Genomic DNA, 72,089 nt, shown 5'->3' with positions numbered 1-72,089 from the left:
TGCTGTGCATGCCCCACTCCCAGGGGGCGTGTCAATCATTGGATCAATGTCTCAGCATGTCTAAGCCATGCAATACAACTGCTGCACCTTTACCCCTTGTCTTGGCTATGTACCGTAGTGATTTGTGCATTAAAGACTAAAAAGATTAAAGATTTTGGCAGAAGCAACAATCCAGATTTGATCTCTTCATTTAGCGAGAGCCAGGAGGAAGCTGAACTGCAGCAAAATGGAAACAGCGCAGATTGCAATAGACCCAGGACCAGATGGAAATTTCTGCCTCCTCGTAAGAACGTAAAAACATAAGAAGAGCCTGCTGGTCAGGCCCATCTTGTCCAGCATCCTGTTCTCACAGTGGTCAGAGGCCTGTGGGAAATCTACAAGCAGAAACTGAGCACATCTGCAGTCTGCAAACCAGAATATCCCGACAATTGGTGTTCAGAGGCATAGCGCTCTGATACTGGAGGCAGAACATGGGCTTGGTGGCTAGCAGCTGTTGATAGCTTTGTCCTCCATTAATCTCTCTAATCCTCTTTTAAAGCCATCCAAGATGGTGGCCATCACTGCCTCCTGTGGGAGCTCGTTCCATAGTTTAACTATGCACTGCATGAAGAAATATACAAGAGCATCCCTGTTTTCATTTGTGAAACAATTTCCTTTTTTATGCGTCTGTTGAAGGTGCAGGAGCTCTCTCCTTTCCTGCATCTGTTCTCCTTAGAGGGTATGCAGAGAAAACCTAAGATATTTGCAGAATGTCTACGGCATTTGTACAGCTGGGTTCCACACAGCATAATAACAGAGGACATGGAAGAGGAGAAATGTGATTCACCACATTTCCCCTCAAGAACGATTGTGGATTGATTCCTGGGGAAATGCGATATTCTCCCAACAGAAGTGCAGCCATGAGAAAACTTTTCTGGACCCCTCATAACAACAGGTCATTTATTGCATTAGAACAAGTAGATTGTGTAGCAAGGCCCTCAGGCACCTACCTGTTTGTTTAATATATTTGTATAATAGAATCTCTGATATGCAAGTTCTAGAGGCATGTGCCCAATCCTGTTCCTAGCTACTTATAAGTAATTCCGACTGTGTTCAGTGGAGCTTTCTCCCAGGAGGGGAAATATGCCCAGTCAACCCCAACACATTATTGAGCAGGCCAATCCCATGCAGTGACCCACAGGCTCATGAAGATGGCCTGATGCAAAAGTGGACAGGGCTATTCCCCCCTTAATAGAAGAGGGAATGTTGCACTTATGCCTTCTACACAGTTATTAAAGGTGCAGAAGCTACAGACAGGAGAATCTGGTGGGCTTCATTTCCAAAGCAAACTTATCTGATCCAATCCCCCAGGCCAATTTGCAAATTGGATCAGGGGTCCACCAGTGTGAGCACATTGCCAGATTCCTAGATTTCTTACGGATTTCCATTGTGAGTGGTCCAAGGGCTGCCTCTTTGACTCATTATTTGTTTTTTAAAACAATTACAGTCACCTAGCAAGTGACTAGCTAGCGCGTGGGGCTTCTGTCACCTTGTGCATTGAAAACCATTTAATCATATCCCTAGGAGCGGCAGGAGTTGATGACATGCTGCTGTTCTCAGTAAGATTTGTATAGAGCCGAGCTTTCCAAACTGTGTGTTGCGACCTCTTAGTGTGTTGGCTGCAGTGTGTTGCATGAATGCTCCCTGCACTCCTTCCAAGGTTGGAAAGGGGTGAGTTTAACCTCCGGTTTGCTAGTAAAACTAAATTACTGTGTCACAAAATGGTGCATGTCTAAAAAAGTGTGCCACCAGCATGGAAAGTTTGGAAAGCTCTGGTATCGAGGGGAAAGGAAACATGGCTGCCCCCACAGAAACAGGACAGGATGTTTCTTCATTTGAGCCCCTTGCGAAACTGGGATGTAACGGATTTGAATGAAGCGTCCATCTCCAGAAGAGGGTCTGTCCTCTTCTCCATCTGTCCACTCTAATGTGAACTCAATGGGGAATAATCTTAAGTAACTGTAGATTGGATGCGCAATAACTTGCAAGAAAGTCACCCTGAGTTCATTGGGCTTTGCTCACCAATAGATGTGCATGGGATTGCGGCCTCACCCTCATTCATGGGCTGCCTCTCATATTACGATGTGGCACAGAAGTGCTCCCAGAATTTATTTCTCTGACAAAAAAGAATTAGTAAGGGAAATATAAAGATTATTAATAAGCATTATGACCTCTGAGAAAGAGATTGTTATTCCTGAGCTGAGCAGCATAGCTAAGTCTTCCTATGGTTCCCCTCGCCCTTTTTAGTGGAAGAGGTGGTAACCATAGTCACCTCAGGTCACACAGGAAGTTAATTGGCAGCCTAAGATCTTACTAGGATTTCCATTTACTAGCTATTTAAAAACGTCATGTTTAAAGGTTGCTTCCATTTCTCTGACTAGAGATCTTCAGTGTATAACTGTATCAGGCCCAGACCTGGCAATAGTGCTTTCAGTAATTGTTTTCTTTATCTTCTCCCCGCCCCCCCTTGGTGGTGCAAACCGACTCAGATTACAGTATTTGGTACTATCCTTCCATCAAAAGGGAACAAAATCCTTCACGTTTTTGACTGGGAGTTAGAGGAAGAAAGCTTGTTTGGAGAAATCAAGAAGAAAGAAACTGAAAGGTCGCCATGGCTTCTCTCTCTCTCTCTCTCTCTCTCTCTCTCTCTCTCTCTCTCTCTCTGGAATTATTGCACCATTTCCCTCCTCCAACTCAAATGTTCAAATGCTGGACATTTTCTATAGGCCTAAGAAAAGCAAAGGAGGGAAAATCACTCCTGAATCATAAGGTTCCCTCCATTTGATTTTAAACATTACTGATCTGTTTGCCTTGTGGAGAGGGGAGGGGGGAACCCACAACTTGAATATTACCACATTTCACAAACTGAAGGCTCTGCCTTGGGATACAGGGACAATTTATTAGTGGAAATATCTTTAATTAATTTGTGCACAAGTTCGTGTTTTTCTTTAATTCTTCTCCCCAGGCTCTTGACCCATAGTAATGAAATCTGAGAGCCCTTTTCAGAAAATGACTTTCTCAGCATTTTTGTTCCTTTTAAAGTTAAGTGTATCGCATAATGACCATGAAATGTTATCCTTTATTAGGAACACACTTTTCACTGAGAGTCTTCAAATAGACTTTATTACCAAGAGCTCTGCGCTAAGCTGCCATCCGCTTCCTTTGCCAGATTTGAAGAAGCCACTTCGTGTGTCCTAAAGCCTGTTGAGAGGATTTGCTGGACATCCCAGACGCCAACTTCGGGAAGTAATCAGGCAGCTCAGGGCTTCAGGGGCCCAGAGGCAGACAGTGCAGTCAAGGTGTGCAGGCTGACTGAGGACACTGCTCGGCTGGTGCACAAGCCAGTGGCCAACAGGCACAGGTGCTTGAGATCACTGGACTGGTCTTCCACCAGCCAGATGAAGGCCAAGGAAGGTGCTCTATTAGTAGAGGTTAAGGGGATGCAACTAGGGTGCGCAGATGCAAAAGAGGGCAGGGAAACAACCCCTACCCCAGTTGTGTGGAAGAGGGAATTTCAGCAGCATAATAATAATAATAATAATAATAATAATAATAATAATTTACTTATACTCCACCCATCTGGCTGTGTTGCCCCAGCACATATAAAAGAATAATAAAATGTCAAACATTTAAAATACAGGGCTGCCTTCAGATGTCTTCTAAAAGTTGTGTAGTACATTATCTCCTTGACATCTGATGGGAGGGCGTTCCACAGGGCGGGTGCCACTACCGAGAAAGCCGTCTACCTGGTTCCCTGTAACTTCACTTCTTGCAGTGAGGTAACTGCCAGAAGGCCCTCAGTGCTGGACCTCAGTGTCTGGACTGAACAATTGGGGTGGAGATGCTCCTTCTGGTATAAAGGGCCAAGGCTGTTTAGGTCTTTAAAGGTCAGCACCAACACTTTGAATTGTGTTTGGAAATGTACTGAGAGCCAGTGTAGATCCTTTAGGACTGGTGTTATATGGTCCCGGTGGCCACTCCCAGTCACCAGTCTAAACAAAATTTGCTTGACTGATTAAAAAGGGGGGCGGATTGACTGATTGATTGAACAACATCTGCTAAAACTGCTTCTTCTGTGCAACAATTAAAAGGTACTGAAGCTGTGTCCTCTTTTGCATCTGGTCCTCCTGGCTGGGACAGTTTTAGGGTCATCTGTGTTGAAACTTACTTCACTTCTGCATATCATACATTCAAGATGAATGATTAGACGAAATACTCAGTTTTTCAACAACTTGAGCTAATCCCAAATACCAGTTAAGCAGGATTCAGAATTGTTAGACCATTGTCTCTAGTAGCGCACATCAGGGATAGCCAGATGTTGTTGGGCTCCAACTCTCATCAGCCTCAGCCAACCAAGGATGATGGTAGTTGTACTCCAGCATCTGGAATGCATCACATTGGTTACCCTGGATGTAGATTTTTTTCCACTGGCCTCTGTGTAGCTAGATTACTTCCTTTAAGGAGAATAGGGACTAGAGCTAATTTGAATCCTGTTTTTAGTTCTGTGGGGTGAGGGCTCCTAATGTAAACTTTCCCCAAGTGTTCTAGGCAAGTAAAATGAGCTTTGGTGGGTGGGTAACACCATCACAAGAGTAGATTTCTCCCCCCTAGCCTATACATGCTCCTTGGAACATGCAGGGATATTTTCTAAGCCTGGAAGGCACGTCTAAACTTTTTCTAACAAACGCATGGGGTGGGGTGGGTTGGAAAGAGAGCATGCTCTGCTACATGCTCTCACTGTACTTTGTTCAAATGCTGGAAAGGAGCTCCAAAACAGATTAGACAGAACCCTGAAAGATAGGTGTATCAGCGGCTATTCATTGTGATAGCCAAGCATTGAGGCAACTTGCTCAGAAACAATATACTTGCAATCGCTACAGAGCAAACAACATTGGGATAGTTATCTCTATCATACATTGTTTATGGACTTCCCATGTATGTCCAACTGGTTGCCGTTCGTCTTATCTGAAGAACCCAGGGTTTCAGTGTTTATAGGCGATTAATCAGTTGGGTTCATCTATTAAAAAGATTTTAATTTGCTAAAGAAAAATAATGCTGTAAATGGCTTTTAAAAATGAAATGGACAAATTCATGGAGGATAGGGTTATCACTGGCTAGTATCCATGATTATAGCTGTATGTGGCCTCCATGTTCCGAGAAGCAGTATATGGCACTTGCTGGAAGCAAGAGCAGGAGAGGCCTTTGAACTTCATTGCCCTCCCTACTAGTGAGCTTACCAGAGGCAGCTAGACAGCCACTGTGAGAAGCAGGACCTTTCATCTGATCCAGCAGGATTCGCCTTTGGTTTTGTGCCTCAAATTAATCAGCCAGCAACCTTTTTTTTACATTTACTAATCCTTATGAAAACTGTTAATGGCAGGAACCACTTGCTTCACAGCATCCCTCTCTTATTTAAGTGCAATTTGGAAGAAAAGAAGGAAAGCAATTGGGTGTGAATGTGGGTGGGGACCAGAAACTTGCATTTCGTAAAAAGCTAAGCTGGAGTTTTGAGCCTGAGCATCACTCCATGTTTGCCTTGTCTTCCTTGTCAGATCACAGGCTGGGTGTGCAAACAATTTGTGTTGCTTTTGACAATCGACCACAGGATCATTGACTGCATGTGCTTTTCGTTTGGATGTTTCGTTCAGCAGCTGTTCTCATTGACATAACCCTGTTATGGCGGTCTGTGTTTCCGTTTGATTTGCTCTTGCCCAATGTTTTGTACCAGTCAGCTCTCCTTGCCAACTCCTCTCTCTCTCTCTCTCTCTCTCTCTCTCTCTCTCTCTCTCAAAACCTCCTACACCGTTCACCCCCAACTGCCACCCCTTGACCTATTTGTTATTTCAACCTCCAGGATTAAACTGGGACCCCAATTGTTATCAGGAAGATTCAGGAAGGTGGGTGAAAAAGGAAACATAATCTTATCTGAAAATAGAAAATATGATAAGGGCCCCCTATCTTGGAGCTGCAGTGTCCCTCGTGGTGGGGCTGCAGCAGTTCCTTTGAACGTAATCGCTGACACCATCTCTGCTAAATCACCTTTCACACAGCTCGAGCCTTTGATACAAAGGCCTCTGGCAAAATTAGAGCAGGATTCTATTAGACCCCACAGCAAAAAAGTATTTAATACTTTGCTGATCAGAATTATACGGGGGCAACCAACTATAATTGCTATAATGGGAGAGGGGGGTTGTAGGGGCAGCATCAAGGTGGAGGGGGTTTGCATGCCTACTTTCTAGATGTACAAAGTGTGGCAAGGGGGTGGTTTGGCAGCAAGCAGAAGAAAATTACGTGGGCTGGTGCATATAAAGGATACTTCAAAGTCTATCTCCCAGAACTGGGCAAAACTGTAACTGGAGTATAACCCATACGTAATCAGATTTTCTAACTTGCCATCTTTGGGGTGGACGGTTTTTTTTACTCCACTGTAAGTTATGTCACGTCTTTATTTTGTTTAATCTCAGTCAGAATGGATGTAATTGTCTTGTATCCACACAGATGCCAGCCCTTTTCACATTTCCCCCTGCCAGTTTTGAAAAGTCAACAGTTTGGCAAGCTTAGAATCATAGGATTGTAGAGCTGGAAAGGACCACAAGGGATCTTTTGCCCAGCTTGGGCTTCTTCTGGAACACAATCTAGAACTATAAAGTGAATACATTTTGAGCAGGTTTTAGGACCAGAAGTGTTATATATAGGGAGTGTATTCCTGGAAGTATCATTGATTGGAAATAGAGCTATACTGTAGGATGGAGCAGGGATGGGGGGGGGGGTCTGTGGCCTTTCAGCTGTTGTTGGACTACAGCTCCCATCATCCCTGACCATTGTCCACACTGGCTGCAGCATGTGGAATTGGAATGCAACAATGGCAGGGTGCACGCGTGCACGCACGCACACACACACACACACACACACAAACACATACAAACACACGGTTTCCCAGTGCTTTATCTGTTTTTCTTTATAACATTATGCAGTGGATTCCATATTCCCATAGATCACCTGGTAACTAGGTGGAGATATGCTTCACTCATTTTGCCACTGCCTGTAAACTCAACAGCAACTGCAGCCCATTATGAGTCTATGGCGAGTGTGCCTCTCTGACACATGTGTTTTCAAATGTTTGACACATTCACAGTATACATTTGTTGGCGGAGGTGTGCCTTGGTAATGTGTGAACTGGCCCTGCATTTTCTTTACAGCGCCAGACCTAAGAAACAGCTGCAAGATGCAACAAATTATTAATGTGCAGATCTGAGCAAGTAAGCATGAGGACTGGGCTCTCAGGGGCTTTTTATATGCTAAGAACATGAGAAGCATATACTGTAAGAAGAGTCCTGCTAGCTCAGACCAGAGGTCCATTTAGTCCTGCATTCTGCTTCCAGCAGCAGCCACCCAAATGCCTCTGGCAAGCCAGCAAGAAATCACATGGAGTAAGTGAAGTTAACTCTTACTTAGAAGAAGCAGGATCCGTTCAGGAGTGCCAGGCCTAATGAGCACAGCAACTCTTCTTTGATAGATCTTGCCCCTATGAGGCAGTTGTGGAGATTGAAGGGCTTTGCCTTCCCACGGCTACCTAAGCCTCCTCCTCTCCCGGGTCTTTGCCAAGCAATCTGAGACTAAACTTGCCTTTGCTCCTCCCACTTCATGCCTCTTCTGGTCCTGAGAGACAAGCAGGGAGGGGAGCATGTTGCAGCAGGAGAGGGAGACACCTGTGCCTCTTCACTAGCCTAACTCACCTCTGCCCTCCTGCTTCTGTTTCTGGACTTCTTTAAGCCACAGACTCTCCCTCCTTACTAAACCCTGTTGCCTCTTCAGTTTCTGACACCTCCTTCTCCCAATCTTCTCCCTCTGACTACTCAGACTACCCCTTGGGGGTTGCTTAGCTGGTGCTTCCCACCATTCCTCTGTGTCCAGCCAGTCCATGACATGTGGTAAGTCCACAGGCATGACTTGAAGACAACAGGTTCCCCCCAAAGTTTCTCCCCACCAGCCAGACTTAGTGCCATACTGCCTCTGAATCAAGCAGTTTCATGTAGCCATCATGGCTGATAGCTATTCATAGCCTTATCCCCCACTAATTTGTCAGATTGTCTTTTAACACCACCTGACTCATGGCTATCGCCACATCCTGTGATGACAAATTCCATAAATGAACAACAGAGTGTCCAGTCACGGTTCCTAATTAAAGCCTCGTTTTTAAAATGGCTGTTCTTCCTGCTCAATTTAACCCAAACTATTTTCGTGTCTTCTCGGAACAATTTTGTTGTGGAGAGATGAAGGCACTGCAATGGCATTATAATATGTCATGCTAATTTCATTTTTGAAGCCAGAAGTATTGTTATTTTAGAACATTTATAGAGCTTTCAAATGCTTTTTTTTGGTCTTCAATTCATCTTCGCAACAGCTCTGTGCAGTGAAAGCACAGAGCTTCATCCTCATTAGGTACACAAACTGAAGCCTACTTCTGCACACAGATCTCCCTTGCTGGAATGGGATGGTGTGGGGAGAATCTTTGCAAGGGAGGGAGCCCCCAAGTTTCAGGTGCTTTAAATATATTGTTAGAGAACTGCAGTTGCTTTGAATTCATCTCCCCTAAAAGGTCCATTAGAAGTCACTATTTTGGCTTCAACAGGCAGCTAGTATAGACCTTGCCTGTCTAGTATAGACCTTTCAAAGGGTGTAGTGCACTCAGTTCTTCTATAGATAATTTGCAGCACCTATGGCTTTTGTTTCCGTTCTGTAGTTTCCTGTTGCTGCAAAGACACTCTTTCTGTTTTCTTCTTAAGGGTCAATGGAAACCATTGTTCAGGAGTGCAATTTATAAGAGGGACATCATCCAGTTAAGTACAATCTTTTCTCGAAAGTAACCCTCCTGTGAACTCACGTTGGTCTTTCTCTGGTGTGGCCAACCCACTGTCCAGAATCCCTTACATCTCCTACGTAAACAGGTAAGAGGAGATCCATGGAAGTTGTGCCTGTGCATCGTCAGTGTTGTAGGAATTAGAAACTCTGAGTCAGGTACCCATTGAGGAGGAATAGCTCTAAATGTTCATGCATTGTTCATAGAGCTGGTTCATGCATACAAGTACATTGGATTTTTTTTACCTTTGATCAATGGCAACTCAATGTGTCAACTGCCTCCATTGAACACCATAATATTTGAGCTGATCTGAAGCAATGTGAAAGTGATGTTTGATCTATAGTGGTTTAACCCATGATCACCCATTTACACATGCAGGTTATCGCTTGATGAACACGCATGTGTAAACCAACCACAATGCATATGTGTATTTTGTAGTTTGGATATCCAAATCAGAGTGCATGAAGAAATCTCTTCAGAACCAGCTCTAATTCTGAGACCAGCTTTTGAAGTCTCCTCCTGTAGTTTCAAATAAGAAACTGTCGTTGACTGATGGTAATTTTCCTTACTGCTGTTAGTGAAGACTGGTGTCAGGAATCCCTGAAACTGTGAAGCCTGACATTTTAAATCTCCCGTATAGTTAGCTGGAATACCAGATTCCATATCATGATGCCCTGCCAGTCACATGCCAAACTAGCATCCCTTGGTCTCCACATTGCTGTCAGGTAGGAATAGGCTTTCTCCTACTTCTCACCTTATGGAAGGAACTGGTGGTGTTAATTGCCTGTTCCTCCAACATCCCCTGCTTACAGGGGACCCTCCACATTGGTCATTTGCCCTTCTGTCAATCATGATCATTTCAATTAAACAGCATCATCCTTCCATTGCTTTGTCACACATGTTTCAACCATCTCCAGAGGCTACTGATGACAAAGTAACCCTAGGCAGAAGTCTGCTGCAACAAGATGGTGCACCTAAAATGTCTAGACTGCAGAGAATAGAAATACAGATTCAGTGTTCTGAATTTCTCGATATGAAACCTCCTGGATGAGTCCTTAGTCAATGCTGGTGAAGTCTGAATGCTTTGTTAGATTGATTATATGTAGGTTCATGCATGCCTTCACACGTTATTTGTGTTATTGCAGTATCATGTGCAGACTTCCTGGTGTGAAATTGCCATGGCAGTTCAAACATCGCCAACGAACCTTTTCTATCGCCACCAGTCACCTGAAATGCAAACCTTGCCAACGACGTCAGTTCACATATTCACCATGAGTCATCAAGTGATGAGCCATCAAGTCAGGTACATGCATTTGTGAATCAGCCCTAAGGTAGTTCAATGCAACAGAACCTCTTAATGTGGCACCTCTGGAACCCAGGGAATTTCGCTAGAAGCTGCATGGCATGTTGACTCACGAAGCCTGAAATGCAAATCCACACAAAATGATTCAGAGTAAACAGGGGGAAATCAAATCCTGCCTTGGAACAACATTAGTAGCAAAGGAGGGAGAACTTCTGAATTTATTTTAAACCCCCCCCCATAGGATCCTTTTCATGTTAGGATGAGAGTGGAACAAGTGAGTCTTGAAACACAGGCTGCGTTTCCACTGCCCAGTCTCCCACCTCACAGGCTCTCTCTGCACGATGCTTCTTACCAGAGGGGATCGCAGGGCGGTTGCTCAGCCAGTAACCTTCGTCTGCTTCCTGCCGAGCTTTCTCTCAAATTATTTTTTTATCAAAAAGGCCCAGAAATTTGATAGGAGAGATGAGGAGATGGGCAACTACCAGGAAGGATAATAAAGAAGAACTGTCACTTCTCTAGCGGGAGCTTTGTTGGGCCTGCTGGTTTCTGCGATAAAGACACAGCAGCTGTTTTGGGTTCTATATCAAAAGGTTGATTGGGCTGCTTGATTATATACGAAGCATAGATTTTGAAGCTCAGCTTAGCGTTCCCCGAAAGCGAATCAGTTGCGGGGTAGGAGCTTGACATGTTTGTTACAATCACCACAGAGCTTTGCTGAGCTGGTTGTGGCTCGAGGGGCGTTTGGAAGTACTTTGGGTTTGGTTTATTAAAAGCAACGTTGGATTGAAAGAGCTGATTTCATAACATTACTAAGGATTAATATTTTGATTACTCAAGGCTTCTGAGGCAACGTTTCAGTTTACCCTTTCATCACCCCGTGCTGCTGATTTAGAAAGAAAACAGGGGAAGGATACATGTAACTGCCTATCGTGCTGGGCTGCTGGCACGACAGTTTCCTTTTCTTCAGGGCTGTAGTTCGGTGGCAGGGCATCTGCCTTGCATGCAGAAAGTCCCATGTTTATTCCCTGGCATCTCCCAGTAGGGCTGGGAATGTCTCCTGTCTGAAACCCTGGAGAGTCATTGGCAGTCAGGGCACACAATACTGAGCTCAATGGCCTGCCTCATTATAAGGCAACTTCTAACGCTCCTGTGTTTCCACTGCTTCACACAACCAGGGAGTGAAGTGGTTTGTTGCTGTTGTTGTTTAATAGCCAGACTCCATTATGTGAAACAGTCCAGCACTTAAAAGTGGAATGCCACCTGTGATGATGTCTGAATGGAACTCGGTTGCCAATAGTTGAACACATGAGGGCTGCTCACATCTGCAGAGAGGTGGGATGAGTAAGGCCAGGTATCCCCAAACTTGGCCCTCCAGCTGTTTTGGGACTACAACTCCCATCATCCCTAGCTAACAGGACCAGTGGTCAGGGATGATGGGAACTGTAGTCCCAAAACAGCTGGAGGGCCTAGTTTGGGGATGCCTGAGTAAGGCCATGCCTATCAAGCCCTGCTGTTGGTGTGGCTTCGCTCTCAAAGCCCACACCCCTGCCGCTCTGCCCCTGGTGCTCATGCCCCTGACAACTACATGCCTGTTGCCTCCACCCTGAGGTGTGGACATCAGCACAGCAACAGTAAGGAAAGGAAAGCTGTACGTATCTACGTTTTCCATCCAGCTAGGAATCCTGAGCTTATGTTCCCATTTAGCTGAATGGGATGATGTAGTGGGCTGGGTCACTGAGCCATAGAAACATAGAATTGTAGAGTTGAAAGGCTCTGGGGGGTCATCTAGTCCAACCCCCTGCAATGCAGGAATCTCAGCTAGAGCATCCAAGACAGATGGCCATCCAACCTCTGCTTGAAAACCTCCCAGGAAGGAGAACCCACAATCTCCCAAGGGAGACCATTCCACTGTCAAACAGCTCTTACTGTCAGAAAATTCTTCCTGGTGTTTAGTTGGAATCTCCTTTTTTGTAACACGAAGCCATTGGTTCGAGTCCTGCCCTCCAGAGCAAGGGAAAACAAGCTTGCTTCATCTTCCATGTGACAACCCTTAAGATATTTGAAGACGGCTGTTGTATCTTGGGTGTACAGTTGTCATGCCATCCTGCTCTCCCTTAGATGCATGGAGGGTAATAAACGATAAATCATCTACATGTGATCAGAAACCAAGAGTTCTGTTCAAGTGTTGTAGTCTTATGTTGGTAGCTAAGGGGTGGATCCTGACACCATAATTCTACCTCCTGTCTAGATGCCTTCAGTCTACCTAGAATGAATGCCAGAGTGGGGGGAGGCTTCAGCTGGTTCCCCCTCTTTTTTCTACTAAGAAGCTTCCCCCACCCCCAAACATAGTTTTACTGAAGTTTTCAATACAGAAAAGAGTAACATGCATGGCAACATGCCATTCAAATAGGCAAAAATGATCCTATAATAAGTTGTGGCACATATAAAGAAAAACTTTCTCTCTATACATACACAATGAAACAGAATGGAGCATACATACGTTTGCAAAAGCAATTACAGAAAGCAAATCATTTGAATTAAGAAAGTAATAGAAGGTGTTTCAGTAGCAAACAAACACAAGATGATGCTATGAAGGGTACATTAAGTAATCAAACAGGATAAAGACAATACAGAATAGAACAATTGGCCACAAAGAGCTCTCCACAAAGGCTTTGGTTGTTAAGTCAGTGGTTTTGTGTGCCTACTCTTCCCCAGACTTGCTTTGAGGAAGCTGTCCAAGGAAGTCATTCCTGCAATTGGGACTAGATGGATCCAACCCTCCAAGTTGGTAGGCTGATAGACTTCTGGGCTTTAAAAACCTGCATGTAAATACATTATTGTGATCCCGGCCTCTGAGAGAGCCTAACTGCTTCCAGGGGAAAGAACTGCAAAGAAAATTGATTTTTTTAAAAAAATATATTATTTATTTAAAGAGGTATGCACTGCCTTTTAGGGAAATTTGTCCATACAAAGCTTACGGTCTCCAACAAAAAAATTCTACCTAGCTATAAAAATGCAAACTACAGCGCGAGAACAATAAACCTGCATCAAAAGTGAAGTACAAAAATAGAACATGAAACATAATGAAGAGCATAAAAGGGAAGGAAAACATAAAAAACCCAACAACTGTGGAAGTAAAATGCCTTCATTGTCTTCATAATACCAGCCAGTTTGTCTGCTGGCTTCTGTGTCTTCTGGAGGATAAACCAGACTGAGTGGAGTGAGGAGGTGCCACACTCAGGTGGTAGATGGGGAAAGGCAGCAGATCAGCCCCCAGTCAGCCATTCAGCATTATTTAACACTCTGGAATACTGTAACTCCTTTGCAACTGCAGCATGAGAACACTGGAAGAGCTCATTGGATTCAGGCCAATATTCCATCTCGTCCAGCATCCTGTTCTCACCATGACCAACCAAATGCCTGTAGGAGGACCACAAGCTGGACAAAGGCACTCTCCCTTCCTGGGGTTTCCAGCAACTAGTGTTCAGAAGTGTTTTTTCCCCCTTCTGACAGCATTTTGAGTGTAGTGGTTGCCTGCACTGCTGCCATTTTGCCCTTGGCAAATACTATTTAAAGTTCAATACAACCAAAACCATTAGGGTTAGCCTTAAAAGTTATATAGCACTTGCTGCTACTGTAGGAAAGCAAGCACTCTTTGAAGCCTCCTCACCTGCAAATACTTTGCTCTGAAGAACTGATGTGCTAGTCCTTCGATCCGCTTTGATTCCGCAAACCTAAAGTTTACTCCAGCCGCCGTGGTAAGTCGGGGAGATCTGTCAAAGTGGAAGGAAGAGACGCCCGAGGGAAAAACGTGTCCCTGGTCAGCGCCAAAATGCTCCTGCAAAGTTCAGCAGCCTGTTGACAGAGCAGCCATTGTAGTGCAGCCCTTGGAGGGTTACGGAATCTAGTTGGCTTCCCGAATCCCCTGGGGCTGGATGCAAGAAACTTAAAGAAGTTTTCCTGTTGCTGCTGCCATTTCATTTTTTCCCAGCCCAAGGCAAAAGATTGGGGAAAAGCAAGAAAAAACCCCCAACAACAACCCAAAAATGCTGGCTGATTTGAAGTTCACTCCATGCTGCACATTCCCATTGTTCCCTTCTTTCTCTACCAATTGTTTACATTTAAGCCCCAGATGTTGCTGTCCATGCATTCTTACTTGCCAAATGCACCGCATTGCAGGGTTTGCAGTCTTTAAAGAAAGAGTTAAGTGATCACTCTTCCCCCCCAAGTCTGTAGAAGAGGAGAGTTTGGAGGAGAAGGGCAAACATATTGCAAGTGATACAGGAAGAGGTTCAGCATGGAAGGGCCCGGATACTGTAAGCATAAAGACACTTTGAGAATACAACATGCTTGTTTGTGTGTGGCTGAAAATGCTTGACCACGCCCTGGATGCTTAAACGTTACAGGTATTCTGATTCGATGCAGCCATGTATTTTGATATGTACTCGGCTACTGGTGGATTTCAATAGAAATGCTAACCCAAATTCACTTTGTTCCTTTTAGATAGTCATCATGAGATGTGGGGGGAGCAGGGTGGTTTGGGGAAAGAATCAATGGGACCAGATGCCTTTTTGAATAAGATTCGAAACTTCAATTATCCAATTAAAAAGGTCTTAGCTAGCAAGGCTGGGAAAGCCTGAGGCCTCGGAAAGCCACCGCCAGAGTAGACGTTACCAGCTTAGATGGATCAGTGGTCTCACTCAATATAAAGAATCTCAGATGAATGCATCCTGCCCCACTAGTGCTCATTTAAAGACCCAGGTGTCCCTGTCCTCTGACACACATGCAAACTGTCTCTTGAACTCTGAAACCATCTATGTTACGTAAAAGATGCCTTCTTTCCAGTTTGTTCCTTTGGTGCTGATGTTGTTTCCTTCTCCATGTCTAGAGAAGAGGGGAGGGGGCTTTGCAGCTTCTAGTTGCTAGCCTGAGATGCCTAAAACCACAAAGCGCTCCTTTGAAGTTCAACTCCCTCCTGAAGTTTCTCCCCCTCTTGCTTGTGAAATGCAGATTTTTTGTGCATGTTAAACAAATGACCGCCTTGAGCCAAAGGCTTTTTTAATGGAAGGTATGTGCTGAACTGACTCCTTCCAAAACCACTCTTTTACTTTATTTTAATAGCAATATCATGTGTAATGGTTTCTCTGAGCCTTGTTGTCATAGCTTCTGAACCACCCTGCTTAATTCTTGCTCGGTACGTTTGAACATAAAATTTGCTTATCATTCCAGGGCATGTGAACAACGGCAAATAACAGGGTGTAATTACCGTGTTTGTTAAACAGGATCCATTTGAAGCTATTGAGAGATGTTTCTTCTCCTTTTCCTTTCCCCTCATGTGGCTTTTAGGGCTCATCCATGCTTACCTTTTGCCCAGCTCTTTCCAGACACAGGCCTGCGCTTTAAAACTCAGTGACCTAGCGCTCAAGGACATGGAGCTTTAAAGCATGAACATTGGTGTGTCCGTCACCTCTGCTCTGATGGGGAACTGCCTCCCTTGCGCATGAGGGTTCCACTGCAAGCACAAGCACCGGCTCATCCTCTTCCCCGAGCTCAGTGGTGGCAGCATTTGGATGGGGGGAACGGGACGCTCTGGGATCACATCAGAATCTGGGATGGTTTCTGTAATTCTTGGAACGTCCCAGGAAAATCAGGACACCTGAAGGGTATGAGGGTTCCATTATCTCTAGGTAGGGATGGCAAAGACTTCTTTCTGGAAAACCTGGGGAGCCACTGCTAGGCAGGGCAGATAATACCAAGCTAGATTTGACTATTTTTCTGACTCGATATAAGGCAGCTTGCTGTGTTCCCACAGGCTTACAGAACTAGGCTTAAGTCGCATTTGGCAATTTGAGCAATTAAGGATGTGACCCTGTAGCGCTTCCCCGGGAAGTACGCTCCACTGAGCTCAAGAGGCCTTACTCTGTGACTGTGCTCTTTGATGTATAGATAGAGGAAGATGAGATACGGATATTAAAGGTTCATCCTTGACAGGAGAGTTGAACGCAACGCCTACGCTGCTGTGGCCTGTTGTGCTCTGTGTGTTGTGTAACTTAGATGCCAGATGCAGGCTCTCCCTGTAATTACTCATTTAAGCGAGAGTGGTATCAAGTGACTTTGCTGACAGCCTTGGAGCTGCTGACCTTAATGTATTTTAAAAGTTTATCGGATACTGAACCTCAGCTAACCCGTGGCTGGATCTGGCATAATAATTTCCATAATCCCCAATTCATTATCTTAAGAGGGAACGTATTGTTTTCCTAATTAAGTCCATGCACACGCTCCGCTTCTTCCCATGCAAATACACTGTTGCACAAACTAATTAAAGAGAATATACAGCTATAAGGACTCGAGCTGTCTTTTATGTAAGCTCTTTAAATGGTAGAAAATCTCTTCCTCCTGTTCCTGGCAAATAATAATATAAAAACTTGCAATGAAACAATGAAGCCATCTTGTTGGCCGGCTTGTTCAGAATCAATGCTTTGTTGCTTGCCTGAGTTTTGAAGCCCCATCTGAGATCAATATCCATTTGTACTAAGTGTTGTTTTCTGTGCAGAAAAAAGGTTGTGTGTGTCTGGCGTTTGTTGACCTGACCTGCCTACCTTACAGGGTTGCTGCTAGGATTACTTAGATAATGTATATGAACACTCTAAAGCTCTATATGATTTTACCTTTCGAAAATTTGCTCTGTATTTCTAGATGGCGTTTTAACACATGGTTTGAAATCTCTTCAGCTCTGATTGTATGTTTGGGTTTATTGCTCCGTTGTTATATAATTATTTATTATAGTGATGGCTTTATTATATGGTCCGTCCGCCCCCCCTCCCCCCAGATTTGTGATCTGCTCTGGATGCCCTTTAGAGTAAGAAAATAGGAAGAGTCAAGTCTCACTAGTTGTGTATCTGTTTTGCATCCCAGATTCTATTCTGCCTCAAACCCTGGAGAGCAGCTGCCAGTCATTGCAGACTATACTGAGCTAGAGAGACCAATATTCTGACTTGGTATAAGTTGGCTTCCTGTGCTTCCTAGGTATCATTACCTTCATGATACTGACCTACATAATGTGCACTGTGAGGTGCACTCATTAAGCATCTTGTCTGCACACGCATGGGCTGACTCAGTGCCGTTTACACTGCCACAAAAGTGGGATCAGTACATGGTCCTGCTGCCTTAAACTATTCCTAGGTAAAAAGTTTTAAGATTCTCTTACAGGTCTTTTTCCTGCTTCTGCCAGTATATGACCAAGGGCAACCAACAGCAAAAATAAGGGCTAGCAGATTGTGTTTACTTAGGTGCCAGAAGTGTAGGTCTGTTGTGACTGGCCCTAGACATGGGTAAAAAAAGGTTAATGACCCCTGGACGGTTAGGTCAAGTCAAAGGTGACTATGGGGTGTGGTGCTCATCTTGTTTCAGGCTGAGCGAGCCGCCGTTTGTCCACGACAGCTTTCCAGGTCATGTGGGCAGCATGACTAAACCACTTCTCATGCAACGGGACACTGTGACGGAAGCCAGAGCGCATGGAAAAGCCATTTACCTTCCCGCTGCAGTGGTACCTATTTATCTACTTGCATTGGCATGCTTTCAAACTGCTAGGTTGGCGGAAGCTGGGACAGAGCAAAGGGAGCTCACCCCATCATGCGGATTTGAACTGCCAACCTTCCAATCAGCAAGCCCAAGAGGCTCAATGGTTTAGACCACAGTGCCACCTGCATCCTGGCCCCAGGCATACATGAGGTAATGTCAAAGGTCAGTTGTGATGAGGGCACAGATACTGGGCACAGGTGACATCCATAATCTTAGGGACACATTGCTCGGCCTCTGAGATCATGGCCGTTGTGGCTGGTCAATAACTGTGATCACTGGTCTCTTACACACTGTCTACACATGCAAGCATATGGTAACAAAAAACTGAGTGCCATGGCACGCTGGTGGGTAACTGTTTATGGAGAGTTTGAAGTTGGTGGTAAATCAGGAATGCAGAACCTGTGGCCCTCCAGATGTTGTTAGACTAAATTTTTCATCAAGCCCCAGCCAGGATAGCCAATAGTGAGGGCTGATGGGAGTTGTAGTTCTAGCAACATCTGGAGAGCCACAGGTTCCTCACTCTTGTAATAAATGCAGAAGAGGACTGAGGTGAAAGTTGGCACCTGCTGGAACATGAGTTGAGCTACAGTGGAAGATAAACCAAAGTAACGAGGTGAGAACTAAATATAACAGGAATACAGTAACAAGAACACATCCTAATAGCTGGGGTGTGAAACATAAATACAATCGCATCATCTAAACATGTGTGAGAGCATATTTTTCTTCGTGCAAATGATTAGTGGCTTGGGGGTGAGTGCAGAAATCATTTATTCTTCATGCTATTTATATTTCCTCCCTGAGCCATAGAGTTTAGGGTGAACCAAGAGCACAAAATAGCTGAATGAACAACTTCATGTTCTGCATTGTATGGGCAGACATAAAACTGCACCTACTTGGGTTCAACAGATTTTTTACATGAGGATTATGGGAGCGAGTTGCATTTTGCATAGCAAATAACTGAAGTAGTGGAAACAGATGAATTTCAGTGGTCAACATCTTGTACACACTACAAATAGTTCCAAGTGCTTTTCTTAACTGGCATCCTCTAAGCAACCATAGTTAATTTCCTTTTTTCATCTAGTAGCTAAGCCAGGATTTCGGGGGTAAATAATCAGTCATTGATAGTCTTCTGATGGCAATAAAGTTTTTTGATTGGGGAAGTGTGTTGCATTGTTGCCAGATAAATCAATATTCTCAGCAGTGCACAGCTGCTTTGATCCACAAAGCAGCCCATTGTTGAAGCCCATTCAGCTGAATGGTTATAGTACTGGTGGGGTAATTTGAAGACTCATGTCTTTGGCATGTCTCCCTTACATACGAAACTGCAAACTACCGGTATGGCTCTGCAAGGGATTGTGGGTATATCATATGAGAGGTTTTAAGCTCTGTAACACACTAAGATACCTTAAGGGAAGTCATGAAAGTTAAACTGGTATAAAACTGGCTGATGTGCATGGATTCAATGCACCCTTAGCGTGCTTTTGATCCCAACTTCCCATTCTCCCCAATCAGTGATGTAACTAAGGTCTTGCATAAAGCCTGGCACAGATGTTGGCAATTGTTTGCACCCATCTGTCTCAGGAGACAATGGAGGAGTGCGCCTTTGTGGGCGAAGTCAAACCATTAGAGAGTTACAGCGTCTGCTGTGGCTGTAGAGACCAATTTGGGAGAGACATGTTTTGTTGCAGCTTGGGCAGATGAAGGCTTCCCGTTGTGCTGATGCAGATGTTGGCATGTCAACTTGGAAAAGAGAGGGCAGGGGAACAAGCATGAATTGTGCCAGTCATTTTTATTTACATGTCTCTTCCTTTCAAGTATAAAGTGGGGCAAGAGGTTCTGATTTTGACATCCAAAGGGGCGCAAGGGTGAGAGGAGCCGAACCATCCCCGATCTTACTTCTCCATCTCCCACTGCTTCTCCATTGTTTACTGTGAAGGAAGGAGGCATGGCATCACCTATAAACATGGCTGACACTGTCACACCTAGTATCTGGTCCTCGGTTGAGTCAGTTGTCTCTGAACCCTGACTAAATGAGAAGAAGCACATTTCTCTATGTCAGAGACCTGTTGTGAAGCTCAGTGTTTTAAAGGATGCAGGCTGCTGAAGCATCACACACCATTAATAGGTGTTTTGTGCTACGTATACTGATTGAGTAGTATTTTGTTTTTCTGCTATATCGAGCAATTAGCAGGCTTTTCTTCTCTCCTGGAAGGAGTAGTGACACCATATGGTGGAAGGTAGGATTTCCCTGACCGGTCCGGCTTTGTGCTTCATAGATAGGCCTTCTGAAGCGGCAGATTTCATAAGGGCGCCCTTTTGAAACTGAAAGAGCAAAATACATTTTCTCGTCTCTGTAGCAGGCGTCCATGAAGCGGGAGCAGGATGCCTTGAGGCCCCAACAACAGAGCTTCAAAACCAGAGAATGAGCAAGCATGCCGTTTCCCAGTCTCCTCTTATCTGATGTAGTCTCCAGAACAGACAGACAGGACTCCAGCAGTTAGTATGAGGGGAATGTGGGAGTTGGTAAATATACTAAGGCACACAGAAAATGAAATGAGCCTTCATTTCTAGGATGCTTCCAGCTCCCTAGTCCTCAGTTGCAGCAAGTGGGAGCATCCTTGATTCCACGCTCAAGAGGAGAGATGAAAGAATGCCCCATATTTGACACTTTGCGAGTTGGCTGAACCCTACAGCATGGTCTTCATAAAAATCCGAAGTCCATAGCTTCAAAGCCTTTTCTTGACTGGTGAAAGCCCTAAAAATTCCTGGAAGGACTGCCAAAGGCCAACAGGTCTTGATTCCATCAACTGCTTTCGGTTAGAGCCGGGCTCTGTTATTTATGAGGGCCAAGGGGAGGCGAGATGATTCCAGATGGGTGGCGGAATCAAATATAGCTGTGATAAAAATCAAGGCACTCATGCGAAAGGGAAAACATGTCTGCAATGGAAGGACTGCAGCAGGCACACAGATTGCGGCTCCTCTTAGGGTAGTTAGGAATAGCTTGGTATCCTTCCATGGAGTAGTCCCTGTGCTTTGTCACAGTGTTGCCTATGGGGGATTGTGGCTCAACCACCACAAGGTGAGGGAATAAAATGGCAGGTGTTTAATGACTGCCAACCAGCAGTTAGGAATTCTTGAAGCAGGAAGTGAGGAGCAAAAGGACTGGGTTGTTAGAATATCACTGCTTAACTGTTAGGATGGTAACACGACAGCACCTCGGCTCTGGCGGAAAATGCCACCAATTGTTAAGTGAGGACTGGATGCCTTGTCCTTTTTCTCGCACACAGTTCTCTCCCAATGCTGGACATTGTGGGTAGAGCTTCTTTGGCATCAAGAGGAGGTATGGGGAGAGGAAAGAAACTCACCATCTTTGATGGGCTGGTGAAATTCAGAGAAATTTTCTGCTGCCCTACTTAGGGTCACCTATGTACCCAAAAGAGCAGTAATAATAATAATTTTATTATGGGTGCCTCCAGACTGTCAATATTTTGCAGGAGGGATTCAAGCACATTGGAACATTAGGATTGTGCAGTTAAAGTAAATTAAAGGGCTTTGTCATCCTAGCGCACCAAATCCACTTCACACGGACACAGCATTTTTGCAGTTTGGAAAGTAGCAGTGAAATGCACCTGCTGAGTTTCTCAGCTTATCACAGGAATATTGTGCAACTTTTGGTGACATCCATTTTGTTCCAGGTTCAGTTCGAAGTGCTGCTGTTTGACCTTTAAATGTCAGAATGGTTTGGAATCAGGATTTCTTTTCTCCTATGAGCAGGAGGAAGCCCTGCTTTATATATAGGCCCCAGGGTCTCCCCTGTGGTGGCTCCAGGATTTGGACTCTCACCTGCCACAGGAAGCACAGAAAGCCCCCTCCCCCTTATTGCTTTCTGCTGACAAGAGTAAAAGTCAGCCTTTCAACAGGCATGAGGATCATCAGAAGCTGCCTTATACTGAGTAAGACCATTGGTTCATCTAGCTCAGTGTTGTCTGCACTGATTGGCAGAAGCTTTCCAGGATTTAAGCCAGGGACCTCTTCTCTGCCTTGCCTGGAGATTGAATTTGGGAAAGATCTAACACAGCTACAGCCCTTCTGGGTTAAAGAAACCTCTGGTTTTTGTCTCTTAAGGCTTTTATTATTGTCGCTGCTGTTTTAATGCTGGGTAGTTTATTGCCATTTTTATAGTTTTATATTGTTTTGTTGGGTTTTTGGTTTGTTGGGATTTTTAGACTCCTAAGAGTCCTTTTTTTGGGGGGGGAGGTGTCAGACTGGTTTTCTCCTCCTTCCACGTTTTTGCATCAGAGGCCTAAACAGCCTGTGATCTGCCAAGCTCAATGCAACCCACTAGATCTGCATTGGGACCTGACAGGTGCTTGTCCAAGCCCAGCCCAGCCTTCTCTTTTTTTGTCGCTCTGTGCAGGCAGCAAAGCCAGGAGGTCCCTGAAAGTCCCAGTGGGTCACCCACCACCCACAGCTGGTGAACTGCGTTGTTCAGTTGTTGGGTTTCATGCTTAGGTAGTGTTTAAAAGCTACATCTAATGAATGAAGGAGCACACAGTCATTTATTTCCACTGACCTTTGTTTTTGTTTCCGTATGTGTTTTCCCACATCCTTAAGCTGCATCAAGCTCAGAAACTTAATTTTTAAAATAAATCCTGGTTGGAATCAGAAGGACCCTGAGGAGTGGATAGGTGTTTCTCCCAAAGCTACCCAACATGGCAAAACTGTGAATATATATATATAGTTTCAATTAAGTTATCTCAGGGCCTAATTACACATCATATGCAAATACCTATAATGAAACCCTGCTAACAACCTTGGGGGGCAGGGAGAGAAGCTGCTTTGGGAAGTGCAATTTTATCTACTCCAAAGTAAAACCATGTAAGTGTGTGCAGGATCGCATTGTTGCAGGTAAGGAAGTGGCAAAGGGTAAAGAACCTCCATCCCTTTGCTGTTCCTTTGCTCTAAATCGGCTTTTCTCTTGCAGAGAGAAGGGGAGGACATTTGAGTTTTGGGGGACACATTTGTATGCACAATTTAGTTAGGCTGTATTCTTAACCCCACTTACTGGGGAGCAAGCCCCACTGAATTACGTAGGGCTAACTTCTGAATTATGGTGCTGGAGGAGACTCTTGATAGTCCCATGGACTGCAAGAAGATCAAACCTCTCCATTCTTAAGGAAATCAGCCCTGAGTGCTCACTGGAAGGACAGATCGTGAAACTGAGGCTCCAATACTTTGGCCACCTCATGAGAAGAGAAGACTCCCTGGAAAAGACCCTGATGTTGGGAAAGATGGAGGGCACAAGGAGAAGGGGACAACAGAGGATGAGATGGTTGGACAGTGTTCTCAAAGCTACCAGCATGAGTTTGACCAAACTGCGGGAGGCAGTGGAAGACAGAAGTGCCTGGCGTGCTCTGGTCTATGGGGTCACGAAGAGTCGGACATGACTAAACAACAACAACATCTGAGTGGACATGTTTAGGAAGGATTATATTGTTAACCTGTTCATCAGTCTGATGCCTTAATGCTACCCAGTAGTGTGTCAATAATGGTTGTTTCTACTTCAGTGTTAGCATAGAAAATACTTGGGCAATGTGTAAATTGGGGCAGGGAGTCCTGAGAAGTACTGGACTTGCTTGCAATGTACACACAGGGGCATTCTGGGCAAATTAAAATGCTGGAGGATGCCACAACTGCCTCACCTGATGCGTCTCTTCCCTGTGCTTGGCTGACCCATCCCTATGGTAGTCTGTTACCACCCACCACTGCCCATCCCCATCCATCCCTGCTGTCAACTTTGAACCACCATTAAGCTCATTGAGAGGGACATCAGGGTATAACTTGGGGGGCATTTTGCCCAGGACCCTTTCAAACCTTGTGCAAGCCCTTTAAGTGTCTTTAGTAAACCATGCTGCAGCTGTTCCACGAGAGCTGTCTCATTGCAGCTATCCCATGGGCACTTGCTCCCAAGGAAAGGCAAACTGCCATGAAGTTAACTCTTGGGTGATGAATGGGAAGAAAGTGCCTGATCAAGAATCCACAGAGGTGGCTTGAAAGAAGCAGTGTATACATTTCAAGTAGTGTTGGCCTTTGGGGAGAGTGATTGGCTCGGCTTTCCTCCCCTCCTCAATTGTAACAAGAGGAGGGTCTTTTCCTCCACTGTTCAGAAAGCCCACAGGACAAAAAGCATTTCTTCTTCTTTGGTGTGAACCAAGTCATAGCCCTTCAATAAATAAGTTGTTCCAGGGGGACCATGTTGTATGTGATCATAATTACATTCATTTTTTAAAAAATAATCATAAACACTCTTGTTTTCTAAGACCCAGAAAAACTGATTTCAAACAATCAATTTAATTTGAATGGTGTGTGTGTGTGTGTGTGTGTGTGAGAGAGAGAGAGAGAGAGAGAGCACTTTGTTTGTTTAGCATCTCTCCAGCCTTATCCAAAGAGAACCAAACAATGCATTAAAAAAAATACACACACAGGAGGAAGAAGAAACAAGAATGAGGGGGAAAACGTTGGAGAACTTTAAAAGACTCTAACGCTAGGAAGGTGGGATCAGCTAATTTGTCCCTCTTTTGTGTCATTTATTAAGCCTTTTGTTCTGGAACGCATGGGTTCAGTGGGAAAGCGTTTTTGATATATAATGTATTTACTTTTTGCTAATTAATTAAAGCAGTATTCATATGAAAATGTCGGCTGATAATGGCTTTCACAGCAACAACTGTGTTGTTGTTGGGGTTTTTGTTGTGCTTTTTTTTTTTTTAAAGCAGCAACTTTTTAATTACAAATTGACTGGCAGAAATATATAAACCCCAAATATTGTTTCGCTGATTTCCTTTTAACTGTGTTACTCTTGCTTGATTTATCGGATTAGGGCTTTTCACACATAGTGCGTACAAGATATTGTTTTTAATGAGAAATTAAAAGATTACCAACAATACCCATAAACCATTAAAAACACAAACCCTAGATGAATGGTAATTAGACGGAGTGATTTGAGACTGATAAATTGAAAGCAATTAATGTATTTGTTTAGGATTTAGGAGATATGCTGTGAGTGTTGCAGAATGCATCTAAAAGGTTCGGATTTGGAAATCGGTGACATATGGAGATGCTCTCCCTGCTCCAAACCCTTTTCTGATTTTCAGCATGTTGTGGGTATTGCTGCAGCAACATCCATCTGGGTTTTCTCAGCCACTTCTCTTGCTTACTTACTAATTTTAAGTAATCAGGCCTGTTTTTCAGTATTTTGGACCTCTCTCTCTCTCTCTCTCTCTCTCTCTCTCTGTGTGTGTGTGTGTGTGTGCGCGCGCTCCCCAACACACACACACACACACACACACACACACACACATGCCATTCCCTGCTGGGTTAAGCCTTGTCTGGAAAAGAAAGCCTTTACAACTTTGCAGAACAGTCTTCGCAGCAAAGGACCAAGGAAAGGGGGTTACTTTATTTTGCTGTGACCAGAGGGCATAATCAAGATGCACACCCAGCAGTGGATCTACATTTTTGGGTGCCCTGAATCTTGAACAGTCATGTGGGCTCCTTTGCAGCCAGCAATGGGGTCTGGGTAACTGCGGTTCTCTTCTTCAGTGGGGTTGCTCCATGACTGATCATCACACTTTTACAACATCTGTGCTGCTGACTCTCAAACTTTGGGATTATTGAAATATACACAACAACAAAAATGATCAATTTGAGTTGTGCTATTCAAATTGGGTCTACTAGACCCATTTTTTAAAAAGCAATGTGGACTTAAGTCACTTCTGTGGCCCGCCTGGAACTAGGGTCCCTGAGGCTTAAGCTTCATTAGTTTCATAGCAGAGCCATCCCTGTGCAAACCTACATTGGAAGACATTCAGGAGAGTAACCCAGGAATTTCTGCTTCCTTCTGAGAGAAGTACGGCAGCTTCAGGAACTGATTCCAGAGCCTTCCTTGTACACAGATCGTTTCTGTGTAATATATACCCAGATACATGCGTCTATTAATTTTCACATTATCTTTTCATGTATCTTCATGAGTGTGGGTCTTCATAACACATTTACCCTAAAATGAAAAACAGCTCTCATCCTATATATACTTAAGCAAGCTAGGAAGGTGACAGCGGGGAGGAAGAATCAATTGTGAGGCTGTTTGTTTCACTGCGTACCTTGAGAGAACAAACCCACCCCATGGAGGAGGTAAAGTGTCCAGGCTATACCTCAGGGGAGGCTAACCTGTGGCCTTCCAGACTTCGTTGGACAACAACTCCCTTCAGCCACATCTGTGACGTTAACATAAGAGAGAGTGCTGGAGGTAAATAGTTAAACAGGTTGACCAGTTAGGACCTAGGGGGGTGGAGTCAGTGGGACTATAAAACCAGTTCTGGAAGGAGTTTGTTGGGAGTTGTTGGTGGGTAGTTGGTTGGATTTAGTGGGTTGGCTGGTTGGGAAAGGCAGTTGGTAATAGAGAGACAGTTAGGGCAGCGGGTTCTTGAGTGTGGGGAGGTAGAAGAGATAGAGAGAGGGAAATAAGACTAAGAAAGTAAAGAGCAACAACGTTTGGAATGTCCTAAACGCTTTGTTTGTGTCTGAAATAAAATACATTCTTCTTTATTAATTGAGAAGCTGACTGAGACTGAAGTGATTTTACCAGGGAGGACCTGGTTGGTGGCAGCGGATTAGTGGTGTACTGGTCAATAGTCCGTGAGACGCCCGGGGGCTCCGTACGAATGCCACAGCATCTGGTATGGCCAATGGTTAAGGATGATGGGAGTTGTAGTCCAACAACATTAGGAGATCCACAGGTTCCCCGCCAGTGGAAAAGCGCATAGCCCTGGTGCTGCGGTCTCCTTGAAAACCATGTTCCTTCTTAGCTAGTTCAAGCAATCTTCCAAAGGGACCCTGAATAGCTCAGTCAGTAGAACATGATACTCTTAATCTCAGGGTCGCGGGTTCAAGCCCCACGTTGGGCAAAAGATCCCTGCATTGCAGGGGGTTGGACTAGATGGTCCTTGTGGTCCCTTCCAACACAACAATTCTATGTTTCCCCCATTCCATCTACTCGCAATATGGCAGGCAGCCCATCAAGAGATCCAGAATGCTTGGGAATGCCTGTCTTTACCGTAAAGGTTGCTTCATCCTGCTGCATGGCAAGCCTTAGAGGACAGGCAGCAGTCCCATTTTCTTTGGGGCTTATCCTTCAATGTCTTGGCTATGGCATGTCTCCCAACTGTTGAAGAGAAATGTGATTGCAAAGTTCAAAGGATCCGAGTCCCTTTATAGGAATCTTAGTAATTAGCACCTTGCTGCAGAAAAAAAATACCAGAACATAATCTTCCAAATTAATTTGAATTAATATGCAGCCCCCCCCAAAAAAACCCCTCTGTATTTGCAGAAGTGTTGGGCAGTTTCCGAGAATATTGTTAGCTCTTCCTAGTAGCCAGAGCCTTGTTCCATAGCCAGTGAAATGAACAGAGGCAGGGACAGATACTATTGCTTTGCTGGCCTGCTTTCTGGAAAAGGTACTTTTATGACACGTGCTGCTATAGCACAATCTCTTTCTCACTCTGATTCTTACCCTACCATGTACACTATACGGTTCTTAGAAGTCCATTCCTACCTCTTTGTGAGATTGTATTGCAATCTGCTGTTCATAGTGCTGAGGGCCGAGGGGGAGAGGCGCAAGGTAGAAGGTGGTAGAGACACTCAGTGAAGGGGGGAGGCTTCCCTGTGCCAAAGACAACAGTATCAAAGTTGCACGTTTCACATGCAATGAGCAAATGCTGTTCAGCACACCAGAAAGCTCAAGCAATGGCATTTTGCCATTTTGGAAAGGTTACCAGTTGCCTATTGAGTTGTCCTGATGTTTAGATACCCAAAGTTTGGAGGTTTTTAGCTTTTTTTTAACACCCCATTTTTTTCTTACAACAAATCATTTTGAGAAGGAGTGGTAAAACACACAAACACACTTTGATGCTTCCTGCATCTTTGCCACTCCAGTGTCACCCTTAGCAGTTTCGTGTTTTAAAACGGTATTGCATTGGAAGCCACCCCCGCCAGCTTCGACGCAGGGTGTGCCTTCTCTTGCCGCTGCTGGAAAAGCTGGGCAGCGACTTTTACTAAGGCTTATACGAGTTTGGCACATCTGTGCAGAAGTGTGTGCTGCAACTCATCAAGGTCTGCAATGGAATATTAGCTTCACCTAATATTTCTCCGACCCAGCGAGCATCATTTTAAGATCAAAGCTCTTGGGAAGACAGGGTTTTCCTCAACTTCCTCTCAGGATGCACTCTCGGAGCATAGCACAACTGTCTCCTGAGAGGAGGAGCCAGTTTCGTCTTCCCATCAGTGTGACTGGCTTTCTTTCTTTCTGGGGGTTTCATCAGGCGGTTGCATAGAGTTTCCTAGGGGAGGACAATTGCGGAGGGGATTCCAGGGGGACTGGTTTTGAGCAGAGTAAAATGGCCCGTGAATCCTTAAGGTCTAGAACACTTCTGTTCCAGGCTTACTTCACTCTGACTTGCCTCTCAGATTAGTTGATGCTGCTGGTGATGTGCAGATCCTTTTGTGACACCAGCTTGAGCAAATCCATGAATGTTGAGATTTTTGGAACTGCATTTAGAGATCATATCTGATTGGGTGCTGGATATTCTTGTCTCCAAACGGTAGAGGATGAGGGAAGCTGTGGCCCTCCAGCTCTTATTGGACTGAACTCCCTTTGACCCCCCCCCCCCATCTAGTACGGCTGGTAGTCAGGGGTTATGGGAGTTTATTTATTTATTTATAGCCCGTTTCTGAAAAGGCAGCCCAGAGCAACTTACAACATTAAACCCTTAAAGCACAAGAGAACCAAGGAATAAACAGCAATAAAAACCAGCAAAATTTCATTACAGCAAATTACCGGCAATGACTCATCCCAAGGCCTGGGTGAATAGGTGAGCTTTGAAAACACTTAATGGTCAGGGTCAGACCTTCTTTTACAAAGTAAGGAATTCCATAATGGGGCTGCTTGTACAGAGAACCCTGGGTAGTCTCTGCATACCCAATTTCAGGGTGATGCAATGCAAACCAAGAAACCATCCCCACCAGATCTCAAAGCATGGGCAGAATTATATGGAAGCAGGCATTTTGCCAGTATCTATGTCCCAAGCTGGTATGGGCTTTGTTGGTGAAGGCTGTTTTACCTAGCTGCAAAATGGCTAGTCCCAAAAGTCCCGCAGTTCCTTGACAGCAGATCTGTCTTCGGGGCACTTGATGCAAGGCCTCATCTCAGCCTGCAACTTGTCGCTTGTCATTGACTCTGTGTCTGCAGCCTAGCACAGTCAAACACATTCGGTTCCTGAATATTGCTGGCGAAAGAGGAGAAAATTGGAGACATTTGACTCTAGACTTTTTTGTTTTGCACAATAGTGGCAGGAGCCAGTCTAATAACAACGGTGCATAGAGTTGACATTTGAAGAAAGGAGAGGGGGTTAATGTCTGTTGGTCTTGCCTCTGACCTCCACACACCCAACCAAAAGTTAGAAAATAACCCAAATGTCTACAACGTATATGCATGTCGACTCAGTATGTTGCATGATGCAAAGTCCCTAAACAGGCAGAGAGAGCCATGTGTCTACACATTGTAGTGCATAGGCTCTGTTCTGACCTCCAAGTGACTGTGGTGGAGGTCAGGGTGCAGTGCACCCATTCAGTACTTCTCCCTGCATTCATTGTGTAAAAAGGGCGTACATGAGCAGTGAAAAGTAGAATACCCTTTAAAAACTTGGAATACCCACGGCTACTCTTAATTCACTCCAGAGTTTACCAATCACGCTCCACCACAGAGGTCATTCCAGGGGTAACTCCTGTTTTATACTTGTAACCTCTTATCTATTACATATAATCTCCCAGATGATTTTTTTTCAAACTTGTGAAGTTCCAGATTCAGGGCAGTGGGCTGTACAGCAGGAAGCTTTTTCCTGGGCATGCAAATTATTAGTGACGTGGCATTTCCTCGCTTTGCCTGGATCCAGATGGCCATGTGTGATACAGTGGCTGCTTATAAATTCATCACAGGGTGGCATGGACAGTTATGTGCTGCTGCTGCTGCTGCATCCTGCTCCATAACGAGGCAAACAGATGTCACGTCCTCCATATTTCCACACAGTTGCACAGTATTGGCCTTGAGTTATTGGGGGCCCGTGGGCATGGTGCCCTCTGTGGATCCCCCTTCCTGAGTGAGCTCCCCATTTCCCCACTCACTTTCTACTAGGCTGTGTAGCCTGCATCCTGGCGCCAAGAGCAGCTGGCATGGTGCAGCCCTCACCACACTGGCATTGCTGCAGCTTACCTGTATGGGACTGCAGTGGGGCAGGATGGGGTAAGGTTGGGGCTGGGAGGATGCACTGGCAAGGGTACAGATTTGCTGCAGCAATGCACCTGCCAAACCCTGATCTTGCTGCATTCTAGCCCCATCCAGGTAAAGGGCAGTGATAACAGGTGTTGAGACGACAGCTGTGCCCCACCACACTGGCCGCTCCTGCCGGGGGCCCATTTTCCACTGGACAAAAGTATATACCTGTCTCTCTCACTATCTTCCTTCAGTAAGTCTGCTGCTGGTGCCTTTTTATCCCCTCCCACATTACGAGCCTGCTCTGGTCTGCTGCCATTTTTTGATCTGCATCGGCTGTTAGGATTAGGTGGGAATTTTATCATGGTGCTTTAAAAATCTTATTTTTAGAATTGTTTTTATATGCTTGGTTTTAGAGGATCAGGGGCGAGCGTGAATATATACAAATTAACAGCTGTCCAGTACAAAAGCTGGTATGGATCAGCCCCAAATGCTAACTGGGATTGTTACAGAATGCCTCCTTCTTAGTACTCCGAGCAACTGTACTCTAGGAAGTTAGTGCCTCTCCACTGTGTAACCTAAAAGATATTACTTTGATTAATATCCTGACTTTATAGAAATAGGTTATCATATTGAGATTATTGGGGAATTGGACCTGTGCCTGTGGCTCTGGAACATGTAAGGACATGAGAATGGGTGATGGCATGATGACAGAAGACCAATTCAGGTAGAACCAAGTGAGCAAAGGGGCATGAGGAATGCACAGGGCTTGCCCTGCCCCTTCGTAAGGACATAAAATGAGAGATAGACATTGTGAGACGGTGCAGAGGATGGTGTCCCCCAGCTGATGTGGGAATACTGGGAATTGAGCTTGGAACTTTCTGCATGCAAAGCGGATGCGTAACCACTGAGCTATGACCTTTCTTGTGATTTGCATGGGGTGGAGGTGGATGAAAGGGTGCTGGGATGGGGCTGGTGGGTTTGTTCTTACTTTCCCCTTCTTGGGCTCCTTTGGAAGGATAGGCTCTAAGTTTAATTATTATTACTATAACTAATAATACTATACACATGTGGACGGCTAGCAAGTAAGCAGCAATCAAGTGCAGTGCAATCAAAGGTGAAGCAGGCCTAGGGTAGTATTTGAAAACCTGTGAAAATCAGATGATTAAATAACTCACCTGTCAGATTTGTTTTCCCCTAACCTGAGCTAAGTAACATGGTGCCCTCCAGATACTGTTGGACTACCATTGGCCATTCTGGCTGTATATGGCGGAAGTTGGAGTACATGTGGTGGTGTCATGAGTGGATACAAGGGAGTGGAGGGAGGCACCAGCGGGGGAAGAAGACTCAGAGCCAGGGGAGTGGTGGTAGGACGATGATGAGTGGTCAGAGCGAGCAGACTGGGAGGAGGAGGTGTCAGAAGCAGAAGAGGTAGCAGGGTTTAGTGAGCAGGAAGAGGCTGTGTCAGAGAGCAGTGCAGACTCCAAGGCTGAAGCAGAGGCTGAAGCGGAGGCTGACCAAGAGGCAGAGTTGAGACAGGCTGCTGAAGAATCCAGGGAGTCTTCCCCTCTTGTTTGTGACTGCTTGGGAAAGACCCTGGAGAGGAGGAGCCTTAGAGAGCAGTGGGAAGATGGGGGCCTTCAGTCCTCTCAACTGCCTCATTGGGGCAAGACCTACTGGAAAGAGTTGCTGGAATCACTAGGACTGCACTCTTAAAGAGTTTCTTTAAGACTGGTTTCTTTAAGAGTTAACTTCACTGACACCATGCTTTTTATTGACGACCTTTGCCTCACTCCAGCTTCTGACAGTTGGGTACCATATTGGCTATCCCTACCCTAACCCTAAAACAAGGCAGCCCTGTTTAGGGAAGTTTTTAATATTTGAAGTTTTATTCTGTTTTCAGTCCTCTGTTGGGAGCCGCCCAGAGTGGTTGGGGAAACCCAGCCAGATGGGTGGGGTATAAATAATAAAATTGTTGTTGTTGTTGTTAATTGGACAAAATATTTAGGATTGGAACATTGCCTTATGCAAGGGACCTTGGGACCCTCTGGTCCTCCAAAGAGTCTCAACACAACATGCACAGTGAGAATTCGCATAGCAGTTATCCACTCATTCCCCACCGCTTGGCACTTGATTTAGTTTATTGTGCAGCACTCGCCTAAAAACTAAATCCCAGTGAATTTTCCTCAGTGTTATTGCAGAAGTTATCGAGAGTGATAGATGCTGAATGTGAACACAGGCTAGCCTAGATAAACCATATCAAGCTTGGAAGATTTCATTTCACCCAGACACTGATCAGAGGCTGTAGCTGAAATAAGGGACCTCGCCACTTAACTCCTGTCTCACCCCACAGAGGCCAATATATTAAGAGAGAGAAAAGGGTGGGCAGAGGAATTGTTGAGAAACTTGTGATATGCAAACATTATCTGTCTCTAAAATATTGGTCTGTTCCACAGCAGCTAGGATTTGGTCTCCCTGTCAATGGATTAGATGCAAGGGATCTAAAACAAAATGCTCCTACAAAGAAAAATGAAAAGCTAGCCTTTTCTTTCCCAAATGCAGGCTGAGCAACCCAGCAAATTCTTTTTTTTCAGGTTAATCTACACTTTTACAACCTGATAACAGGCCGGAGCTTTCTTCTAACCACCCTTGATTGAATTTGGAAGGTTTCTTCCCAAGAGGAGAACCTGTTCGGCTTTTATTTCTGTAAACATGATTTAGTGCATACCCCGCACACTTACTTCCAGTTTTGTTTTGTTCTGAATTTTGGAATTGTGTGTGTGTTGGTGTTTTTATTTATTATTAAGCTAGTGGGTTTTTTTATATAAAAATAAAAATCAATTTCAACAGCTGGAATTAATTTTCCTGTTCCTGAGTCTTCACTCGGGCCTGTCACAGAGCAGGAGGCTTTCTATTAGCATAAACATAACTGAAAGCTCTGGTATTTGCATTAATGTACTTTTAACAAGTTGACAGGCTTCTGGCACATATTCCTGAGATCTGAGAAGCAAGGGGTGGCGAGGGGGGAAGGCTCCATTATACCTTACACTGGCTGGATTGTACGAAGCTGTCAGGTAAAAGAACCCAAAACCCTCAGGTTTCTTTTCCCACTGCAGAAAATGTGGAGCAAAGTATCCACTCCTAAGCAGGTGCACAAATCTGACTCTCTCTCTCTCTCTCTCTCTCTCTCTCTCTCTCTGTGTGTGTGTGTGTGTGTGCTTGCACACGAAAACTCCTTGCCGCAAAGCTCCTCCCCACCTGAGGAGTATTGAAGTCCTTACAACTAAGATCTTGGATGAAGGGTAGTATACAAAGTTAAATGAATGAAGGAAGGAATGAATGAATGAAGACTTGCACATTAGGCTTGCTGGAAGCACTCCTAATACAAAGTCTCTCCTTTTGTTTGCTGGTTAAAGTTTTGTGTGTGTGTGTGTGTGTGTGTGTGTGTGTATACATACATACATACTTTATAGATGGATAGTATACATACTATATACACACAAACATACATACTTACATACATACATACATTCTGTGTGTGTGTGTGTGTGTGTGTGTGTGTGTGTGTGTGTATCCCTCACAGACCACATCGCCTGGAGACAGGCAGTCAAGTCATGTATCCATAGCAGCGACCAGAGCAGGAATGTCCACTTGGAGGAGCACAGAGAGAAGAAACGCCATGGTGCATCTGCAGTGACAGAACTGGATACCTTCATCTGTCCCAGCTGCAACAAAACATGTCTCTCCCACATCAGCCACAGCAGGTGCTGCAACCTTCCAAAAGCTTGACCTCACCCCCAAAGGCACACTCCTCCATTGTTTCCTGAGGCAGACCGTGGCCAACATCTATCTATCTATCTATCTATCTATCTATCTATCTATCTATCTAGCTATCTATCCAGAGAGAGGGGTGTAACTCAAGCCCCAATATATTTCAGAAGATATTGCAAGATATGGGGTTATTTAAAAATTGAGCAGCATTCTTCGGTGCATTGAAAACTGGTGGTGCTATTCAGGGCAACTTTCCAGGAGCCACATGTCAGTGGTGAGCGGGGCCAGAGGCTATAGCAGGTGGAGCAGCAAATGTAATTTTTCTCTTTGTACATTAGAGTTGCTTCTGTGCACTTACACGCCCCCCCCCATCTTTCATCCAGAGAAGCAGGGGGCATTATCAGAGTTCAGGGACACATTCTAGCCAGGCAAAAAGGAAGGTGCAAAGCAAGGGAAGTGAGGAATGTGGGCCAGGAAGAGTCCCAAGGGTCAAACAGAGAAGCTTGGAGAACCACATTTGACCCCTGGGCCTCCCACCCCTATTTTAGACCCCCTAGGTGTGGGCAAGGCAGAATATGGTTTTGCTTTAGTAGCTTCCATAGTTTCAGCCTCATAGTTTCACCCACAAATGCAAAGAAGGCAACACCTCAGGAAATGTTCCGCTTCATGTTTCCAGTCCTTCTTTGCATCTCACATTGGTGTATATGTTAGCCAGGGCTATGGTGCCTCTTTTACCTTCCACCTTCACCTTTCCCCATGCACTGCGAATCCAATCTGCAGGAACTGAGGCCCCCTCAAGCCCTGGAATTCTGTCAAAGTACCTGAACTGTAACGTGAGGCGTCCATCCTGTTGCAGCCCTGGGATCGCCGCAGTCCTGGCTCACAAATAAGGCCTGCCCATGTGTAGGCAAACACCAACAGCTGGGCTAGATAACATGCAGATTATAAAGTTACTCTGTGGTGGCCCTAAGCCAATGGAAAGAAGGCCTTAAGCTATCAGACATGAGGCTGAAGTTGGGCTTGGCAGGAATACCCGAGATCCTCCAAGTTATTTTCATAAGGTTTGTATATGTCCCCTTTTGAACAGCTTATTTGTTGAGCGCCCGACCCAAGCATATACACAGAGTATTTTCACATTAATGCCAAGAAAAATGAAGCCTGGAAAGTGCCCTTTTAATTCTGTGGAGTATAAGCAGTAACAAGGCCTTCTGCACGACCAGATCCATTGCAATATTTGCTAATATTTCTACTGTTGTATAAACACTTGTCCAGATTTTCTCACTGCCCTGAGAAGTCTCCAATATATATTAGGCAAGGAAATACCTTACTCATTTGTTACTGTTGTGAGCTTGAGGAGAGGTACAAGTGTGTGTGAAAATGAAGAGAGCCATATTTAGGAAGAAAAATAATAATGATGAAACCTGATAAAGGCTATTTCTTACATTAATTTAGGATCAGATGGGGAAATAGTATTCCCCGTGTAACAGGGCTTTATCGATAAGCACCAGCCTGTGATGAAAAGTAGAGGCAAAAGCAGCCATCAATGGGAGAGAACACAGGAAATGAAATGTGAAATTTCTCTGAGTAAAGTATTGATGATGCGTGAGGAGGAGGAAGCAGCAAGTCTGTACTTCTTGACAAGACTGAAGGGATTTAAAAAACAAACAAACAATGAGTTGATCCAGGATTGGGCAATCCAAGAATGGTGAAAACCCCGTAAGAGTGAAATTGGAAGACAACAAAAGCCACATTCATAGACTTGGAGGGGGAACAATGGATTCTTGATCGGTGGGGGTAGGACCTTTTCCAGACTGAGCACCACCTTCCCTTCTAGGCAACATGTCTATGGTGGGCTAGGCAATAAGCAAGTGAGGGGAGCAACAAATGTTCAATTTTTGGACATCAGATTTATTTCTGCACACTCGTCTCTGTCCTGCATCCAAGCAAGGAAGAAGCATTGACGGAGCTCAAGGGTGCATTCAAACCAGGGAAACGCAATCAAAGTGGGGCCAGTGAGGAGAGCCTTGAGGGCCAGAGAGAGAAGCCTAGAGGGCCACATTCCCCATCCCTGCTCTAGATTAAGAGCTGCAGTACTATGACAGCATACGGTAAACATAAATCAGAGGGCGGTGAAAGTGAAGCTATTGTAAAATACACAGTTCTGGAGTGTTGTGAAGTAGTATGAGAGGTCAAAAAGGTGGTAAGAATGCACAGAGAGAAAAACTTACACCAAAAAACAGTTCACTTATTGGCATTCATCTGTCTCGAAAAACTATTGAGTTTATAAAGGGATTGTTACAAATAAAATAAAGTAGATGGATTTCTGCATTCTCTCAAAATGGATGGGTTTGAGGAGACCCACAGCCATGTTTACATAAGAAGGGGCTTTTTGAGCTTTTCATGTTGATTGGTTGAACATATCTAACTGCTGTATTTTAAGTAATGTTGAAAAAGATATTATCTTGAAATATGATTGCAGGGGAGGAGATACAGAATGCAGCCTTTTACTTCACAGCTTGTTTTCCGTTGCTTTCAAAAGCTCCCAGATTCGCCTGCTCACTTCTTCACAAGTACAACCCAGACCCAAAAGAAAAATCAACAGGTTGTATCCAATACTAGTCCTAAACAAAGTAGGCCCAATGAAGTTAACAGATGTATCTAACTTAAGCTTCATTAATTTCAGCAGGTGTGTTCTGAGAAGAGCTTTGCTTAAGGAGAAGGGGGTTAATTATAAGAAGTTTTTTTTAAGGGCAAGCTACAAATTCAGTTGGGTGGATCCAGCCACTGATGTCATAAAGCCAGTGGCAAGAATGTTCTAGAAGTGTGCTTGGCAGGCCAAACATCAGATCTCGTTAAGCTCTCTGCCCTCTTATCTCAAGGAACCCTTTCAGTTCCCATTTACCTGCTTCCACAAACGGCAAGAACCAAGGGAGCCCTCCACCCCACCAAACCAGAAATAGGCAGGTGAAGAAAACTGACAAAGAAACGGGGAAGAGCCGTGAGCCCAAAAGTGATGAAGCAACAGTTTTTCTAATTGAACGAACTGAGGCCTTCATCCTGCAAACCCCAAGTGTGAGTGCTCCCCATTATCAACCTCAATCTGGACATGGGCATGAGGGTGGGTAGAGTTGGAGGGGAAAGGGGGTGTTGTTGCTGTAGAAACGGGGAGAAAACGATGCAGGGGAAAGGAAAGGGCCTCCGGTTTAGAGATAGTGTCTTCTGGTGCCGTGCTGATTCATGAGCTTTAATCAGATCTCTGTTTTCTTTCCCCACCCGTATCTTTTGTGGGTGCCTGTTGCTGTTTTTTAAAGAATTTATCTTTCATGTCTGAGCTGGGTTTCCCCACCTTGTTGCTCTGCTGTATTGGAAGGGGAAAAAATACATATTTAAAAGCAAAGTACTCTCCTATGAAACCTGTCTTTGCTCTCTTTTCAGTGATAAGTGTCAATCTGTGCAAAATTCTCTGTCCCAACCCCAAATTAAAGTTCCACATAGAGCCTTGTTCCCACATTAAAATTTTGCATTCTGTGCCCGCCCCCTTGATTCCTTCTCGTGCCACACAGCTCTGGTGTTGTTACTCAGGGCCAACAACATTCATGGTTGAAAATAACGTGTATCGTGAGGATAACTTCCCTCAGCAGGCCAACCATAGAGTTCACTACTTGATGGCTCTTTTCTGGTTCTTAGCTGGCATAGCCTCCAACATTTCTCCCGATGAAAATAGGGACACCGTAAGGAAAAGCAGGGTATTCCAGTATCAAATCTGAAACCGAGATGGCTTCTGTAAATTTGGGACTGTCCTTGCAATATAGGGACACTTGGAGGGTCTGAACTGGCGGCTTGCCACATAAAGTTATGTGGCCTTGAAATGACCACTTGGGCAAGTTTTGTTTGAATTCTCCTCAGGATGCAAATATCTGACCAACTCACAAAGGCCAGACGCTTGCCCTTTATGCTCCTGCAGTCTCATCTGATCAGAATAAAACTCGTATGGACGTGAGTTGGTAGAAGTTTTGTGACCCATAGCAGCCTCTGTCGATTGCCAAGCATTCCAAGTGGAAAATGGGCTCCAGTATTAAGAATTTATTTGCTGGCTGTGGGCCCCTCTCTCTGATTCTTGTCCTACAGGCACTTTTAACAATGCAGAGGAGCTGCTTGATCATTGGGAAGTTTGTGTGCTGAAGGTGCTGAGCTGTGCACAGCTCCTTTGGCTAAGCTTCTGTGTAAACATCATCTGTTGTTAATTCAGTCCAGAATTTTTGCAAACAAAATTTTCATTTCTCTTTCCCTCTCAACACAACCTCCCCTCCATCCACAAACCTGCCTTTTTCTTTTTCGTCTTCTCTCTCAATTATTATTTACATTCTTAGAAGGGAAGATTTTCATATGCAAATGACAAGAGCTATTTGAACAAGGTGCAAAGATTCCCTTTATGGTATAATAATATATCCTGGCAGCATATATTGGAGGAGCTCCACAATGCTGGATGTGGACATAAGAGATGCTGACCAGTCCAATAGGTACTTCAGAAAAGAAGCAAAGTGGAAAATGAGAGAGAGGGGTGGACAGCCAGGAAGTAACACTGAGCTGATTTGGATTTAACATTGCCCACCCTTTCCCATGTTATTTCATATGTGAATGTAAGGATCCAAACCTGCGTATTGTGAATTGTGGCTTGAAACACAGCAGGGCTATTTGGACCTCAAAATAATTATTTATAATTTGATATCTAAATGATAGGGTGGGTGTTTGGGTTCCAAAGATGGCATGAAAGATTCCAAATGAAGGTGTGGTTGCTGGAAAAATCAGCTTCCAAAACTAATGTACTATTTTGTTTAGCTGGTTGGATTGTATTGGTTGGATTGTATTGTTGGTTTAACAAGATAGATTTTTAAAAAGAGTTAGCACTTCCTAGTAAAACTGCCTGAATGTGATGCAAAGACATTTGGGTCATAATTTGGAGATGTTGAACCAAGCTGAACATAATGGGTATCTAAATCAAAAGCCTACCAGCGGGCTCATCAAACCCCCTGGTTCTGCTGCATGCAAACCAGGTGGTGGTGGGTTGTCAAGGCCAAACTGGAGGACTCTCAGGAAGAATTGATGGATCACAGGTTGTATAGTGCCTGAGCTAAGCCATAACCTTTCTCTTTCCTTGATGTGCTTGGTTTCTAAAGCCAGAAAATGTATTTGTGTGGGGGTGGGGAGCAGTCAAACCTAATCATACACCAGTATAGCCTGAACTAGCACACCATAGCAAGAGTTGCACCATGTGGTTCTGTGGATCATGTTGCTTAGCTCTTAGAGAAGGTCCTGAGGCGTAGGACTCTTAATAAGAAAAAAATAAAAAAATAAAACTTGCAAGATTTAGGAAATAACAAGCAGAATGACCGTGAGATCACATTGCCGTGTCCATCTTCTCTTCTAGAAGGGCTTTAACATCCCTTATCAAGATATGTCAGAATTTGGACTGCAGGTTCTCCAGGGTAGGATAGAACTTATTTCTAATCAGTGCACAGCGCATAACTATGGTACCCTCTAATTAGTAAAGCACTTATCTCCTTAAGCCAAATGAAATACAGCAAGCACCAGCTCTATTGGGGTTATACCATTGTGCTGCATTCCGTTATGTGTGTGAATCAGGCCGGAGTGACCTGTTGCGATGCAAGGGTTTCTGCTTATTTTTGCACTAGAGGTCTGCTGGAGCAAGCTTCAAGGAACAGAACAGGCTGTAGCTTTTCAGTGACAAACTGCTCCCCAAGAAACTTAAGTGGCAGAACATTCAGGGCGATCTGAAGAGTGTAGCTCTTCACACAACCCAATACTAATGAGTGGAGTTCACGACCACAAGGTGTGATGATGGTCACCAGTTATATGACTAGATGGTTAGGGAAATTTGCAGAAGATAGGTCTGGCGATGACCATGAAGGCTATATGGAATCTCCATGAACATAGGCAGCATGATACTGAATTCCCATTGCAGGTGGGAAGGTGGGGAACAACAGTGAAGGACAGCTATTTATTAGCTTCATGCTCTGCTCAAAGACTTCCTGATAGTATCCCTACTATGGGAAGTGGGATGCTGGGCTTGATGGACATCTGACCTGGCAAAGTTGTCCCTAGTTTCTTATCCATTTAGAAGCATTAGGACAGAGGCAGCCAACCTGTTGTTGAGTTCCAAGCCCCATCATATCAGGCCATAGACCACATTGGCTGGAATTGATAGGAGCTGGAGCCTAACAGGTTAGCCACCCATGATTTAGGAGATGGGACTTTCATTAGGCATTGACCTGCAATGGATGATATCCAGTGTTTGCTTGAAGGAGTGTTGTATCCTTGCTTTGTAGGACTGGCTGTGCACCTAAGGTCTGGAGCATCTCAGCACACCAAAGGGCCAGTTTCGCACATGAGCCTTCATGAGGGATCTTGCTACAGCTGGCTTTGCAAGGAAAATAGAAACCTTTCACGGGTCAGAATGCTCATTTGCATCACAAATGCCTGCCGCCCCCCCTTATGCACAGTTAGGTGGCATTGGCATAAATAGGAGGAGTTGGGCACAAAATCAGTTTAAGCCTAATGTGTGAAAGGCTTGAAGTGCACACAATTCAGGATAGACAATTATGTTTCATTCTGGATTGTTTTATTTGGTATTTTAATGTGTTGCTAAACACTTTGACATTTTTTCCTTAAAAATATAAAGCAGTATAGAAATGAAATGAATAATAAAAATTAAATTAAATTGAAAAGTTGATGATTATAATATATAGATGGAGTCATATAGAATGGGGATTGGCCCAGAGAGCACTAGCTGATTTGTTCATTGCACTGAAACCAGAAGTCAGAGTGATCCAGAAATTCAGCAAATGTTCCAGAACCTGTTACTTCTTCCAGTTGTTGCAAAGTAATTTTTCCAAGATTGTTTGTGTGCTTTCCCAGACGTACAAAACAATACCATTGGGCAAATGACACTGTGCCCAAATAGCTCAGGATGTGGCCGGTTTGAGCTGCGTACACGAAAAAATGATGCAGAGGGGGGCCTCAGAAATAATTAGTTGGCGCTAATCAGTATGACAGGCCTGGGTTGTTTTTTTTAACATCATATGGAAGATAAGTCTCTGATGCCTGATTCTGTTCAGTTCTCTTCGAGGCTGTGATAAGAAGGTGGTTGCTTTGTCAGGGTTACTCACTCTCTTCTGAGCAGTTTACTCAGCCCTGAGCTCGTTTAGATAAGACAAACATCTAAACGCCATTTCCGGAGATCCACGCCATGCTTTGCACTCAGGCAATGCTTAAACCTTGTGGTTGGTTACCAGAGACTGAAGCCAGTGATCTCGAAAACAGTCTTTTAAAGGCTCTGCCGTAACCCTTTCTGAATCTATATAAAAATCCTCCCTTCCAGAGAATCCCACCACCTCCGGTTCAGAGGAACAGAAACAATTAGTGCCTGCTTTAATGTGCCTTGCATTACTGGTTCCCTGCCTCAAACACTTACACAGACTTTCTTCGGGGCAGTGAGGGGTCTAGCAAAATACTGTGCGTCATGCAGGAATCTTCCTCTTATTCTGTTTTATCCAGATCAGTGCGGAACCTAAGAACATGAGTTTGTGACATTGCTGATACAGATACCATAAAAAACATCTAAAAATAGTTTAAAGAACAGTGCAAATTAAGCATCTAAGGCAGAGAGCTTTTCATCCAGCCGGAAAATCCACTTTAATTGCCTAAGCCTAAGGTTCTGATATGTGCTTGAATCCTTCCTGGAAAATGGCGACTGTCTGAGGGCACCCTAAGACTTAAGGAGGAGGAAGCTGACAGGCAGTGCCACCCTCTGGACTGGTTGTAAGATAGAGGGCAGGCAGGTGGGGCAGGTGGCTGATGTGGGCAGGCTGAGACCCCAATGGGCCTCCACTAAGTTCCACCATGACAGGGAGCGTTAGCACTTGCCTAGGTGCTGAAGAAGGAATCTCTCTCTCTCTCTCTCTCTCTTGTCAAAGTCAGGTTGACCTGGCTGCTGCATTGCACCCACTCTCGCACAGAGCATCCACTGCCTCCGTCTCACATGAGGGAGCTGCAGTCAAATATTAAAAAGGCAGCAGGAGCATTAAATTATTCGCCAACAGAACACTGTCATCCCTCCCATAAAACTATTTTGACCTGTAGTTTTCTGTGGAGTCTATTGCTCTTAAATGTGCAATGAGAAAGGAAATTAAAAATTAATCTTTATTTCCATCTCAGCAGAAAACCTTAATTCTCTGCATTGAAATTATACTCATAGCCCAGGACAATAAATTATAGTTTTAATTGCAGCTAGTCACGGCCAATCAAACTGGCAACCCCCACCCCTGCCTGCCTTCTCTTTCTAGATTTCACTCCTCTATCCTAAAAAAATTCATGTAGTGATGGAGAGAGAGAAATACAAAAACCTAAGAAACCAGGACACCTGGCTTCAAAAGTAACTTTTTTTTAAATCCTCTTTCCCTCCTTGTCCCCCACCCCACCCCCAGGAAATTAGTCTGAGAGCTACAGGTCACAAGTTGCTCACAGTTTATTCAGTGTTGCATGCAGATATAACATATATAGGTACTACTAAAGCACAATTTAGTGTGATGTTCTGAACTCTGCTCTCAGAGAGTGGATATTGGGAGACATCAACAAGTCCTTCTTCAGCAGCTTTCCAGCAGATAAGTGACCTAACCTCAGTGCAAATGTACCGCTTATCCATACATGGTGAATACAAACCATCATTTCCCCATCCACTTTAAACTATAGTTTCATACTTGTAACAAATACTTAACCATGGTTTCAATAGCTAGATTAACCATGGTTAATGAAAACATTATAGCTGCGTAAGACCTTAGCATGGCCATTTAGATTGGTGTCAAATCTCGGATTCAGTTTTTGCTTTTTATGATAGTGGTTGATGTTGTCTCTTCTAGGCTGTGTTGATTCTGGCATTTTGTGTGTGTTCCCCATCTTTACAGGCTCTTGCAGATGCACAGCTCACAGGCAGATCCAGGGAAAGTCTCTTGTGTATTTTGTCCCACATATTATGGAGATTTCCTCTCCTTACTCCCCACTTCTCTCTCTCTCTCTCTCCCACCCACCCTCTCTTTCCCCCCATATCAATCATTCCCCACCTTGAAAGCTTCCTTGGTTAACTGCTTATTTCAAAATCATTATTAATGAATTTGCTCAGGGATTTTGGAATTTAATTAGCCTCTTTTGAACCGCTCTCTTACCGTGTTTGACTAGAGAAACAGAAAATCCCTCCATGACTTGTTTGCTTTCCTCCTCCTTTTTATTCTCCGTCTAGAAGTGCAAAAATATAACCAGGGAGGGTGGGCTGTGTATGTGTGTATGTGTCATTGGTTGTTTGGAGCAGTTCATTTGGTTCAGTTTGGTGTTGCTTCTCAGGATATAAATTAGAAGGATCCCTGGAAGCAAGCTACTTGCTTTCTGAGATGAAGAGGCAAGATAACATTGCTTTTGGTAGAAGGCACAGAAACCTCATTTTGCACAGCTATATAGCATTTGTCAAGCTGATGACATGTTGGGACAGCCCCATGGTTATTATGGCAGCCATGAAGTCCCAAGCCATCCCAGAGCTAACCACTTTGGCTGCATTGGCTGAGCAAGAGGGATACTGCGGCTGCAGTCCAAGCCTGTGCCTTCGCTTAGTTGTTCCTCTTCTCACCCCACCCCACCCTCTCCGATTCCCCTTGACAAAGGTATCTGTCAGGAAGAGTCTCTTGCAAAGACAATGGACACCCTTGAAAAACAATGCACACCCTTCAGGTAGATTACCAGTGATTGCCCTTTTCAGGTGTGTTGCCTTTCCTTTAGCTTGGTGCGTAAGGAAAGTGGGTAAATGCAGGTTCTCGAGTTCTGGTGGATTTATGTTATATATCTTTGGCAGGGTACTTCCAGACAGGTGCATATTGTGAGATCAGTGCTGCTCATCCACACAAGCTTTCCATTTATTTATTGCATTTATATTTGACCTTTTCTCCAAGGAGCTCAAGGTGCTGTATATGATTCTCCCTCTCCTCACTTAAATCCCACAACAACCCTATGAAGTAGGTTAGGCGAGAGACAGTGGCTGGTCCAAGGCCATGAGAAGAGCCTGCTGGATCAGACCAATGGCCCATTGAGTCCAGCATCCTGGACTTACGCAGAGGTCAACCAGATGAGCTTCATGGCTGAGGGGGGATTTGGATCCTGCTCTCCCTGGTTGGTCCTAGTCCAACACTCTGACCACTGCATAGCACTGGCTCTCAGTATCCATGCAAAATTGTTGGCATCAAAATGTCAACCATTTACCCTTTTCCTGGAAAATCTAGTAAGTTAGGAAAAAACACACACCAAAAGTCTCTTGCTAAGGATCCATTCCTGTAGCCCTCTTAGTTAAAGTTTTTTTGTATGCTGTGTTTTAGCTATTTGGGCTCTGCCCACAAAACAGCCTGCATACAGTTCAAATATAGTCAAAGCAAAATTAAAATCAGAGGTACAGTAATCAAAATTCAATAAATTGCAACACAGGTGTCTGCTACAGGTGCTGCTTGCAACAGAACAGAGTTATACCATAAGTAGCAGAAGCGATGAAAAGTCCTCATTGCTTAAAACCCTTGCTGTTGTTAGTGATACCTACCACTTTAAATAATCTTACATCTTTCCCTACAAACTTCTGATATGACTGTAAGCCTTACAACAAAGGGAACAGTAAGAAAGGCTAGTACTGTTCCCCTAACAGTATACAGATGCTTGTATACTAAGACTGATGGCCTTTTAAGACTGCCCACTGAGATCTCAGTGACTCAGGCTAGAGCTACTCATGGTGCAGAGGAGGGAGAAAAACTGTACTTACATGACACTCTGAGTTAGGGACAATTTCTTCCCAACCCCATATATGGCAGCAACACAAATATGATAACAAAATTAACTCACTGAGACTGTCAAGGGGAATTTTTCTTTTCTCTCTGGCCCGAGTCCACCCAAATCTGGTGTTTCGGCCCCAGTTGTAGGGCTGATACTCTACTTCCCAATCAGAAAAATTGGCAGAAGAAGCTTGTCTTTCCCCAAGAGGGGCAATGAGGTGGATTTCGCACTTAAGTGCTTCCAGGTATTTGGGTGTCAAGAGCTGTACAACCAGGAGCACACACTGTTAATTGTTCCGCCTCATTTTGCTGAGTGGCTGTGTGCCAGAGTGCCTGTGTGTCCCTGGTGAGTGCTTTAAATGGCACAGTGTTTACTTGGAGATTTGCCTAGGACATGCAGATTGCTTCAGCATTTGATGTCCCCATCTCTGCGGCTGCAAATTTCAGCTTCAGGTTAGGTGCTCTGCCTTCTTTGAACTAAAGCAGACGGACACCCTTTCTCACTCCAGCCCATTCCTCAACAGACACTGAAGAGCCAGAGACAAAGTGCTTGTGTGGCTGCCATTATTGTTGTCCAATTTACTTTATTGGATTATCTTTCTGACGGACGTTTATGAGTCACTGATGTTTTTCCCTGCCTCTGTAACTGAAAGGAAGACTGGCCAAGGGAAAGAAGAAAGCATAAGGGGAGGTTGATCTTAACCGAGATTTCTCTAGAAACATGCATTTGTCTTCACTGCCAGAGTCAGCACCAGGCATCAGCATCGTGGCGCACCTGTTCTTTGAGTCCCAGGCCACAGTCGGGGACCCACTGCCAATATTTGGAGCCCCTGGTTCCCTCTACTCCTCCTCCTCCTCCACTTTGCTCTTTCCTGTTGCTGCCTGCCTGTTCACCCTCTCTAAGCAAACAAGTAGTGAAATGATTGAAGCCTGTCCATAAGTTGCACCCTCTCCTGCAGGGAGCTAATGTGGATTGAACTCAGAGATAGAGGCAAGCAATAAGGTGGCCATGTGTCCTGCATTACAGAGAACAGTGCCCTGTTCGAAGACATCCTCGATTTGAAGGGCAGTCTGACCTAATGGTTGTATCACTGCATTCACAGAACAACTTCTGTGAGCGCAGCAGAACTGCCCCCTCTCCCCCAAGCATGCCCTGCCTCCAGATCTGCTCTGGAGGGATGGTAGGACATTCTCTTGTGGGGTGTCATTTTTTTAACAAATTCCCTGCATCTTTGGTGCTCCCTCATCACAAGAAACAACAGTCCATGTTCCCAACTGCAGGAAATGCTAGAATGCAATGGGAGGCTATGCCAGCATGAAGAGTAAAGCTCCCGACACTGTGCAAGATTTGAAGATGGGATGCAATGGACAAAGAGTGCCGAGTGCTATGTCTATTGTGTAGAAGCATGCCTGGTCCCAACAATGTAATAAATATAAATATGCATCGGCCTATAAGCTCCTCTGCCTTTAACACTGGCCACTCGCTGGGTGTGCTACGTGAAACCACAATTAATCAACCCTGCAACGGTTTCAATAGGGACTGACTTCCTCACATCAGAAATGGGTACAGATAAAATTTTAACCGGAAACAGGATGTCACGTAGAACATGCAGCAGGTGCTTTCTATTATGCTGTTGCTTTGTTTATAAAATTTATATATCCCCTTTCTTCCATACTTCCCTCCCCACAATTTCCAAGGCAGTGTTGCCTTTATTTGGCCAGGGTTACAGAAGCTGGAAGATCATTTGAAAAAAACAAAACACAAAACCTCAGAGTTGGAGTTTAGTGTGGGAGGATGCTCTTTCAAACGTTGTGGCCGTGTCTTATGGTGCAAAACATCTGGAGTGGGAGATATAGCAAGTCAGACAAGCTGTAGTTTTACCTTTACAGTATTATTAAAAGTCCAGATGAGGATGTGCTTTTCCTGCTGACTACAAGACTTGCAACGGTGAGGTTCCTGGTATGAACAGGTCTGACCATTTGCTTTGGCTGAAAAAATGACTTATCAGCTGAAAGTGACCAGAGGACAAATGTGGTCCATGGCATAGTTTTATAATATGCACCCAATCAGGAGAGCATAGATGCATCTCCCACAGCATAGCAGGTTATAGAGAGACCCACTTGGATGAATGGAAAAATGTACCACCATCACTGCCTAACTCTTGTTGCTCACTGTAATATGCCAATGGTTTTTACAAGCCTAGTTTTGGTTTTGTTATACAGTATGTAAAAATTGGTACTTTAGAGAACTGTTTGTCACAAGGCTTTTAAATAAAATAATAATAAAGTTACTCTATACCAGGCAAAAGTGACTTAAGTTTCTTCCAAGTGCTGTGATAAAAGCAAGATTTTGTGGCTGGGACATTTGGCTGCGTTGCAATGCAAAATCTTCATAGTTGTTTTAAATCCTCTGTGTTCCTCATGGATACTTCACTATGGAGGAAAATGTTGGGAATGTTACTAAGCCTTTTACTTCTGTCACAAATTGCTTTGTGATTTTTTTCAGCAGTGTCTGGAAGGAGAATCCATATAATCACAAGGATGCAAGGTTAATATCACTTGTATCCTGCTGCCCCAAGGGTAGCAGAGTGATACTGTAAAATACAAAGCAGTACGCCACTGATACACAGTATTGATTTTGTTAATACATTACATTTGTTATCAGGCAAAGGACAAGTGGTTTCTTCTAAATAATTAATATTGTGATCTAAAGCACTGGATAAAAGAGGCAAAAAATCTCTTAGAACCTCCTCCTAATGCCTTTCCTTTCCTTTCCTTTTTTTTTTTGCTTACTCATTTCTCCCCCCTTCAGTTCCAGTGAGGAATGGTTTAACGTTGAGGAGGAGGAGAGAAGGAAGAAGATTATTAAACTAGAAAATATAACTGGCCAGGAGACCATCTGAGCAAAGGTAAGGAAGGCCATTGGGACAAATGTTTCACAGAAGCTGGTGCAATTTAAAGATGGAACTGGGACTGACAAATCATAATTTAAAAAATGAAAGATGCTGTGGATTAGAATTTTGAGTAAGGTGTTCAGTTTTCAGAGTTCTTCATGCTAGAAGGCTGACACGGTTTGTGAACAAGAGATGTGTAAAAATCTATAGGAACAGGATAATGAAAGGCTTAGATCTCTACTTATGATTTAAGAATTGTGTTGTAATAATAATAATAATAATAATAATACCCCACCCATCTGGTTGAGTTTCCCCAGCCACTCTGGCCAGCTTAAAACACATATAAAAACTTAGTAAAATGTCAAAACATTAAAAACAGGGCTGCCTTCAGATATCTTCTAAGAGTTGTGTATATTAAGAATAATTATTTTATTATGTCTCAGAAACACAGTCATTATCTTAGCAAATGGGTGTAGAGTAATGGCTAAGGGACCTCTTAACAATGTATTAAGTAAGAAGCCACCTGGTTTGAATTGTGCCTCTGCTCTGCTCTCACTAGGTGGCCTTAGCATCTCATCCTCATTTGCAGTATTGATATTGGCTTACCTTACAGGGTTGTTGTACGACAAGGTCATGTATATAGTACACATGACCCCTGCCTTTGGCTGCTTGAATTACAGGCAAAGAGTACCCACCACCATTACCTTTTTTTGCCACCCATAAGAATATAAGCAGAGTCATGCTGGATCCTGTTCTCACCATGACCAACTAGATGCCCATGGGAAGCCCCCAAGCAGAACCTGAACAACACTCTCCCCACTTTACAAATGCTCATAGCTGTTATGAAGAGCGTACCTGGGGGTTGGCCAGGCTGGCTCCTGCCAAGGGCACAAGCCCAGGAGGGCACAAAAATGGCATATCTCCACTCTGGCTCAGAGTGACTAGGAGCCCACCCACCCACTCATCCGCACACTCCCCGGGCTGCTCCTCTGCTGCTCTGGGTGGCCAACATCTCCTTGCCAAGAGTGCAAGAGAGCCAAGTTATGCCTCTGGCCATTATAGCTAGTAACCCTTGGTAGCTCCATCCTCTGAATTTGTCTAATCCTCTTCATTTAAACCCATCCAAGTTGGTGGCCATCACTCCATCTTGAATCCTATAGTTTAACTATGTGTTGGATGAACAAGTGCTTTCTGGATCTTCCAAGCTTGAGCTCCATTGGATGTCCCCAAGTTCTAGTATTATGTGAGACAGAGAAAGCCGCCTTCTCCCTATCCACTTTCTCCATTCTGTTAGCTTAAATAGAGGGGGAGATTCATAGTGTGAGGCTTAGCAATTTCATTAAGGGCCCACCTGCCATTGCCCCGTTTACCACTGCTGCAATCCTGTGCATGCTTACTAGGAAGTAGGTCTGATTGAATTCAGTGGGATTTACTTCTGGGGCACAATGCATTCGCTGTCTCCCTCACCTCTTCAGTTTCCTCCCATCCACATTCCCTCCTATGACGTTGCAGCTGGACACACCAGTGAGGAGTGACTCTCAGCAGGCTGTGAGTAATGAGGTGCTGAGGGGAGCTCTCATCCCACATCCCAGGTTCCTCAGCATCGGCTCCACTTCTGACCGGGCCCCTGAGTCTTTCAAAGGGGCATAGCTACTGGCAGCTCCAGCTCACTTTCCTCTGCCTACATTCTTTGCTATGAGGACACATGCTCTGCAGCCTCCAGAGCTAAAAGGGGCTGCCCGCAACCAATAGCTTAATTGAAAACATCAAAGGAGACCAAAAAGGAAAGAAAGGAAGAATTGCACAAGATGATGGGACACTGCTGTCGAGCTAAGCTTTAACCTTGCTGTTGTTTGCCAAGGTTTCCTCCTACCATCGTTGAAAAAACAACAGTGGCGGACGTGGGAGGCTACATAAGTACCAGAAGTACAATCAGAGCAGCAGGGAGCACTTAGCATCTAGCAAACGTCAGTAGCCTCAGCATGTGTGTCTTTGACCTGTGCCTAAACAGGCTGCTAAAGGCCTTTGCTCAAGGGTAGCGTTTCTCCATGGATAGATCAAACCCCCTTGGCAACACAAACCCATAACACGTCCGCTCAGAATAGAAGTAAGGCCCGTCAAGTTCAATAAGGAAATCAGGGCAACCTGCAGAGACCCCTGCCTAACCACCCACAAGTCCCGTTCCCCCCGCCCACTCCCTGGCTTTTAAGAAAATCTGTCTGATAAGGTACCCAAGAGTAAATACAGTTTACACCTCTTCTCCTCTCTGGGCTAAGTGCCCATCTCTGAAGTTTTCCTATTTTGGTGACCTGCCTTGTGCTGCTCCGGGCTCTCTACCCATTGGTGGGCTTTCTCCCAATTTACTGCCCAACATTTTGGTCAGGTGATTTTTACTAGTTTTCACCTTCATCAGAACATCGTGAAGATTTGTGTATGCTCCAGGCATGGAAGTTGAACCTCATAACTTGCACAAATAATAACTTAACTTGTGTTTGTGACAATGGGCATACACATACACACACACACACACTTTCATTTTTGGAGGGGAAAGGGGAGTATTTTTGCCTGCCCACATTGCCTCACCCAGCATTAGAACGAGGCCCCTGGAAGGCTGGGCAAGTTCTAAGCCTCAGGCTGAAATAGGTTCCCTATCCCTGGGTAGATGCAACCAATTAAAAATGAAGAAATGAAATGGGTGTGTGTTGTATGGTGGGTCTCAGGTCTGAAAAAGACTGAAGTCTGTTGCTTACAGGTCTCAGTTTCGAACCCTGGCTTCTTTAGCTAAAAAGTGTAAAGGTAGCAGGTGAAGGGAAAGATATCCTCTGCCTGGGAGTTGCTGCCAGTCAGAGTACAGTAGACCATACTGGCCTGGATCAGCAAATAGTCTTACCTGGCCTGTGCAGCCCATGTCTGAAACCTTAAATATAGGTTGTGTGAACTGGCACAGAATCAGTTATCACTTCTTTTGCTACCTCCTCCCCCCCCCTTTTTTTTTTTTTAAAAAGAAGAGGTTCTCTTTCTAAAGGGTTGCATTCATAGGGAGGAGACAAATATCATTCCTATCACAAATAATTAGAATGCTTTGCCATTCTATACAGCCTTCCATCCAAATATCTTAAATAGGAATGCTTCACATCTAGGAAGCATCCTCATCAGTAATAGTACCACATGCTTTCAGAAAAGATGGGCACCTACTTCAGGGGAGCTGCAGGAGTGGGGGGAGGAATCACTCCCTGCTGAGCTCTCTACCAGTCCATTTGTGGGTGCATCAAAACCTTGGGTTTTGTGAAAAGTTGTTAAATAAGCTCCCGGGCAAAAATAAAGGATCAAAGGGGATCTAATTAGCTGCAGTCTGCTTATGAATTGTGGATGTTCACCTAGCTTTATAAATTGACACATTTAACATTAAAACTCAAAGCAAAAAATGATGTAATTATTCCCCCCTCCTTTTTTCTGAGGCTTAGGTTTAATATCTTTATTGAAAATTGGGTGCTTCTATTGCATCTCAAGATGCTTTATTCTATGCAATCTGGAGCGAGTCATTTTTCATGTTGAATTGTAATATGGTTTAAATGATAAGGGCCTGATTCAGAAAGCTTTTGCCTCTGCTGGTAGTCTGACAAGAAAGCTCACAGCCCAGTAATAACCTGAAGATAATCTACAATTTGATTCTTTGTGCTCCTCTTCACTGTTTCGAGAGGGGTGGCGGGGTGGGAAGAAGGTGGGATTTAAGCTTGACACTGGGACATTATAAACCACTGGCTTTATTAATATTATCACTTCTTTTCCACTTACAGCATGACAGTGCTTTACAAACCTTTTTTATTTATTATTCCTCATTCAAAACAATCCTGTGAGGTAGATCGCTATTGTTCCCAAGCCTATGGCAGTGATAGGATTTGAACTCAGGCCTCCAAAATCCAAAACCCAACACTCTATCCATTGGGGGGGTAGAACTGAAGCAGATATGTTTACATTAATTTCTTGTAGCTCTAGTTTTATTTAAAAAATAATTTTCATTTTGGAACTTCATTTTTGGAAGTTGAAGAAGCAAAATTGTTATGTAACACCACCCATCAAGATGAGTGGGACAGCTTGTAGTGTGAATGAAGAAAGACTGAAAGAATATAGCATCAGATACAGTAATAGCATTTAGCAGATAGATGGAGATGGGATATGGGTACTATGTACTGCTGACGTAGATTATCTGTGGTGTCTCCTCCTCAGTATGACTGGGTTGGGGGATTTTTTAAGAAGAAAGCAATGGGTGACCTAATATATTTTAGTTAAAAGAAGGGAGAAGAGCATTGAGCAGACAGTTGTTTCAGAGATTTCTCCCATGTTTTTGTTTGCTGGACTTGGTTGAGTGTTTCATTTGTTGCTCTCTGATCATTTGCCTGCACTGTGTCTAATGAATTTTCATGGATTAAATCTTTCCTGTTGGCTGAATTTGGCACCAGAACCATGAGCAGTGCAGGGAATGCAAGAAGGAAACGTCACATTATTTTAATCCTGGTCAAGAGCAGTAGATGTTGATGATGATTTTACCCTGGAGAAGGAAATCCAATGGAGTAATAGATATTCTTACGCTTCCTTCCACAAACTTTAATCCCACTTTTCCGTAAGTGGCAAAATTATAGAGCAAGTAATATAAATGTTACCTTTTTTACAGCAGGCTAGTTTCTACATACACTCATTCCTTTTTCCCTATCTGCCACCCAAGCAAGCAAGACGCATTATCAGATTTCAAGGAGACCTATATCAGGCAAAAACCCTCAAGGAGGGTGTGAAGCAATGCCAGTGAGGGGTGTGGACTGGAGAGGGGGGCTTGGCCTGGAGGGTAGTCTCAAAGGCCAGATAGAGATGTCTGGAGAATTGCATCTGGCCCCTAGGTCTGAAGCACTCTGCCGTTACTTAGAACCACCCAAGGTCACCCTTGGGGATTTGAACCTGCACCTCCCTTACCTGTGTCCAGTTCTTTCTCCATTTATCCCAGACTGGATTTCCCACGTTTGCCCATGTTTGGCACTAAGCACAGAATCATGCAAAATTCATGGTTGTCCTTGGGAGATAAATAAAAGTTTTTACGTAAAGAAGGTCACTTATTATTATGGGCTTCTCGTGAATTGAACGTTTGCCCTCCTTGCTGTCAATTATTACCTTGGCTTTTCAAGGGTTCTGAAAAGTATGAGAACTTCTTAAGGCTATTCTGAAGTGATAATAATCAGGCAGAGGTCCAGAGAAGCAATTGAGTGATATTCCAGTAAGTGGCCAGACTTTTTCTCTCTCTAGAGAATACCCAGAGGTGCTGCTTAATGACCCGAGCTTAATGACTATGGGTATGATTCAACAATAAGCAGTTTTAGGTCCCATTGATTTCAGCAAGCCTACAGTTTGCATGAGCAAAGACCAATGCTCACAAATGTTTGATGCAGCAATATACACGATTTTTCAGAGAAACATTTTAAAGCCTCAGAGAGCATAGAATGTGCTACAACAGAGATCCATGGGTAACATGGATTCCCCTATCATCCAGCATCCAGGATCTGAGAGCTATTCTGCACACCCATTTTTTGGACAATCATTCCACTGAAACCTGAAGCAACATGAAGGAGCATGAAGGTTGCACAGGAAATTTTATTTATGCATATATTTATACACTGCCAACTCATAGAAAACATCAAGTACTATGAAATGTAAAACACCACAAAAATGTTACAAAATAATCGTGTAAACCACTGGCAACTCGAGAACATTTTAAACATTTTGGCACAAAAAGGCCTTCAAGAAGTACCTGAAAGTCAAAGGCCAAATCTCTGCTGGAAGAATGTCCCACTGCATGAGACAAGCACACTACATACCCAGCTTCTAGTTGAAGAGCTGGGCCTCTGAAATTCAAGGGACAACTAACAGTGGTCCTCCATATGATCTTGGTGCCTGAGCAGTGATATAAGGGCTCAGGTGGTCATCAAGGTATCCTAGACCAAACTTGCTCAGGGCTTTATATATTAACACAAGAACCTTGAACCTGTTCATATGAGTAGCCAGTGCATATGTTTTAGCAGAGGTGTTAGGTGCTGTCAGCCATCTGCCCCATCTGCAGCCTTACATAGATAGAGCACATCGCAGTAACCCATTACCAATGAATGGACTATAGTGGGCGGGTTTTCTAGATACAGCTGTGGCTGGCATACCAGGTGAAGCTGGTAAAAGGCACTCCAAGCCACAGAAGTCTCTTGGACCTCTAACAACAAAGATGTGTCCAGGTAGCTCTAAACTACATACATGCTCCTTTAGAGGGAATGCAACCCTATCCAGAACAGGCAATTGGTCTATATTCCAAGCACAGGAACCACTTTTGAGGATTTCCAGACCAATGAAGTTACCACTAATAGACACTTTCCTTCCTCATGGTGTGATGTTTGTTTATATAGCACTCTTTTTTCCCTGTATGTCCACACCTGGTTCAACATGAGTGCAAGTGAGTGTAGTGATGTAATTTGTGAGGTTATTTTGCTCTATTTTAATGTGTGTGTGTGTGTGTGTGTGTGTGTGTGTGTGTGTGTGTGTGTGTTAAGCCCATCCTGCTTTGCACGTTGCTTCCCTTTCATAATTTTAATGCTCTTTCATAAGCTTTTGCAACTATTTTCAAGAACTTTGACGAGTGTTTTGCAGCACAAATTCCAGCCATGTAACCCATAACACATTTTGGTTTATAAAATTTTACTGCAAACATACGATATATATGTATCTGAAAAGGGGATGGAAAGTGAAACTACTGCAGCAGGATTTATTATTATGAAAAGAAAAAGTTTTACAAAAATATATATTTTGAAAATAATACTGTCCAGGACATTGCAATCCCATGGTTGCAGAGTCTCAGTCAATGTATGCTTGCTTTGGTGAGTGCACCAAATGCTGAATTAATGTGATATTTCATAAGCGATTTCAAAACACGGGAACCTTGTTCACATGCCTAGGTGAGAGAGAGAGAAATAGATTTTTCCAGGGCTTGTTGCAGCAACACAGCAGACTTGTAATGGACTCATATTGTCCCTGTTGAGAGACATTGTGCTTGAAGTGGGGGCAGGAGAGGCAGGGAAGCCTGGCTGTGGCTGGGCTGCGAGGGCTGCCTTCAGGCAGGCATGAGTGACTTGCCAATGTACATGTGTTACCAAAGGACAGCAGTTTTGCAGCCTGAAAAGGCAGCTCGTTGTTCATTGGTCACTGAGCATGCCCAGTCTTCAGGGTAACTCACTGGGGGTGGAGGAGCGGAGGTAGAGAATACGTTCTTGTCAGCAGAACTACAGGGTTACTATTTAATGAACCAGATAGGCAGGTGGAACGTTAAACAGCAGTTACACATCAAAAGTGAGCAACTTGTCCTTTGTTTTCTGCAGGACGGGGTGTGTGTGTGTAATTATTTACATTGCAGGGGCTTTGAATCAGGTAGGTTGGTAGATAGATAGATAGATATGCTTAGATTTCACTGTCAAGGCTACCACAGTTGTTAGGATTCTTCCACAGCAAATAGCCATATTCTGGAAATGTTTTTTTAGACTTGTTGAGTTTTATTTTAATGGGTCCCCCCCCCCCATTCTAAAGCTTTATATTGCAGTGATGTATTTTTAATGCACCTACAAGGCTGTGTGTGATACACTTGAAATATTTTCCCTCTGTGTTGGCCTTGCAGTATTAAGAACTTACATTCCCCCCTTACATTGGGGTGTTTCCTTACCTTTGCCATAACTGATACGCAATCCTTTTGCTTTTCTGGAGTTTTTTTCTGGAGTTTTTACTCTGGTGTTTTTAATTGATGTACTGCTTGCTTGAAATCTATAATTTTCTTATCGCTTATGGCTTGTTTGTTAGTTTCCTTGAACTGTACCATACAAGAAAAAGTGAGATATAAGGTCGAGATCCATGATGGGATTCCCTTCCTCACCTGTAGGTGCCCAGGAAAGGGCCTTGTGTCACAGATAACTTTTGCTAGACTGGGGCCAAAGGCTGAAATCCTGTGTTTCCCTCGTGAGGTGCATGTTTCACTGAACTCAGTGAGTGGCATTCAGCTAGATTTTACTTGGACTAAGTTGGGCCCATTAATTACAGTGGTCTGCTCTGAATAAAATATAATTTAATACTAACCAGTGGGATTTACTTACAATTTACTTACATTTAAACACGTCATTTATTTATTTCATGGCATTTATATCCTACCTTTCCTCTGCCATGCAACCATTTGCATCAAAGTGGTTCCTATGTGGTCACTCATCCAGGCACTGACCTGAGCTGGACCTAGTTAGCTTCAGCAAAGCGGTGGCTTTCATCTGCCAGGATGGGGCTACAAGGCTGCTTGTTTTACTGTCACATCTTGCTGTTAAACAATGAGGCCTATCCTTCCCACATACCCAGTTCTTATACCAGACAGTAACCCCCCTGCAAAATTCTGCACACATGGAATTGCAGAATATAAATACTCCAGCCACTTTGCCCCTCTCTCTCCTGCTGTTCTCTCTCCCTGCCCAGTGGCTCTGCTCCTCACTTTTATATGACAAGCACCCAGCACTATCTCTTCCTCCTTCCAGCATGGCTCCCTTTGCATTGACATAGTTCTCTTCTGTAGTTCTCCTTGCTGACTGTTTATGTCATCACCGTTTCATAATGTAGAAAGAACAAGAATCTCCGTGTTGCTTTTGGAGTGCATCTGAGCCATGGGTATCCAGCCCTGTTCATCACGCAGGCTTTCAGAGTGCATGCACATTGGAAGTTTGACAGGACTGTGGTCGGTTTTTATTTAAGAACATTTTAACTTAAATCTTTATTTGCAAATTTAACAAAGAGGGGAAGGAAAAATAAAAGAATTATAAATAAGAAATAAGAAATGATAGAAAATAATAATAATAATAATAATAATAATAATAATAATAATAATACCAGTGACAGCAGTTCACATTAATGATACAACAACCATCAGTGCATCCTTCTTCTGTTAAACATATAAGCTAATGAATGGAAGCCCTCCAAATGTCCAAATAGTTATCCCCACAAAACTGATGTCCATAAGAAATGTGTTCAAATGTAGCCAGGTCCTCAGACCATTACTTGATAGACGCAGTGAGGGTAGCCTGTGTATTAGCAATCCAAAAGCATGAACCTAAAAAACAACAACTGGCAGTGGCAGCTGGCAACATTGTACAAGAGACCTGTATGGAAAGACAGCCAAAGGTAGCAAAAGAAGTCCAAGTAGAATCAAAGGTGTGAGAATAGGTGGGGGAAGGAGATACAAGGGGATCAGAGGTGAAAAAACAAAGTATTGCAAACTTGATATTGATTCTGAGGTGTGATGGAAGCCAGCCTAGGGACTTGGGGGAAAACAGCACTTGGGTTTGTATCCAACTAAGGTCTACTCAAAGAAGACCCACTATAATGAATGAACCTAAGTTAGTTGTGTGTGTGACCTTTCATGGATCTATTCAAAGTGGGGCTAACATTGGATATAACCCATGGTCACTTGAAGATTGACTTGTCCTGCCCTCCCTATCCTGGTGTCCAGATCTTTAGGCTGAAACTCCCATCATCCCTCACCACTGGCCATGCTGATTGGGCTGGTGGGAGTTGGGAGTCCAGAAACATCTTATTTGCCGTAAGAATGTAAGATGAGCCTGCTGGATCAGGCCAAAGGCCCATCCAGTCCAGCATCCTGTTTTCACAGTGCCAATGATATTAAGGCATTACCTGCAATGCATATCTATTCCATTGCTGATGAACCCACAGCATCCTGAATACATTGTTCCATGGCAGGGGTGTAGGAACCTTTGTTCACAGTTGTTTTCTCAGATGTGATGAGAGGGAAGGGATTTAGCTGTCCCACATGCCATCAGGGAATGTTGATTTTTCCAGCCCCCAGGCAGAGGACTTTAGGAAGCCTTCTTGGATGTCTCTACCTGGCAATCTTTACAATTAGGGGTGGTGACATATTTTGCTAGAGGTTCAGAGTGACAAATGCCAGTCCGAGACTCTCAGATTCTGATAAGCAGTGTGTGTGTGTGTTTATAGCTACACAACAAAGCAATCAAGAGCAGACACGGAAGCAGGAACAGCAGCAACAAAGGGGAAAGGCTGAGAAATGTCACGTGGGAAAGAAAGAACAAATGTACCCCAAAGAGAAGCAGAAGAAGCAGCTGAAGCCAAGGCCAAATTACCAGCAGTCAAGCTGAAGGCATCAGAAGCCAGTACAGGGCCAAAGACGGAAACAGCAAAAGAGGCAAGGTCTGACGCAATAGCCAGAGCCGCAGAGAAGGTGGCACGATCACAAATTGCATTGGTTTTGCAATCGGCAAAAGCAGAGGTAGAACTTAGACCTTTATATATTATTGCTGTTGTAACTGTTGTGATTATTATGCCGTCAATGTACAAAGTGCTTTTCAGATTAACAGCAAGCAGGTTCTGCCCTTGAGAAGCTTATAATCTTAATTTCAGCAGTGGGAGTCACAAAGCAGTTACATGTACTGAGGCTGTTTTGGTTGAGGAGTGAGCAAAAGGCTCAAAGGAAAAGGTGGATTTTGAGGAGGCGTTCTCGGTGGGGGGTTGGATTAATTATGGCGAGAGGACAGAAAGAAAGAGAAACCAAAGGACTCTTGAATGGCTGGGGAAGGACTGTAGCTCAGTGGCAGAACATCTGCCGAGCATGCAGAAGGTCCCAGGTTCAAGCCCCAGCATATTCAGGTAGGGCAGGGAATGTCCCTGTTTGAAACCCTGGAGAACAGCTGCCACTCAGAGAAGGTAAAGGTAAAGGACCCCTGGACGGTTAAGTCCAGTCAAAGGCAACCGTGGGGTGCAGCGCTCATCTCACTTTAGGCCGAGGGAGCTGGCATTTGTCCACAGACAGCTTTCCGGGTCATGTGGCCAGCATGACATAGGCATTGCTGAGCTGGGTGGTATTAGTCAGGTAGCTGCTTACCCTAACCCTATCTTGGCTTGGACCATGATGTCAGTGCAATATGAGCATGTACATCAAAGCCAAACTCATTCTCCAACATCACTGTTTTGCCTAACAAGAGTAGACCGGAGAATCCCTTAGATCCCCCAGAGCAAAGTTCTGATATTTGCATTGACAATTCTGATAAATCTGTTGCTGACTTTTTAGCTGAGGCACAGAAGAAGAAATCCAAGCTTGAGACAAAAGGATACTCTTCTGAACAACTTGGAGGAAAATGGAATAAATGAGACTGAAATGCAATGAAGGCAGAATGTGATCAGTAGATCCATGGTATGTAGTGGGAACAAGTGGACCTTCTTTGAGTAATAGCAAATCACACCCATTAATGGTGTGTCTTCCTTGGGAAACATCAATAAACATTGATCAATAAAGATGCACAGAATTCTGAATTTTATTGTCTAAGCGTTTGGAAGGCTGGTGCCATAGTACCTTTTTCAATGCAGGGAGAACATCAGAAGGATAATGGGGCAGATGAAACAAGGTTTTGTGATGGCAGCATGTTCCTGGATTCAGCTGGTGCACCGCAACTTTAGACTTCTGTGTTCATGTGTTTACTGCAATACCAAAACCCTTTTCGCAACTTCCCTCCACATACAGAGGAAATGCATAGAGAGGGAAATGAGACCATACCCACTCCTTACCCCCCACCATGTTAGCAGCTGACCCAGCTTCTGAACTTTGCATGTAGAGCTGAAGGCCTGGAAAGGGCCACCTGGGTGCATACGGTTGTGTGTGCATAGGTGTCCACAGGAAACCCTGTGTCATCAGGATTTGCAATTGTTTGGCACATCCATGGACACCCATCTTTTGTGTCCCCAGGTGCATCTTTTCAGAACTCCAACTCTAGGGTGCAAGGCCAGTGGGGCACAGCAGTCTTGGGGGCATAGCCCCATTTCCTTCCCTACATTTGGAGGGAGTCTATAAACAGCGATGACTTCAATGTGCAAAAGGACCACCAGAGATTCAGTTCTGCAGATAAATTGTTTGGATCACTTCAAACATGATTCCTTTCAGTGTAGCCTGTCCACACATTCAGCTGCCAGTCATCAAGGGTATAATAATTTTGTAGAGAAATCAAGTGACGTACCTGTAGGTGTGGCAGTCTGAAAAAAGCTGTTGTGATTTGTTATCAAGTCTGCAGCACACATTTTCCTTTACAAAGATCGTCCTCTTGTAGGAAAACTGTGATGAGGATATCAAATGACACTCAGTGGGCAGAGACCTCAGGGTCTTGCCTGAAATCCCCAGTCAGTACTGTGTACATAGTCACACACAAACTGAGCTCATAGGGACACTTTTGAAGGAGTGTTTCACCTGCATTAAAACCTGAAACTGGATGGATTCATCTTACATCTTGACATGCTGAAAGGGTCTTGTGAATGGAGTCCATGAGTGTATAACCAGGTCCCAGGGCACGTTGCAACAATAAAACACAACAATAAAAACAGTTTAAAACAACTTACAATAATAAAAATATGGTTAGTGGTTATTGTTGGAGTAGGAGTAAGGAGACCCAGGTTCAGAGCCCATCTGAAGGTTGTTATGAGGAAAAAATGAGTTGTGGGGGTGTACGATGTGTGCCTTGCAAACCTGTCTCTGTGTTCTGATAATCCTGACCTGCACTGGTCCTGTAAGCACTCAGAGTAGCCCTGCTGGGCAGCTGCCTGAGGATACAATGATGCCAGAGAAGTAAACTTTCTTCACTGCTGTCACTGCTACACTGTAGGCACGGCTGGGCACTCTAACCTATGTTTGATCAGCTTCAGTATGAGACTTGTACCACTTGTGCTGTAGCCACCATCCAACCTATTGATCTAATTCAGCGGTGGCTAAGCCATAGCCCACATCCCCCCCCCTTGGGCACCCCCCACCCCAATTTGTCATTTTTTAACTTATTTAAAAAATAGTGTTGTTGTTTTTTTTTTTAAAGACTTCTCCCATGGGTCACCTGCTGTGATGCCATTATGGTAAAATATATTTTAATTAAATCAAACATTTTTTTTAATTAAAAGAAAAGCTAGTTCCCCTCTGTGATGTTAAGAGGTGATTTAGTTGGCCCTGGAAGACCTTACCACCATTAGTCCATTTTTTAAATTTAACAAATACATTTTACTGACTACTCTTGCAGGTCCATTGCTGTGAGGCCGAAAGGTTTTTGCAAATTGACACCTTCTCAAAGTCTGTCCTAAGAGACAGAGAGAAAGAGAGGACCTGAATTTACTGAATTTAGCAATGAATATTGAATGATTTTTTTAAATCAAAAAAAGTTAAAATAGTGAAGAATAAGGCTTTTCCAAGGCAGCCTCAAGAACTGTAGTTCTCACCTTCTTTTGCAAGTATGCCTCAGGGTGTTGATTATGGGCCAATGCTGCCCTTGGCCCCAAGAAAGTTAACCTCATGCACTGATCTAATATATTGATACGAGTTTGCGGTAGTGATAGGCTGTATGCCTGGGCCCCTTCTAATTCCTGGATCCACCATGAATTCAGTTCCTGGAACAGCCAGGCTATCTTCCTGGTGAGGTAATGGGCCTCTAAGTATGGGCCATTATGGTAACAAAGGAAGAGACTGTGTGCCTGATGGAAAATGGGTGGGCCTCCCTCCTTCAACTCGCTGATAGTTAGAAAGACAAAGGCAGAGTTGGTGTGAGAGAGGTAGAAGCAAGAAACAAGGCTGTGGCTCTGGGAGAACCAAGACCTTTGTGAGGTGTTAATGCTGTAAGTGCCTCCATCATAAGCTCAGTTTGTGTATATGTGTAAATAAACCATATATCATAAAGACACCACCGTTTCTGCTGTCCTCATTGCATGGAAGCCAAACCCTGGTTGAGTGCCTGGAACCCCCTGGAATATGAGATTGGGGTGGTGTGAAACAGCATTGATCAGAAGCGTAACTTCTTGGCTAAGGAAGTCCAAGCCAGAGAATGACCATATACATTCTTTTTTGTTTCAGTTCGCAGCTGCATAGAAATGGCCTCAAAGAACATTAATTACAGATTTCCTTGGCAAGGACCTAAGGCAAGTTGCCTTTTTAGAGATGGTGGGCTTGGAGCATTCCTCACTCTCCCTCCTCTTCCCTTGAGCTTCAGATAATGGAATAAAGTTCCAACCTCACTAGCATCTCCAGTAGAGGTCTCTTTCATGGATTCCCACCAAATTTAGCCCTTCAGGCCAGGCTTCCCCTGTTAAAGAAAGCCAGATGGGAAACATCAACGGAAAATCTCATTTTTTAGTAAAGTGATAATGTACTGCACTTCCCTTTCATTCGGTGCTGGATTAACACCCTTGCCTAGTGAGAGGTAATGCCTGGTGCCTTAATGACTCTGAGAGATTATTAATATGTTATGGTGTGTTGTACAAATACCCAGTGGGTTTCCCTTAATGTGTGAACACTGAGAATGTGTTATGCAAATGGCAAAGGTAGGACTGTCCCAAGATTTCTGTTTGGGGCAGATATGAAACAGCTGCCCTGTTCTACCCAAGGCATGCCTCTATATTTCATTGCTGAGATCAATTCTAACAATGTAGTTGGTAAAGCAATTCGGGACTTCTTATTTTGAATAGAAAAGGAGTACAGGGCTTGCTTATAAGATGAGCTTTCCTAAACAGGATAATTTCATAATTGACTTCATTTGTTGGCTACTTTACAGCAGCCTTCTTCAACTTAACACCCTCTTGATGCTTTGGAATATAGTTCCCATCAACCCTAGCTAAGCTGCTGTGAGTTGTAGTCCAAAATATCTGGAGGGTACCAGGTTGCCAAAGGTTGGTTTACAGGATTAAGATGTTAGTCAAAGACTTGCCATGAGTAAATTTTGTGTAAGAGCCGCTGGATAATTAGAGGGCTCTTTGACTTTTCTGCTTCTTTTTGGGGTAAATGAGACCAGTGCATATGGCAGCCAGTTCATCATTTGTAGCGGGTGCAGAGGAACATAGGGTTCAGTAATGGAAGCTATGAGGAAATGAGCCAAAAAAAGTATAGCTGATGCCTGGGCATTCTCTGCTATCCATATCGACAGTCTTCACAGACTGAATCCACCTCCAACAAACTAAAGCCTCTCCTACCTATAAACAAGCCTACAGACCCAGGGGTGGCTGACACCCATTGAGACTGGTAAGGCGAAAGTCAGGGAGCCCAACATTAGGTGGCGCTAGAGCCCATGACAGGCAGAGCCAACCAATTCTGGTTTTATCCCAATCCTTCCTGCTGAGTTCTACAAGGGCAACACTGAGATTTAAGAAACAGACAACTGGCAGGCAGTGCTACCCACCAGATTAGTTGTAGGTCAGGGCTGGCTGAGGGCAGGCAGGTTGGTGGGGCAGACCCCAAAGCATTCTTACTAGCTCTATTACTGACTTAGGAGAATCTGGTTCTTTGCATACTTATGGAGCCCCTGGCTCTGTTCTTTCAGTGAAGCCCAGGTGAGGGAGAACCTTGCACTCATCTTTATAGAACCATTTGCCCAGCTGCGACTGAAATCACTCTTCCCCTGATATCCCACCCCCTGATGTGGCCAGAGTGGGCTCAGTCTATGTTAACTGGCAGGCACGGTTGGGGGGCAAGGGAGGAAGGCGGAACAGCAGCATTTGATTAAAACTCAGCCCCTCTGGCCTTAGATCTAAGCAGACACAGCCAGTCCAACCCCCTCTTTTTTTAACAAATGATTTTATTTTATTACAGAAAGGGCCAGTATTTAAAAAAAAGAAAGAAAGAAAAAAGCAAGCTCTTGATTATGTTTTCTGTTCACCAAGACTTTTCCTGTATTTGACCTTTGGATAACCTCCAAGGCTTACAAACATTTGAAAGGAGTAAAGGAGCTCATTTTATTACGGGGCCTCAGCATACATTCTTTCCAGCCTATCTTTAACATCAGTTGACAAGAATTATATAATTGCAGTCTGTGATCCCTTTAAGGCTAAAACATATTCGTTTTCCCTCGCAGAACACTTCAGGTTTCAGACTTAGATGTATACATTTTCTCTCCAGCTAGGTCAGTATGTAAAAAGACGGTGTCCCTTGAAACTGGGCCATTCCCATTCTACAGAGATGCCCCGATTTAATCTCCCACCCCCTTTGAAGTCAGAAAGCAGAAGGGACAGCAGCACCCACCCATCTCGCTTGTGTGTCTTCGTTTCCTGCGACTGTTATGAGCCACTTCACGCATGGGGTGCTCCTGCCATGAGCACCATGGGAGGGCCTAGTTTTACCACCAAGCTTGTGCCCTTGTTTTTGCGAAGCAGTACTCTATTTGGAGGCATGCGGGTGGTGCTGTGGGTTAAACCACAGAGCCTAGGACTTGCCGATCAGAAGGTCGGCGGTTCGAATCCCCGCAACGGGGTGAGCTCCCGTTGCTCGGTCCTTGCTCCTGCCAACCTAGCAGTTCGAAAGCATGCCAAAAAGTGCAAGTAGATAAATAGGTACCGCTCCGGCGGGAAGGTAAACGGCGTCTCCATGCACTGCTCTGGTTCGCCAGAAGAGGCTTAGTCATGCTGGCCACATGACCTCGGCCAATAAAGTGAAATGAGCGCCACAACCCCAGAGTCAGCCACGACTGGACCTAATGGTCAGGGGTCCCTTTACCTTTACTACTCTATTTGGATGGTGTCTATGTATCCCACAATATTTTCTGCAGTGGTGGTGGCTTGGGCTGGTCATGTGTCATCTTGGGTTGGTTGTGTCTCATCTGGGAATGCTGGTTCACAGGGGGAAAAAACCCCACCTCCATATGAATCTATTCAAGCATCTGCTGGTGGCCCCATAATATGATTCTTAGGCTGTTTACACGTTACCAGCTTCAAACACAGCGAGGTTGTTCCATGCCCCTCCTCAAACACGGCATGTCAAATTGCACTTGCACATCAAAATCCTCCACTGTTTGCCCACATCATCAAGTAGAAAAGGGGCAATAAAGTATCCATGGGCTTACATTTCCAAATTGGATTGAAGCTGGTTTAGGGGGATACACATCCAAACATAGTATTTCTCAAGAAACTACCAGACAAATGTGGATTGTGGTTCATGTCATGTGTGCACTGCTTCTGAAACTAGTGGTGGGAGGGCACTGGATGCAGAGTAAATGGGAAACTCTGCCAGGCTGACAGAGAAAGCACATGTTTTCTCTTCCCCTGCCAATTTCATGTGGTTCCTTTTTTAATATTTCCATTTTTATTGCATACATCAATGATGCCACAGCAATCCAGTAATTTCCACAGTACAGTTTTTCTTTACTTCTGTGTCACTCCCCCGTGAACCTGCTCTGAGGTAGTGCAGGCACACTCCTTGCTCCCTTTGCTTCTATAGGCCTGGGCATGAGAATGCATTGCCAGGGGAGCCACCAAGACTTTCCTTTTGTCTTTGGGGAGACTGAAATAAGATACTTTATTGATTTAGAGAGGTTCTGAAGGACAATTAGAGCTCTCCAGGCCTAGTATACCTAGTTCTTGGCTATAGAAGGAGTCAGAATAGCGAAAATCACATGTTTCATGGAGCAAACATATCACCTCTTCAGGAGACAGTTCCTGGGCTCCTGCAGTAATTGCTTTCAACCATCACATTTTGATCCATTCCACACCTAGGCTTGCCATTGAATGTACATAGATCCAGCAGGGCATGAAAACCCATCTCAAAGATACTCAGGTAAGGCCTATTTGCTACAGCATCCAGGTGGAAGCCAAATGAAGTTATTCTGCTATGATGGCCATTATCTCATATGATATACACTGTTCACCATGCAGTTAGGCTGTCCTTGCCTACACCAACACAATCCCCTTCATTTATTCCTGGCATGAAGAAAACTGCTACAGGTGCATGGCAAATGACTTAAGAATAACAGCTTACTACATGTTTTAAATAATATTTCATATAGCAACTCCCAAATTTGGGCTTGGGCAATTCAGTTTTTCAGAATTGGGGAGCAATTGCACCCTTGTAGTTAAGAGGGCGTAAGAAGTGTGTCGGATCAGTCGAAAGGATCAATGGGTCCAGCATCTTGTTCTCCCAGCAGCCAACCAGATGCCTATGATTCCTACCCGGCAACTGGTACCCAGAGACATACTGCTTTCGACAGTGGCACTGATGGCTTTATATACCCTCATGAATTTGTCTAATCTTTTAATGCCATCCGAGTCTGCACCCATCGCTACATCTTGTACAAGTTCAACCATAGTTTAACTGTCCTACAACCTGGTGCAGAAAGGGTTGGGGGAAGAGGGCTGAAAGTGATATGAAACAGCTACCATGAACAGCGGTGAGGACGCATAGACACCTTTCTTCTATCCCGCTGCCACATTTGGTCAAGCAGCTTTTACAGACTTTTAGCGTGCGACACAAAAGTACAAAGCTGGCTTACCAAATGTGGGCTGATTGTACATGCTGTTGGCAACAATGCCTCTTTCATAGCACCTTCAACTTTTCAGTCCATAGCAAGCAAGATCTAATGGCGTGTACTGTATATACATGATGCTAGGGATTGGTGGCCGGGGGCGGGGGGAGAGAGGGAGAAATACCAATAAGTGATTACAGTATGGCTAAAGGGAAGTTCGCTCAGCTCATTGCTTTCCTCAACAGGGTTATTTATTTATTTATTTTTGCAGACAGGACACAGCTGTAATACCCTCTGCTGCTCTAAAAAAGGAAAATCTCAGGTTTGCTAAGCTCTTCCCCGCTTCCAGTGGTGTCTCTGTATCAGCCGCACACATTCTTGTTTCTGTTTCAAACCAGAGACAAGTTTACAAGGCAAGTTTCTCCTCCGCGATCGCAAGAGGCTTTCTTCCCTCTTTCTCTCTCTGCGAGACAGAGGATTAGGTCATCAGTAATACCATTTGCTTCTCTCTCTCACTTGCTCTCTTTTGCTTAATCTCCTCTCCAAGATGTCCGTGTTACAAGAGAAATAAAAGGTTTTAAGTGAGCACATGATCTCCCTCCCTCCCTCACCTCAGCACTCCAGCAGAGAGGGTGGTTTTAGAAAGAAATGGCCACATGGCAATGCTTTAAAAACAGAATTTCAGGCGCTTGCGAGACAAAAGGTGGGGGAGGCAGCCGCAGCGGCTTGCTTTGGAGAACACTGCCATTGTCAGACCATTGGCCCATCTAGAACAGGACAGCCTCCTATGCAGTGAGTGGCAGCTGCTCTCCAGGATTTCAGACAGGACCCGGCATTGAACTTGTGGCCTCATAAATGAGAAGCAGACCCACTACCACTAGGCCATGACCCCTGCTCATAGCCTGGGTGTGGGGCAAGGTGCAGGAGTGATTGGCTCCTGCCTGCCACCCACCATTAATGAAGGATAATGTTTGATGCATGGACAGGCATAGGCCCCCATCATACGATCCCCACACCCCTTTCGAGTGGTGGGAGGTCACTGCTCTTGAGCCTATGTCTTTGGGCTGTGCCCCACATAAAGGGGGTGAGAAGGCTTTCCCCATTCCCTTCCCTTTCTCATTTCTCTTTGCCCTGCACTCTTCTTTCTTCTGAATCTTGGTTTGATGCGGAGAATTTCTCACATTAATTCTAGAGCTGCAACATGTGCCGTTTGACACTGTGTTCAAGTCCATCAGTTCACTGGCACACAGCCACATGCTTCACTACATTGCCATTGCAACACATGTGCATTGATAAAACGCAGCAAAAATAGCTGGGCAAATAAAGAAGCGGGTTTGAATAAATAATAAACAACTGCAAAGGCAATCTGGATGCGATTATACGTAGGAATCTTGGATTTTTCTCTAAAGTTGTGAGTGGCAAGAGCGGCCGTCCATTTTCACCTCGAAGTTGCTTGACTACATATGTTGTTGTCATTGCAAAAGTTATGTTGCAGTTATACTGTTGGAAGATTGGGACAAAGGCATGAGAACTGAGGCTGCAGCTCCTATCACATTTATCTGAATGCAACAGGACTCACTTGGCTAGGGTTGCAAGGAGACTCTTACATCCCAAGGCTTTGAAGCTGCTGGTTCTCAGAGAGGGGAGGCACCACTGTTGCAGTCAGGGTTTTAGTTTTCTCAGCCATAACTTGGTTCCGGCACCTCTCAGGTGAGCGCCATTGCCATTATAAGAGAACGAGGGAGGTGTTCATGGTGAGCATCTTTTTTCCAGAAAAACTGGAACCAGGAAATCCGTGAACCAGGAAGTAGCATTTGCATTTGCTTTTACCATGAACTCAGTTGGCAGCCTTGGGCTTCAGTTCCTCTCTGTAGTATGGTCACAACACTGACTTCCTTGCAGGAGTGTTGTAAGGATTCCTTAGATATTGTATGTCAGGTGCTTTGAACACTCTAAAATTACTATGTACTTGAAGAGTACTTACTGCGACTTAATTTTGAGAAGGCGTGGCTAAGATGGTACTGCAAGGCTGCAATACTATAGCTACTTACCTAGAAGTGACCAGCATTAACACATGAATATCAGGGTGCCAACTTGAATAAAATATTGGGAGGGCCAGGTAAGCCCCGCCCCATCAACTTCACCATTTCAGATGCTCATGATTTGAATGGCAATGCCCATCACCTTTGGGGGCCCCTGGCCGCCTCAAATATTGGGGGGGGCGTGTCCAGAGTGAGCTCAGCTCCTATGCATGCACTGTAAATGCTAAACATTGCTACCATGACTAGTATTACTACTTCAGAACTCATATACACAGAACAATCCTGTTTATTTTGTAAGTCACTCCCACTGTATTCAGGGAGGCTTGTTCCTGGGTTAAGAGACTGGAGGCTCAATCCATCCCTGAAATACCTTAAGGGTTGTATTTTTTATGTGGGGGGAGTAATTATGCAGCGCTTCTATCGGGTACAATCAATCACTGTTTTATTTAAAAGGTGTTTAACAACTGAATGTGAACTAGGAGTGCTGCAGAACGCGAATACAACAGAGTTAGTGCCCAGTGGGCTTAACGACGAAGAGAGATATGTATAAAATGTAAATACCTGGCCCAAGGTCATGCACAAAGGCAGTAGTAATAAGGGTGACAAGTAGATTTTTGGTCTCCCGACGCTCAACTCTTAACTAGATACAGGGGCTGCTGCAACTGTATCTATGTATCTCCCTCCATATACACAAAAGAGCCTTTGTAGGGTATGCTGTGCACACATTATTGATGGTTATATCATATCAGTGGAAAGATAATTGTTGCTGTTCTGTCTGTCTGTGTGTACTGTACAGCTTCAATTATCTATCCATAATAGGGAGAGAGGGCAGCACTGGAGAATTTTAGGTAATCAACCTCTCCGAAAACGGAGGGGAGTTTTCAAGGCAATTACGAGGCATTGTGGGAGGTGGCCCAGTTTTTGAAAGGCAGAGTTTTCGCTAACCGGTCAACTGAGCTTCCTATCAAAATGTTCAGTACTTGATTTGGCTTCTTAATGTTTGTAAATTAAAAATACAGATAAATAATCTCTAAATAAACACACACACACACACACAGAGAGAGAGAGAGAGAGAGAGAGAGAGAGAGAGAGAGAGAGAGAGAGAGAGAGAGAGGTTGTTCTGCATTATAGAAGCAATAACATCAGATTGGGCCTCTCCGCCTTGTCCCCCTGCATTCAGAGGCATACTTCCTCCTCTGATCATGACAAGAAGCTGCCAATAGCCATTTCCTCCATGAATGTGTCCAATCTGCTTTTTTCTCCTGCCCTCAGCCATTTAGCTTTTAATGAGAATAAATCAACAAACATCCATTCAAAGCTAGACAACACTGATATCAGAAACTTTATTTCTGCTTCCCTTTTTCTATTTTTCTAGAAAAAGAGGTGTCAGAACCCACCATGAACAGCTGCCTCGTTCTCACGTGAGAAGTGCCGGAACTGAGTTCTGGTGAGTTCTGGCTGAATAAAAGCCCTGACTAACAAACTGACCTTTCCATGCACATTGCACAGAATTGTCTGTTCGTGGTGGTCCTGAATGGCTTTTCACCAACTTCTTGGGAAATAAAGGTCAAAGCAGGAATGCTTGAATTGCTAGTTCTTGCTTGACACATGCAACGTCCTTGACACATGCAACCTGACTAGCCTGTCAGGTTTTAACTTGCTGTATCATCTGCCAATGAGTGGCTGAGCAACTGTCTTCTAAATGGTTCTATGTAGGCAGAAGTATCAGGACTGCTGCCTATCATTGGGTTAGCTGCAGTGATGTCACAGAGAGGCATGTCAGCCTTGCCTTGGCAAATGAGGTTTAAGGGGGACTTAGGAGGCCATTCCTAAAGCCAATCTGTAACTTAATTTACATTTGAATTTTCTCATCCTAAGTCCCACCAAAGCTAACCATGCTAAAGTCCCATTGATTCCAGCGGAAAAGGATGAATCACACATTTGATTCTCTCGCAGAAACAGCTGAGACTAATAGGGATTGGCAGGATTGTGCCACAGCTGAAAGCAACTTACTACAAATTTTCAAAAAGAAAAACCAATGAGGAAAGGGAAGGTAAGAGAGGGGAGGGAAGAGAATAAGTAACTTTAATATATATATATATATATATTAAAGGACATTAGGGATTTCAAATGATGCCTTATTGTTGTGGGCCGAGTAGCTGAGCAGCCTGTGACTAGGAGGCCATTGGTCACAGACAGCTGACTTTTCCTTTATAGGGTGTGAAAGATTTTTGGCTTTAACATGTGATCTGAGTGTCTCTAGGTGTTAATGAGCACCATGCCCTGAACCATACAAGCAAACAAACATAAGATCTTCGGGGCTGGCCAAAACAGTTTTAATTTACAGGGATAAATCTCATTAAGCCAGATCCATTACATTCGACCTTTTTTCTATTTATTTGTTGTGAATTCAAGCAGCTATCTCAAATAGCATGACCAAACTGAAAACACATTTCACGTTGCCACTCGGGGTCCCCATCCACGTCTCAGGCTCTCGGGGCCAGCATATTACAACCCCAAGCAGAATTGCTAGAATGTGTGAAAGAGATGCAGATGTCCACGGCTGTGACTCTGGCGTGTGCTTGTGACAAGGCATCAAGGTTTATAACAGGGTCATAAAGGCAAAAGAGTTGAGAACTGTGTCTCCTTAACTTTATCTACTTTCCGAAAGTAATGAGGATCAGAGAGATTAAAATGCAGTTAAGGGGTTTGTTTTTAATTCAGGGTGTCCCCCCTTCCCCTCCATGAACTTTCTTTACATCACCAATGTGGCAAACTTTTGTTTTTGTGGGACAAAAACAACATCAACAAGCACCCCTCAATGTTCTTCCAACTCATAGGAACAATAGCTAAAAGTAATTGTGAACAGGAAAGATGTTCTGGAAGATGGAGCCATATTCCCCGAGCCACCGTCTTCCTCTTGAAAAATCACAGAATTGTTGGGCTTCGCCAACTTTTTGCCTCTATGTAGTAATTGCTCACTGCCCTTTGGAGCCCATATATAAACTTCTTCCTGCTAGCAGACTTGTCTATACCACAAAGTATGCATGGAGCTTGGCTGCAAGATGTCCCCTTATGACTACTTTGCTAGTCCCCTCCCTCCATGTTTGGCCACACCTCTGGTTCTGCAGAGAAATGCTGGATCCATCAGAAGCAGGAAATGTTTTGAATTCTGTTAGCGTTTCCCCTCAGCCCAAACAGCAGTTTTAGGCAGTGCTTTTTTCCCCAGCCGGAACTCAGTTCCGACACGTCTCAGGTGGGCACTGTTGCCATTATAAGAGAACAAGGGAGGCGTTCATGGTGAGTTCTGGCACCTCTTTTTCTAGAAAAATAGCAGTGGATTAAGGGTTTCTACCATCAACCTGCCTCAGTCACAGTCAGAGTAATATCGCAAACCTTCCAGGAAGGGATTGAGTGATGGTGCCTCAAACTAGGGTGATGGGGACCATGCAACTTACTCCCCATAAATAAATTGCAAGCCCGGCTCAAACAAGCTACCAGCCACACGCTCTGCAGTCATGTGGATGGACTCTGAAGACAAACGGAGGCGTTTACCTTGCACAAGAAACACAGAGAACCCATGCTGCATTCAGGTTTTTAAAACTTTTTTATTTTTTATTTGCAGCAAGGCCATTCCAGCAAGCTGCCTGCAGCAATTCTGCACTGGTATTCCTGAGCTGTAACTCTTCCCATCTCTCCTTTTCCTCCCTGCTGCTCTCCTTCGGTTTCATTGAGCCCTGTATCTTTCGCCTGGCTTTTGAGCTTCTTTTGCATGAATTTCCTTCCCCGCTTCTCAGTTTCCTGGATAGGCTCTATCACTTATCTGGATCATTTCATAGCACATAAATAAAGTGGTGAGATAAAGCACAAAGGGTTCTTGATAAAGTCCAAGTTTTGTTTAACAGTTAAGATAGTGAAAGTTTACAAGAGTTGTTCTGGGAGAGATCTGTGTTGTGAATAGAGCTATTATTGCCATTATCACATTGTTTAGACTGCTGGGCAAAAAACACAGGCATTTTCATACTTGTTTAACAGCTTCATCAGGCTGTATATTTTCATTGTCCTTTGGACTCAGTTGTCATGGGG

At 44.2% G+C, this 72,089-nt stretch overlaps 2 long non-coding RNA genes across 2 annotated transcripts in view; both read left to right on the top strand.

Moving 5' to 3' along the window:
- The first annotated feature begins 35,966 nt into the window (after window positions 1-35,966).
- Window positions 35,967-59,011, top strand: LOC308472259. The gene is made up of 5 exons (XR_013983372.1): window positions 35,967-35,981; window positions 36,353-36,945; window positions 47,560-47,656; window positions 57,698-57,989; window positions 58,788-59,011. It is a non-coding gene; the product is annotated as an uncharacterized lncRNA (long non-coding RNA).
- Window positions 59,012-69,376: 10,365 nt separating this feature from the next.
- LOC308472271 overlaps window positions 69,377-72,089 on the top strand; it is a 56,888-nt gene continuing 54,175 nt past the window's right edge. Inside the window, exons 1-2 of the long non-coding RNA XR_013983394.1 lie at window positions 69,377-69,450; window positions 69,960-70,056. This is a non-coding gene — a long non-coding RNA (uncharacterized lncRNA). The remainder of the gene's footprint in view (window positions 69,451-69,959; window positions 70,057-72,089) is intronic.

The sequence above is a fragment of the Podarcis pityusensis genome, assembly GCF_964106645.2.
Source record: "Podarcis pityusensis genome assembly, chromosome: 2".
Taxonomy (NCBI): Eukaryota; Metazoa; Chordata; class Lepidosauria; order Squamata; family Lacertidae; genus Podarcis; species Podarcis pityusensis.
The sequence above is the reverse complement of the archived record's forward strand: the minus strand, read 5'-3'. Positions and strand labels throughout refer to the sequence as shown.